At 42.2% G+C, this 72,089-nt stretch overlaps 1 protein-coding gene and 1 non-coding gene across 2 annotated transcripts; both read right to left on the minus strand.

The window, feature by feature from the left end:
• Nucleotides 1-8,575: 8,575 nt before the first annotated feature.
• On the minus strand, nucleotides 8,576-26,252 carry LOC130611798 (cytoplasmic dynein 1 light intermediate chain 2-like). Its single transcript, XM_057432944.1, has 13 exons — nucleotides 26,122-26,252; nucleotides 25,288-25,361; nucleotides 24,622-24,738; nucleotides 18,836-19,066; nucleotides 14,284-14,450; nucleotides 13,864-13,957; nucleotides 13,187-13,322; nucleotides 12,771-12,882; nucleotides 11,059-11,118; nucleotides 10,314-10,355; nucleotides 9,755-9,872; nucleotides 9,114-9,230; nucleotides 8,576-8,655 (listed from the first exon to the last, which is right to left on the minus strand). Exons 1-13 carry the CDS (start codon nucleotides 26,223-26,225, stop codon nucleotides 8,591-8,593), a joined length of 1,437 nt encoding a protein of 478 aa, XP_057288927.1. The 5' UTR covers nucleotides 26,226-26,252; the 3' UTR covers nucleotides 8,576-8,590.
• A 21,673-nt stretch (nucleotides 26,253-47,925) lies between these two features.
• Nucleotides 47,926-48,044, minus strand: LOC130611799 (5S ribosomal RNA). Its single transcript, XR_008975317.1, has one exon. It is a non-coding gene; the product is annotated as a 5S ribosomal RNA (ribosomal RNA).
• Between the last annotated feature and the right edge of the window lie 24,045 nt (nucleotides 48,045-72,089).

The following is a 72,089-nucleotide window of genomic DNA, read 5'->3' on the forward strand; positions in this document are numbered from 1 at the left end:
CATATGCCAAAAATGTCACACTGCTTGTAATACTTTGAATAAAGACAAATCTACCACAAAATAAGAGCTCCACAATCACTTTTTCAGTTGCATGTTTTGCCTTCTTTTTTTCCTGTATTCCTAGTTCCTTTGAATTTGAATGGGCATTTAGAAGGAGAGCCATTTAAGCCACAAAGATCCAACAATCATCCTTCACACACAGCACTAGGAACCAATTTGTGGTAGGTCCTTCAACTGAAGATTAAACAGCAATGTTTGCCTCCAGCTAATAATTCCGTTTGACAATCATGTATGTATTTTAAGACAAACCCTGATGCTAAATGAAGCACATGCCTTGTAATCTTTCCTGAAGCATTCTTTTTACTATAATATACTTAAAGACAAGCATTGGTTTAGATAAAGAGTCTTTTAAGTTTTCTTGTGTGCAATAAAGGGAGTTCCTCCTCCTTTTTAAGAGCTAGAGTTCTATACTATGGCTTTTGACACATTTTAGTGCCTACAGTATTTTTGTAAAGGTATTATTAAACATGATAATGAAAATGATACTTGGCAAATAAGCAAATTAAGTACACTGCAGAATGTGTTCTTTTCCAAAACTGCTTGATTTTCCATTGGTTTGCAAAATTGTCATGGTTTAAGCCCAGCCAGCAACCCAGAACCACGCAGCCCCTCACTCACTCCCCTTCCCTTCCTCCTCCCACTCCCGAAGGGATAAGGAGGAGAACCAAAAGAATGTAACTCCCACGGGTTGGGATAAGAACAGTCCAGTAACTAAGGACTTAACACAAACCACTACTGCTGCCACCAAGAATAATAATGATAAGGGAAATAACAAGGGAAGAGAACACAACCACTCACCACCCGCCGACCAATACCCAGCCCAACCTGAGCAGCGATCTGGGCCTTCCGGATAACTGCCCTCAGTTTATATACTGGGCATAACGTGCTGTGGTATGGAATACCCCTTTGGCTAGTTCGGGTCAGGTGTCCTGTCTCTGCTTCCTCCCGGCTTCCCCTCCTCCCTGGCAGAGCATGAGACTGAGAAAGTCCTTGGTCAGAGTAAACAATACTGAGCAGCAACTAAAAACACTGGTGTTATCAGCGTTGTTCTGAGGCTGTAAGTCAAAAACACAGCACTGCACCAGCTACTTAGAAGGAGACAAATGACTGCTACTGCTGAACCCAGGACAAAAAAATCAGTAGCCTCTTCTACCAGTCACTACCATGAATTAGAGCTTCTTTTGAATACAACTGTGCAGAAACTAAATGTGTTAGGATGGCACGTAGGCTTCCACCCAGTACCAGCTAGTTTAATTCTTGTTAGCTTCTGACCCACTGGATTCATACACTCCATAGAAACCACACACAACAGCTCAGATCCCTCCTTTTAATAAGGCACAAAACATTACTCAGTTCCCCTGAGCATACTAATCTGCATGCAGACATTGTCCTGTCAATGTCCTGGAAGTAGCAACATCTTTGTTCAACAGACAAGAAAATTCCCATACCGGTAAACCCAGCACAGTGTGGGTTTCCCTCCATCTTTCTTTACAAGACTTAAAAACTTAAGAGGTGTACTCCACACTCCTTTGGAAGTTGTTCCAAACAAATCAGTTTAAAAAAAGAATTCACTCATCATCAGTAATAGCTCATTTTAATGATAAGCTTTTAGTGTGACTTGCCACAGTTATTAGTGTACTAAAGAAAGGATCAGCAGTAGGAACTGAAACAAAAATCCCGAGGGCAGATTATTTCAGCACATTAGGCAGCACTACCCCTATCACATGGACAGTTTTTAACAGTTCTAAAACAGGTAGATGTTGCACAGCGATGACATTCTTTGGCTTCAATCCTGAAAACGTTTAACACAAATACAGCTATTCCCTGTTGTTAAACTACTCGGGTAACACTCTTTTTTACCACTTGCAGACCACAGCTTCTATTCTACGCTGAGGAGATAAGAAGGAAACTATCCTGGGTTCAGCACATTCTTTCGATTCTCCTCTCCACCCCTCTGGGAGCTGGGAAGGATGAAGAGGGAGGAGTGAGCGAGCGGCTGCGTGGTTCTGAGTTACCGGCTGGGCTTAAACCATGACAGTAATAAATTACACTTCCAAACCCTGGATTTTACTGGGTATTCATAAAAAAATTACCATATTCATTACCACAGCCCTCTATAAACTTGTGTCACTGCTGAACCTAGGACACTTTGAATGTATTTTACATGAAAACTGTATGTGCAAGCTTTGTCTTGTACTAACCAGTAGAGGTTTTAAATGTTGAAGTTAAACATATGAAATATTAAAAGGTTTCTGTCCTCAAAGAACTCACCCATTTTAAGGGAAAACAATTTGTAGTACCCTATAAGAAACTACTTAATTTATTTCAAACTTACTGCCATTTTCATGAAATAGCTATTTTAAAATATCCTGAAAAACGCATATTTTTTAATAAAAATATTAGTATCAGTGACTTTGAAAGTGGATCGGATGAGAAAAACATCATCACCATCAGAAAAAACAAAACAAAAAAAAAATCCACAAAAAAAATCCACAAAAAAGCCCACCAAAATAAGAAAACCCTTAAGTGTTACTACACACGTTTAGCGGCTGTGGTGCTCTAAGACTTGCAGACTCCTAACTCAACAGTTTAGCTGTTCAAAGCATATGAACAAATACAGCTCACACTTTATTTCAGAATAGAAAAAAACACAGGCTTAAGATTGTTTTGTTTTGTGTGGTTGGTGGTTGTTGTTTTTTTTTCCCTAGGGTTTCTTTTATTTTTCTGTGCAGTTCAACAGGTTCAAGTCCTCTTACAGCAAGCACACCAGCTAATGCTGTGCAGGCCAGTAGAGCCCAGGGGTGACCTGTCATGGAGCTCCCCCCAGTGGGAGCAGCCGGGACCCCGTACGCACCAAGCACCGGGGCACCTCCAGCCACAGACGCGCTGCCCACCAGCGCCTCTACGGCAAGTTTGTCGACATAAAACGACAATTAATATTGAAATTGAAGTATTTATATATTGATAAGTTGCCTTTTTCTTTTTAACCTATACAGAAGCTGTACTAGTAGAATTTTTTTAATATCCCAGTGACCAACGGGCACGGGCAGGCCCTGGCACGCATACCGAGATAAAAATCTGTTTCTAGACCCTATCGGCACAGCGGAACGCCACTGCAAAACCCACCATAAACGGAGACCTGACCCAGGCTGTTTCACGCTGTGAGGGGAAGCCGCACCACCTGACAGAGCAGGGCCAGGCAACCTCGAACCGCCCCGGACCCAGTAGAGCTTCCCCAGCGCTGGGGACGGTAGTGGGGCAGAACGACAAGAGCCAGGAAGGCAGCCCGGGCCGCTCGCAGGCCGAACCTCTCCCCCTCTTATACTGTCAAAGCTTTTTCCTCAATTTCTTTGGCAGCAGAGTGCAGGCCACAGTTTGCTTTTACTTGAAGGGGCGTCCAGTACACTTGTAACTGAATGCCCCAGGGGTGGAAACCCAGTCCTACCCTCTGCCATGGACTGACCCAGCCTGCACTGGAACAGGGGCAAGTTCCTGAATACCTGCAATACACTGATGATATTATAATGTGGGGTGATACAGCAGAAGATTTTGAGAAAGGGAGAAAAAGAATCCAGATCCTGCTAAAAGCCGGTTTTGCCATAAAACAGAGTAATTTCAAGGGACCTGCACAGGAGGTTCAATTTCTGTGAATAAAATGGCAGGATGTACATTGCCAGCTCCCCATAGATGTGATCAACAAGGTAACAGCAATGTCTCCACCAAGTAATAAGAAACACCAGCTTTCTTGTGTGTTGTAGGGTTCTGGAGAATGCTCACCCCAAATTACAGTCCTATTGTAAGCCCTCTCTATTATGTGACATGGAAGAAGAATGATATTAAATGGGGCCCTGAGCAAAAACAAGCCTTTGAAGAAATTAAAGAGAGAGCTCCTATAGTAGCCCTAGGACCAGTCCGGACCGGGCCAGATGTAAAAAATGTGCTTTACACCTCAGCTGGGTAGAATGGTCCTACCTGGAGACTCCAGCAGAAAGCTCTAGGGGAGACTTGAGGTCAACCCCTCAGCTTTTGGAGTTGGGGATACAGAGGATCTGAGGCCAGCTATACCCCAACTGAAAGAGATACTGGCAGACTATAAAGAAGGTTGAGCTGCTTCCGAAGTGATTGGCACTGAAGCACAGCTCCTCCTGGCACCCCGGTTGCCCCTGCTGAGCTAGATGTTCAAAGGCAGGGTTACCTCTACACATTATGCAATCAAGGCTACTTAGAGTAAGTGGGCTGCACTAATCACACAACAAGCTCAAACTGAAAATCCTCATCATTCAGGACTTCCAGAAGACATCACGGACTGGCCAAAGGGCAAAGATTTTGGAACATCACTTGAGGAGGAGGTGATGCATGTTGAAGAGGCCCCACGATATAATAAACTGTCAAAGTGAGGAACAATATGCCTTCATTACTGAAGGGTCCTGCCCTATTGTGGGAAAGCATTGGAGATGGAAGGCAGCTGCATGGAGTCCCTGAAGACAAGTTGCAGAACCTGCTGAATGAGAGGGTGAATAGAGTCAGTCTGCAGAGGTGAAAGCCATCCAGCTGGCCTTGGACATTGCTGAATAAGTATAGCAGCCAGTACTCTATACTGACTCATGGATGGTGGCAAATGCCCTGTGAGGGTGTTTGCAGCAATGGAAGCAGAGCAACTGGCAATGCAGAGGGAAGCTCACCTGGGCTGCTTCACTGTGGCAAGATACTGCTGCCTGGGTGCAGAACCTGGTGGTCAATGTAAGCCATGTAAATGCTCATGAACCCAAGAGTCGGGCCACTGAGGAACACCAAAACAACCAACAAGTGGATAAAGCTGCTAAGACTGAAGTGGCTCAGATGTGTTTACATTGGCCTGAGTTGTCATGAGACCTCAGGGCTAAAAATAATTCACCCTTATACTGCCATCAGGGCAGAGATGCAACATATAGAGAGGCTCGTGATTGAGGGGCAGACTTAACAATGGATACTGTTGCTCAGATAATTCATGAATGTGAAACGTGCTGCAATTAATCAAGCCAAACAGTTAAAGCCTCTTGGGCAAGGAGGACAATGGCTGAAGTACAAATACAGAATCATAGAATAGTTAGGGTTGGAAAGGACCTTAAGATCATCAAGTTCCAACCCCCCTGCCATGGGCAGGGACACCTTACGCTAAATCATATCACCCAAGGCCTCGTCCAACCTGGTCTTGAACACTGCCAGGGATGGAGCATTCACAACCTCCCTGGGCAACCCATTACAGTGCCTCACCACCCTAACAGGAAAGAATTTCCTCCTTATATCCAACCTAAACTTCCCCTGTTTAAGTTTTAACCCGATACCCCTTGTCCTACCACTACAGTCTCTAATGAAGAGTCCCTCTCCAGCATCCCTATAGGCCCCCTTCAGATACTGGAAGGCTGCTATGAGGTCTCCACACAGCCTTCTCTTCTCCAGGCTGAACAGCCCCAACTTCCTCAGCCTGTCTTCATACGGAAGGTACTTCAGTCCCCTGATCGTCCTCGTAGCCCTTCTCTGGACTTGTTCCAACAGTTCCATGTCCTTTTTATGTTGAGGACACCAGAACTGCACACAATACTCCTGGTGAAGTCTCACAAGAGCAGAGTAAAGGGGCAGGATCACCTCCTTCGACCTGCTGGTCACACTCCTTTTGATGCAGCCCAGGATGCAGTTGCCTTTCTGGGCTGCAAGCACACACTGCCGGCTCATGTTCATTTTCTCAACCAACACCCCCGAGTCTTTCTCCACTGGGCTGCTCTGTATCTCTTCTTTGCCCAACCTGTAGCTGTGCCTGGGATTGCTCCGACTCAGGTGTAGGACCTTGCACTTGGCATGATTAAACTTCATGAGGTTGGCATCAGCCCACCTCACAAGCGTGTTGAGGTCCCTCTGGATGGCATTCCTTCCCTCCAGGGTATCAACCGAACCACACAGCTTGGTGTCATCGGCAAACTTGCTGAGGGCACACTCAATCCCACTGTCCATGTCGCCAACAAAGATGTTGATTAAGACTGGTCCCAACACCAATCCCTGAGGGACACCACTCATTACTGGTCTCCAGCTGGACATTGAGCCATTGACCACAACTCTCTTGTGTGCGGCCATCCAGGCAGTTCTTTATCTACCGAGTGTTCCATCCATCGAATTGATGTCTCTCCAATTTAGAGACAAGGATGTCGTGTGGGACAGTGTCAAATGCTTTACACAAGTCCAGGTAGGTGATCTCAACTGCTCTACCCCTGTCCATCAGTTCTGTAGCCCCATCATAGAAGGCCACCAAATTGGTCAGGCAGGTTTTCCCCTTAGTGAAGCCATGCTGGCTGTCACCAACCACCTTGTTGATTTTCATGTGCCTTAGCATGCCTTCCAGGAGAATCTGCTCCAAGATTTTGCCAGGCACAGAGGTGAGACTGACTGGTCTGTAATTCCCCGGGTCATCCATTTTCCCCTTCTTGAAAATGGGGATTATATTTCCCTTTTTCCAGTCAGTGGGAACTTCACCTGTTCTGTTTTTCCAAATATGATGGCCAGTGGCTTAGCAACTTCATTCGCCAGCTACTTCAGGACCCGCGGATGGATCTCATCAGGACCCATTGACTTGTGCACGTTCAGATTTTTAAGATGGTCTCGAACCATATGGGGAGGCCTGGCAGATTAACAGTATCACACTCCCACGGAAGTGCCAAGGCAAGCGCCATGTGCTTACCATAGTGGAAGCAACCACTGGATGGCTGGAAACATACGCTGTGCCCCATGCCACTGCCTGGAACACTGTCATGGGCCTTGAGAAACAAGTCTTGTAGCGACACAGCAAACCAGAAAGAATTTAGTCAGACAAAGGGACTCATTTCTGGCATTAACTTATAGACATTTGGGCCAAAGAGCATGGCATTGAGTGGGTATATCACATCCCCTACCAAGCACCAGCCTCTGGGAAAATCAAACGGTACAATGGGCTGTTAAAAACTACACTGAGAGCAATGAGTGGTGGGACTTTCAAACACTGGGATACACATTTACCAAAAGACACCTGGCTGGTCAACACCAGAGGATCTGCCAACATGGCTAGCCCAGCCCAGTCAGAACTTCTACGCACTGTAGAGGTGGGTAAAGTTCTTGTGGTACACGTAAAAAATTTGCTGGGGAAGACAGACTGGGTTATTCCCGCTTCAGGTAAAGTCAAATCTACTCGTGGGAATGCTTTTGCTCGGAAATCCGGATATACTTGGTGGGCAGTGCAGGAAGATGGGGAAGTCTAGTGTGTACCTCAAGGGGATTTAATTTTCAGGTAAAACAGCCAATTATCTCAATTTTATGCTATTACCTGCTATAAAAGATTTCAACAGCCCATCAGCTAGATGCCTTGAGGTCAGCAGCAGCTGGCCCTGACTTTCCTCCAGTTATCATCCCAACAAAGAATAAACTTTGACGAAACCAGACAATTTCAGCAGTGACCAGATGAGTTCCACGGTTTGAGCATCAGGCAACAATTCAACATTGCACAGTCTCCCCTGCTCTGAAAGACTATTACAAGAGATGGAGCCCAACATCATGGATCAGATGACTTCAGCAGCTTTATAGGGATTGGTTCGTGGAGTAAGGAATGCTATCTGTGTGTGGGGGGGGAGGTGTGTATATATATGCTTGTGCGTGTATATATATGTATGAGGCAAAAGCAATGGTATATTGAAAAACATGGCATCTGAGCATGACATGAATGGTATGGAATAAGGGTTGGATACTGTCCTGGGTTCAGCAGTAGCAGTCATTTTTGTCCTTCTTAGTAGCTGGTGCAGTGCTGTGTTTTTGACTTTCAGCCAGGGAAGAACACTGATAACACCGATGTTTTTAGTTGTTGCTAAGTAATGTTTACTCCGATCAAGGACTTTCTCAGTCTCATGCTCTGCTAGAGAGGAGAGGAAGCCGAGAGGGAGCAGAGACAGGACACCTGACTGGTGTTACTAGCTGGGCTTAAACCATGACATGCCAAGTCAAATTCTAGCCAGTTTTGAGCTTTCAGAGCATGGATTACCATATAAAACCTCCCACCGCAAAAAAAAAAAAAAAAAAAAAAAAAAAATCTTTACTTCCCTTGTCCAGGAATATTTTCAGTTTAAACATCCACACTCCAACAACTGTTCTGGTTCTCTCCCTGGCAATAACCACCACTGTGGCTGGCATCAAATACTTATCATTTCCAGTTGGGAATGCCTGGGGCCTTACACTCTCCTTTAAGCATCAGACACCCTGGGTTTGTCATCACCATTACATTTTACATGATTTTGCAAGTCTGGGATCAGAAGTAAACCATCTATCAATAATTTAGTAGTAAAATAATTCTGGAAACAATGTTAAGTGTGATGGGAATGCCCGTATCAAAAAGAAGCAACTAAATAATCCAAGTAGTAAATATCAGGTGGAACACCACCACATTTTACAATACTGAGTTCTGTAAAGGTACAAAGTATTCTGATGGGCTTCTTTTATTTTCACCCAGAACAGTGCAATTACTTAACCAGCAAATACGTTATACAATGCAGTCACAGGCACACACACAGAACAAATCCAGTTGTGTTGGATCACAATAAAATACTAAGTAATGAGAGAATAACATCAAGCTGTGATAAGAAGTAATTAATTTAAACACGAACTCCGGATAGAGTTCAATAGTTTGACTGGAAACTGCAGTCCAAACCCAATAAACTGCATTTCCTTCAAGCAACAGTTTAAATGTTAATAAAGGAAGGAAGTCTAAAGTAAAATAAAGGAAATGACCACTTTCTGAATAAGATCAAGACTCAAATGTTATTTATATCCCAGCAGTACAACTTCTCTGAAGAATTAAGTTATAAACAGGCTTAACAGAAGCCCTGGAGTTGTGAAGTTGCAAGAGCTTAGTTCTTTTTTATAAGACTGCACATTTGGGCACTGTCATCTGTCAAGGTCTGTCACTTCATTGACCAGTTTAAAAGATACATGCAGTTAGATCAATGTGGACCTAATAAATTATTGAAAATATGCAAAACAGCCTGCAATAACAAGTCCAATACCTGATTTCTTGACTGTACTTTGCACTCCGCCAGAACTGGGACTCCCAGGAGAGCCAGTCTTTTTGCTCAAGAGACTGTTAAAGAAACTAGCCAAGACACCTTCACTTGCAGCATTACCTGAGTAAAAGAAAAAAAAAAATATATATATATATAATCACAGAATAGTTATTGCTGGTAAATGATATAACTTCTTACATACATACATAACTCTTACCAGTCAAGGAAATAAACCTCAAATATGAGAGTCTCTCCTTGCTCAATTTAAAGACACTAGTCCTTTGCATTCTTTAACAAAGTCAGAGATGACTGAAAGCATATTACTACTCTTCTGGAATGGAGAGTTGCCACAAAACTTTAATCTATTTGCATGCTTTTGTTTTTTTCTAAATGTAGTAGCTAAGAAGCGAAGTATTAAGTATGTTTAGGCAACTTAAGGAAATAATGTATTCTGAACTCCAACTGCTCTATTTCAAGTCACATGAATGACAAAAAAAAAAAAAAACCAAACCTGAAGCTATGTCATAAATTCCTGTTATTAAACTAAGCCAAAATATTTCTACAAAAGAGGATTTAAAAAACAAAAAACCAAAAACCAACAACAAAACAACACATGATAAAACCAGTAAAATGCTTATTCATACTTTTAATATTTGGATCTGGTTTCTTAACTGATGTTATTGGTGAAGCACTGGGTACATTAGTGGGACCAGCTCTGCCTTGAGTTCTTGGGGATCCTGCAGGGCCTCTTGCAGAAGATTCCTTAAAACAAGTAAAAATCACACAAATCATAGAACTTAAATGGAGTAAATATATAAAGCAAATGTAACACTACACACAAATTACTTTTTAAACCTTTATATTTGCACCGTAGTGTACGCAAAATAGGGAAAACAAACAAAAAAATAACACCAGTTATTTTCAGCATGTTTCTCCACTAGAAGAAAGGATGAAACACAGTAGGACGTTTTCAGTTCAGTGATCATTAGATATTTCTATGTTTCCACAGTGAATTAGAATGAAGTTATTTATAAGCAACATTTTAAGATATTGCCAACTTTTTTGTTTTTATTTCCTACAGTTTTGGGGAGGTTATATATTACACACTTTAAATTACAAAATGAAACGCTACAGGTTATAACCATTCCCCTCTTCTCTAGAAAGAAAGAAAACACCTCCTATTCTTCTCTTAGATCTACTTACTGATGCTCTTGTAGGTGTTGCTGGCTGTTTGGCAAGGAATGACTGCAAAACCAAAATATTAAAAATCAATATATTTAAGGAAATATAAAGGAATAAGATACAGTGATATTTGACATTTTTTTCCAGATATTTACAGGCTTCCTCTTTGATATCTAAATACTTACAGACTTTACCACTAGAAAACAGAGTTAAAATGAGTAAATAAGCTTCAGTCCTTTGTCTTACACAGCTGTCCCAGAACTATAAACCAGAACCACGGACACCCAACTCCGTAACCCCTACAACATTTAGAATCAACCATACAGGAAAGTGTTAATAGTTTTTTAAACAACAGAGCAGTAAAGAAAATGGCAAGATACAGCATAACTAAATTTGACACCTTAAAGTCTTTCAAATGTCTGGCTGTAAGAAAACCACAACACTAAAATGTTTTAAAAGTATTTATATTTTACAGATGAATATAGCTGTATTGCAAAATTTAAAGTTATCTTCTTGCTCTTCTCCTTTGAAATGTAAGTTATTTCTGTTATCAGCATATTTTCCTTTCAAGTTGCCAAGATACACAGCCATATTTCTACCCATATTTCTTAAAAAAAATATTTCATAATTACATCTGAATTTACAAAGCTGAAAAACGGCTATCTAGTGATTTAAATGAGGAATGAAAAACTGAAAGCACTAACAATGGAGAGCTTAAAGTGAAATCTTATTTAGTAAGGATTTATTTTCATTCATCCATTCTTACCTGCTGCTTCATAAGAAATACTTGCTCATCTTCTGCCGCCAGCTCTTTATCATGGACTAACTGTGGAACAACATATCTTGTTATTAGAGGTAAAAACTGAAACTACTGTAACTGTTTTTATGGTTTGGTGATGAAAAGGGGAGGAAAAAAAAAGGCAATTCTTTAATACTATTAAAAAACCCACAGCAAAACAGTCCTGGGTTCAGCAGTAGCAATCACTTTTTCTCCTTAGTAGCCGGTGCAGTGCTGTTTTTGACTTTCAGCCTGGGAACAACGCTGATAACACCCATGTTTTTAATTGCTGCTAAGTAATGTTTACTCCTATCAAGGGCTTTCTCAGTCACATGCTCTGCCAGGGAGGAGGGGAAGTCAGGAGGAAGCAGAGACAGGACACCTGACCCAAACTAGCCAAAGGGGCATTCCATACCACAGCACATCATGCCCAGTATATAAACTGGGGGCAGTTACACGGAAAGCCGAGATCACTGCTCAGGTCAGGCTGGGTATCAGTCAGTGGGTGGTGAGTAATTGTATCCTCTCCCCTTGTTATTTCCCTTATCATTATTATTACTGGCGGTAGCAATAGTAGTTTTGTATTATACCTTAGTTACTGGATTGGTCTTATCTCAACCCGTGGGAGTTACATTCTTTCGATTCTCCTCCCTATCCCTCTGGGAGCGGGGGGAGTGAGTGAGCAGCTGCGTGGTTCTGGGTTGCCAGCTGGATTTAAACCACAACAAAACCCAAACTTCTTTCCACATTTAAAAATAGTAACATTAAAGAAATTGTCATTAAAAAAAAAAATATTGTAAGTAAATGGAGTAGAGTAACATTGATACCAGCCTGTGGGTATTCTCCTAGAAAGATGAGTACTTGGTAAGTAGCCACATTCATCTAATTATTAAACTCATCGGCATCTCTTCAAAGACCTGAGATGACCTTACTCTGTAAAACCCTACACTCAATCCCTCACCCCCTCTTATCAGCCCTAACACTATTAGGTAATGAATATTTCTTATAGGTGCATGAGTTACAAAAAGGATTAAACCTTTCCCTTCCATGAAAGCTTCAAACATTTCTTCCCTTTTCTAAATACTGGGGCTTGATCTAGAAACATTAGGTGTGCACAGAAATTGTAAAAGAAGGTTTTTGATAGAAACCAGAAAACAATGTAATTTACAATTTTTCATATTATCCATTTTACACATATCCTACTCCTGTGTGCCTACAGTCACAAAGTTCACAGTAAACAGAATTTATATAGATCATTTACTGCTCTTCCCTTACTATTAATGACATTTCTTCATGTATCTTAATGCAATAGTGACAGACACTTGTTTTACAAGATTTGCCTTTACATGGTAACCTCAATGCCACCTGTGTACATATGTAAATTGTTGAAGTCCTACGTAAATTGTTGAAGTCCTACAAAGGTATTCTCCTTTTTCAAAAGGAGATTTTGCCCCATGCATTCAGAGGTTCATGTGTATGGTTATTTTTAGACTGCTTTTCATTCACTGAAGTGAATGACTTCTGTGTTTGCTTGTAGTATTTTAAACAACTGGAAAACAAAAGCCTCATGTTTCACACATTTGGATATAAAACCCCTTTATATTTAATTCAGAGTTCTTCAACATTAATAGGTATTAGCAGCCATTCAAGCAAAGTTTACGTATTTGTCAGGGTGGAGGGAAAAGTTTACCCCTTTTTACCTTTCTTATGGGAGGTTTTACAATGAAGTCCTCATATGCATCTTCTGGTTTCACTGTCATAAAATTTTCATGTAAAATGGCAATTTTATTTTCATTGTCCCAACCGGCAGGTCTATAAAAGGAAGGAAAGCTTCGCCTTTTCAGTCACAAAAAAAACACTTCTACAGAGACCATTTATTTACTGCCCTCTACAGATCAGTCCTAGTTCTCAGCTAAATTCCAAAGATACTAAGAAGCTGGAATGGTATATTCTAAGTAATATGCACCAAGTTGTTTTTTTTAACTTGGAATTTCAGACTCACATACTAAGCTTTTGAATTACACAAACCATCCAAGTTATTTTTACATGTGTTATATGAAGTACAGTGCTTAACAGCAAACAATCTGAAACCATGCTGCTAATACAATTGACTTACATAAAAACTGCATCCTTTTCTACCACTAAGGCAGGTGTGGTAAACTGAAAACCATATGTTTTATGTACAATGTACTTGTACAACAGATCAAGGTTCTTTTCCTCCTTAACTGATGTATAAATCAAGGCAGCCCCATCTGATTATTTATTTAAGGAAAATTATGTAAGATACATTTTTTAAATTATAGTAAGAATTCCAGAAAAGTAGCTAATGGAGATATTAAGACTAGACCTAATTTTGAGAAGCAGTTCAAGGCAATAGCTAAAGCCATTTAGCATTCAGGGAGAGGAAGGGGGTATAACAGGATACTTCTCGTTGACATACACAAAGTTACATGCCCTCCCAGCCACTTAAATTTGAAAAAGTCAAAAACTTAGGAGACAGCCAAGATCTCAGGTTTACATGGAAATTGCAAGTTCTGAGGGGAAAACCAAGAAAAAAACCCTCATACAACGCAGGACAAATCCATTGTAAAGGAACAAAAGTGCCAAATCCATGTACAATTTAAAATCATCCATCAACAACTTCAAAACAACAAATGCTACACAGTAAATAACTAAACACCAAGCAATCTTGAAGTGCAACTTCTCAGATTAACTTTACGTGCAATTCAATATTAAAAGCATATTTTCTTGCTTCCAGATTACAGCAAATCTCTTCAGTGCAGGAAAGGATACACTGTAAGCAGAATTTACGAATGTGTGACTGAATGAAGTCGAAGTGTTCTTCTCTGTAATCATGCTCCTTCTCTAGTACACTCACTGCATCGCACTGGCAGAAAGGAAGAGAAAAAAAATAGAACCATAAAACCCAGTCATTTAATTCCAGCACACCCTAAAACATATTCCTGATTATTACATACACATCACATTTACTGTGAGTCTTTGATTTTAAAATGCCACCAATAACTCAAAAGATAAAGTAATTCACATATAATTGATAAGGTTATTACCCTTTTGCAAAATTAAAAATTGACTTTTAAAATAAATCCCTTTACTATTAATCCAAAATTCATTTTGCATATCTGTATAAAGCATGCTTTCTAGAAGAAAAGTAATTAAACTTTTCCATAGTAGCAAACAGAACCAGAAACTCACTTTCGTACAAACTACCAGCACAGGAATACCAAGGTTGTGAGTCAGCACATTTTCTCCAAGTGGCAAAGAAATATGTTCATCTTCTCGGCCAGAAGAAGGGCCTCTTCTCTGCGGTGATCCTTGGTAGCCTTCTTCAGGTTCTACATACTCTTGAAACTCCTTCATAACTATCATGAAAGAGATCTTCTTCAGGCACAACAAAGGAGCTAGTTCTTTTTAAACCATAATTAATCCATAGCTAACTAGAAATCTCAACTTTTTTTTCCTTTCATAATGAGGCACTCCATGAGAACAGAACACAAGCTCAAGCCCTATGACCCCTTCAAACAAAAAAATTCTCCTCCAGCAAAACTTACAGCAAGCTAAATTAAGTGTATTTATAGCTGCAAGAGCTATAGTATGCACAAATGCACATTCCTCAACATTACTGGGGAGCTGAAAACAGAAATGTAGTTTAGCAACATAGCTTATACTCAGTGCAATTTGTACCTAGTTTGGGAAGAAAGCATGGTGAAAATGTAAATGGACCCAGAGAACACCAAGCTGAAACATCTATTCTTACAAACTGTAACTCAAGTTTATATTACTCTACATTTCTGTTGCAGGAGTCCAATGCTAGGCATATCAAAATTGCACTGCATAAATACAGACTCAAGCACTTCTAAATATTATCTGAAAAGACTCAGTTATATTCTGAAAGACTACAGTGGAGTCCAGAGGAAACTAGATGCTTTCTACATTTTCAATGTTTTAATTTTATGACAACAATGAGTATTCCCTATTGAATATTATCAGATATTCAAGCGCCTAAGAAATGGTATTAACACCATTTTGGAAGCACACTGTGACCCCCACACATACTTTATCAAAACTGGGCTGCAACTTGCAGCCTTTATGTCTTTTTTCAGAGAGAAAGCCACAGACCAGATCAATCTGCCTACTGTATGTGTCTGCTCCCAGCACAGCACTTCCTGAAGGCCCAGGGCTTTCCCCCACATGACAATCCCACATGAAGCCTCCTCCTTGCTCAGCCATCAGGAAAGAGGCAAGCAAAGCTCCATGATTTGCTCCCATGAAGGCATCTTTATTTTTGAAACAGTGGAAGCAGGCTGACTTTATGCACAGTAAGGAAAACTCTCCAGAAATACTCCCAGTCCCCAGCATGGTCACAAAGACAGTGTTGTTCAGTACATCCATCCATGTGACAGGGAAGGAACTATCTCACAGAAAGCAAATTTGAAAAATTATCACCAAGTGATGATGTGCCATAAAAATCACACCTCCACTACATTGCGCTGGTTTATCTACCAGACTTGTGGCTCATCTAGGTAAAAAAGCCTTATATTCAGAATTTTGCATTTAAAGCAAATGAATGCAAGTTTCCATATTTACACTCTATTACGTTTCATACACACGCAGCTTTCAGCTGTATTTTTTTTTAAACTATCTTTACGGATCATAAGTTTTAGACTTGTGAAAATAATTCCCAGACAACAGAGCAAAGTAAGTTTCTTTTAGCTTAAGAATTGACACACACACACACACAAAAAAAAAAAAAAAGGCAGAGAACCTGAAACTAATTCGGCTTGAAAGGGACACTACTTAATTTTCAGAAAAAAATGCTGTTGTTTCAAGTATTTAGTTTCCAGAACACATTAATATAACAGACATTTTACCAGTATACTTCCTTTCTGCATTTCTTGATTCTTGACAGTCTTCTGCTTTGCTGTCATAAATGGGAAGGCAAAATTTAGATCTCCCCTGAAATACTTATGCAAATGTCTGTTATTTAAACAATGATTTATCATAACTGAGCCTGAATTAAATTAGAACGTTTAAACTGACATTATTTATCTGAACCCACACTAGCCAAGCTTTTAGCAAGGAATTTCCAGAGGGGCTCAGTGATAGGAATGAGTGCAGACAAAGAATGCTCTTGGTATACTCTGAGTAATTCCATTTCTTTTGAGATGCCTGTTGCTTCCACATGTGTCCTGCCTCCCATTCTGGAAGCTCTTTAAGCACAAAAGTTCATATTCCTCATGTTCATATACCAGATGGTGCCTAGCATCATCCACCCAATAAAGCCAAGAGTCAGTATCTCAAATAGCAAACACGAGACAAAATGCTGGGTGGAGAAAGGCCACAAAAACCTTGAAAGCAAAGACAAGCAGTTCAAAGTTCAATTCCATAGAGAATGGTGAGCTAACAAAAAGATTTCTGGAAACTGTTAACATCATAGTAATAGAAAAAGAACAACCTAGCAGCACTTTAAACATATGCTAGTGGGACAAAAAAAAAAATGTTTCTCCAGGGTCAACAAGAACTAGTGGGTACCAGTACCAGAAAGCGCCATAGGCATTCAGCTTGGTCCACATGACATAGCTTGCACCTAGAAATAAGTATTAAGGGAACACGGTTCTGCAAGCTGAAGTTAAGAAACATGCATCCATGCAATGTTATGCTGCAGTTACTGGAGTGAATTTAGCACATCTCTCCACTCTGCAAGCCTGTTTCTCTGTTCTGACTGCCTGCTTTGCATATGCTTTATTATCCCAGGGTTTTCATATCCAGGCTATTGCAACACAGTGAGTCTTCATTTCTAAGTGGCAGCTTATCTCAGACAGTGTACGAAGCAGGATTTTAGCAAGGAAAACTTTGCTGGTGTTGCTTTACTGATGAACTGTAGTCACAAGTCATTCTTCAAGCCTGTATTGTCTAAACAGTTACACTAATAAAACCACAGTAACAATAGGAATTTCTTTTAGCACAGCTTGCAGTTAAAAGAATTACAAGCTATGGTGGCCAAAGGTTTGAGCACAGATCTGGCCTTAAGGACAGTCTGCAAGAAGTCAGAAGAGAAATATCCGAGATGACAGAAGTGTCCTACACAGTGACTGAGAAAAGGAGCGAGATGGAAGTTTGGGAGCGAGACATTAAGGCCAATGTTTCACCTGGATGCCGATATTGGACCAAAGTTCACCGCTGAGCCATAAAATGGCAGCAGAGTCCTGCAAGAGTGAGAATTAGCTCTCCAATTTTCCTTTTCCCTCAACTCTTATCCAAGCACAAGAGAAACTAGGAATTTCGACAACACTAATTTAGAAATCTCTAAGACAACACTACTGAAATATCTTCTAAGTTGCCCAAATATGGTGATAAAGCTTTGCCATAGCTGTAACTGGCTCCTTCACACAGTACACTCTTAGTGAAGGCTGAGAACACTCCACATTTATTTGGATTGCCATAAAATTTGGTGTGTCTCAGAAAAGTGCAAATCAGGTTAGCTGCTGTACTGTGAGACTAGAACTGCATTTCCATCTCCCATTCCCCCAAAATCTCTCACACACAAAAGGAGAATGAAAAAAAAAAAGATGCTTTTTCCTCTTAAAATTGTCAGGTTTTACCTTTTTATCTAACCTGGTGATCAAACCCAGGTGGCTTCAGTCATTAAGATTAAACTCTAGCTAGCATGCTGTAGGGGACGTAGCAAGCCTTTTGGGAAAGTAATTTAACATTCAGAGAATATCAGCTACACAAATACATCTGAATGCTCACAGACCAAGTAGATTACACTGCTCCCTAAAGTGAATCTAAGAAAGCTACTAGACAGCATTTGCAAGGTTGTAACACTCCAGTACAGCCAGCCACCAGCCCTGATCAAAAACAGCAACCAGCAAGGATCAGTCTGAATCTATACTTCAGCTGAAGAGGAAGCCACATGGCTAAGGTCTTTTCCACCAAAGGACTTTATTTTGAAGTAATTCAATATGAAACTAAGCAGAAAAACACTCTCAAGAAATATTCAAAACTATTTTAGGAAAGAAAGGAAGCAGCAGGAAATAAAAATACTGCAGTGACAACTGCTGGCCAGTGCCAGATTCTTTCTTTCCTGCCACAAATATGCCAGGAAAGATTTATATAATATTCCTAAAGTCACAGGGTAGGAGAGGCTGTAGTGAGAGACAATCAGATGTACCAGGATCACAGTCTAAGCCTTATGAAAAACAAAGGCAGCGATACCTACTGGAAAACACACACAATATGGGAATGGGACCTGGCTTAGATACAAAAAAGCCGACAGCTCACTTCACTACTGAAATTTGTCACTATCTTTAAAAGCATGATTCTGTATGGAGGTTGTTGGTTTGTTTTTTTTTTGTTTTTTTTGTTTTTTTAATTGGCCTTTAAAAAAATCCAATTATCAAAATTTCATTACTGCAAGGGATTTAGACCATTAATTCACCTGATGTTTTGTTAGCACAATGAAACTGGAAGAGTTGTTTTAAAGCCTAATAGAATCTACCTTAATTAAGAGTTATAATCTCAACTTCAAAGTAATTCTTATCTAACCCATTCTCAAAACAGTAATCTGAAGAAATTTATCATTACAAAAGAAAGTTGCAAGAGCTAGTTAAAAAAAAAAAACAACACAAAAAAAAAAAACCCAAAACACAACAACAACAAAAACAAAAACAAAACCACACCCAAAAAAAAACCCAAAACCAACAACAAATCAAAAAACAGAATGTATGGATGCACAAAGACTTACACTTCCGTTCCATGTCTCTTATCTCTTCTGGAGGAATTTTCATCTTATCAATATGTTCTTGCAAGACACTGGCCCATTTCTGTAAAGACTCCATAACAGTCCAAGGTCTAGACATATCTGCAACAAAGACTACAATGGTGTCTTGCAGGGATTCTGCAGAAACTGCAAACTTCAATAGCCCTTTATGGTATAAGTCTCCATCTAGAATCCAAACATTACAGCGAGTATGATCTGAAAGAGAAAGGTACAGATGCCATTCAACAGATGCCAACTTTTTTCTTTGCTAGTCTGCAAGTGAACAGAGGAGTACATTAGTCTTAAAAGGAAGGCCAAAACCCAGCTACCAGCAGATCTTGCCTGTTTATTAAGACAGGTGCATGTGTAAATGCCTACATTATTCAGTAGATGCTTTCGTTTAACAGGATTTTTTTCCTTGGTTCAGTATCTTTTTGTTAGGGAAAAAAAAAATAAAAATCTGTTCTTTAGCTTTTACTAAGGACAGCTGGCACGACAGCTTTTAGACACTGCACAGCATTCCTGAATTTGAAAGATGTATATTACAGGTGAAACCAGAATACATGTGCCGTATGTAACTCCAAGTTCCAAAGGTGTGGTTATAGCCGAGTCCAGCAGGGAAACCTTAGATGTCCCTCAGACACATAAGCTGGTTTAACATACTAAAGACATCCCACAACAGAAATAAGCTGCAAACAAGATACAAGCAATAAGCAGCTTAGGCTTCTAGCACTGACCAAACCTTAAAGTTATGCTACCTGCTCTTAATTCACATTGGCCTCTACTTGCAGGCTCCTTACAGAATGAGTACTAGACAAACCATTTGGAATTTTAGGTTTTGTCTTTCTCCGCCCTCCCAGTGTTTTGGTAGCAACTGGATACTTATTTGCAGAAATGCAAAGCAGGGGGGTGGAAAAATCAGCTGGAACAGACAGCTGGCATGAAAAAAAATTACCCCAAACCTGAACTTTGGCAAGAATAGAAGAAACTGAAAATGAAGCATCAATTTGGAATGATCTATCAGGTCCTCTGAACAACCAATTCTGCCCAAATGAATAAAATAAATTACATTATCCTCAGAACTTCCTCCTTGAAACAAACAACTCCATTTGTTTCTATCTTCTAGACTTTTCCTAGCACTTCTTCCAAAGTACTCCTTATTCTACTACAGCTGTCCAGAGAGAACAGTGGGTCTCTATAGGTATTAAATACAAGATACATGAATTCTGATATGTGAATTCTGCAAACCAATCACTGCAGAGCACAGATTTTCAGACCAGCTACTGAGCTTCATCATTACTCTGCCTCATTATATTTCTCTTCCCTGTTCTCCAAATCTTAAAAATATAGTACTAGTTGTTCACGATTTGGCAAGGACTTGATGTCAAAATTCAACTTTGTCAGCACCACATTGAGACAAGGGGGGCACAAAAATCACAAAATGGAATATATAAACCTTTAGTATTAGTTTTAAGTAATGTTAAGTTTGATAGCTTTGTAACAGTAGCAATGGAAAATTACTGAGGTGCATGATACATAGAGAAAAAAAACAGCATGCAGCTAGAGAACATACTGAGAATTCTTGTACAAGATAAATCGTTATAGCTGACATAGTTGTAAGAAAAACAGTCTAGAAGAACAGGACACAGGGATAAGGAATATCTGGGAATGGCAGGTGTCCAGGATGGGCTACAGTTAAACTAACTGATAAGAAGGAGGACAGAAGGATTATTATGTCTCTGGTGCTAACGAACCAATTAAACTGGTATGATCATCTACTGCGCGTGCTTCAAAGGCTGCCAGAAGTGATGAAGATTGTTGGAAGAAGTAAACGATCCTCAGATACCACCACCACAATTCTGTACGCATGCAGGGAACTTTCTGGAAAATTATGTAATCCATAAGTAGCCTCATGAATATGTATGTATGCCCAGTGGCTATAAAAGAATGGCTTGTGTGGCAATGGGGAGACACACGTTAGGAGGAGCTCTCCCCCGTGTCTCCCAGCGCTGCAGTACCTGCTTGTCAACTTAAAACTTTGTTGGCGAGTTTGTTCCTGGAGTTTTTTCCGAATCAACATCAAGCACCTAGTTAGTCATATGTAAACAGTAACTGAACCTTTCACAGTGGCTATGACTGGAGACACCAAAACAGAAGCAGGTGCAACCTATTAAAGATTATTTCAATAGCTGCTAAAACAACATTTCTAAACCCTGTCAATATTTCATTACCCCTTTAGCCATGAAAGATTTCCAGCTTTGATGAATTTTACTGCAGAAGGCTGATTCTGTGAACTGCAACAACTCCTGCATTTATTCAAAAGGTATCAGTGGTAATTAGACAAGCCTTGTCTAAGCTGTGCAGAGAAGCACAACAGGGAAAAATAATTTCCAAGAAAACTACTTTAAAGATGTTGACAAAAAGACAATTTTCCCATTAGATACTAGTGTACCAGCAGCACTTAGCTCAATCTGGAACAACCAGTTCAACTGGAACATGCATATGACATGACTGAGGCCAGTCCAAATCTGAGGCAAAAAAAAAAAAAAAGACTACTTGATTTTGTTACAAATAAGAACACAACAGAATGGCTCTACTTCACTGGCACATTTGGCACAGTCAGGACAGCTGTACTGCATTTGTAATCTGAGGCAGCTCAACCCAAAGTTCTCTGTGGTGGTTGGAATTGCCAGCTAACCCACATAGTAATGCTGCAAAACCAGTCAATGTTTGTTTCACTATCCTGCTGTACATCCTCACTTTAACTACTCTGCATGAGACTCTAAAAGCTACTCTAGAAACACATATCCTTTAAGAAAATTATGCAGAGCCTCTCTTCTACCTCCTACAAATTAAGATTCTCAGGTCTCAAAAGCAGACTTACCAGCATACATACAAAACATCTGCTCATCACAAAGACAGACAAAAAACTGAAACTAGCCACACTCGCTGAGAAAATCCACTAACAGGACTCTTGGGCCCGAGCTGCACAGTTTAACATTCCCAGTCAACTTTACTGTTTTTTCATCTAGATGAACTATGGTGTCACATAAGCAGAGGAAGCCATATGCTCCAAGGTTATCATGCCTGGGGCTAATGATCTAGGAGAATCATCTCTCAGAACTGCTTCTCAGGCATCCCCAAACCTCAACTTGAACAAATGTCTCACCCTAGGCAGAATTTAGGATAGTATCCTAAGGAGATTTTTCAGGTAGAGATTCAGTAGTGGACTTATTCTAAGTTATCCTGAGACCTAAGGAACTACTGCACACTACACTGAACAAACATCTAACAGAACTGAAACAGCTAGTTACCAAAACAGTGGTGATGTATATTTTGCCATCCAAGCTAGGTATCAGCCACTGTCAAGAAACAAGCAGATAACAGAAAGCTAAAACGTCAGTGTGCACCTGTATTAGCCACAGGGGTCCTTCATAAAAGAGGTGCTTTCCTTGCATTTAAGTTTCCTAAAAACAAAACAAACAAAAGAAACAATAACAAAAAAGCAACACCAAAAAAAAAAAAAACACACACACACAAAAAAACACAAACAAAAAAAAACAACCAACAACACAAAACAAGCAAAACCAAAACAAAATGTAACCACTGATCTAATCTTTAGGGGAAAAGACAAAAATAACTGTAAACCAAGATATGCACCTAGCAATCCAGAGTAATTCTACTTAAAATGTAGAATGAGCCAGATTCAATTATCTTTTGAAGAGGAAGCAGGGGGAGGATAAGAAACAATACAGAAGATTTTCCTCAACATTTCCAAAGGGAGGTGGGAGGTAGATAATGACTCAGCACTATAAACAAAACATTTCTCCTGGACAGAATAAACCCTTCTGAAATGAACAAGAAAAAGACAAAGAGAACAAAGAAATCTTCTAGCTCTTGGGAAAGAGGCTGGAAATATCTCACCCCACTACAGAGTTTCAGTTATCAGTGTAAATTTGACACCCCTGGAAATCCTTTGGTTTGCTGGTCTTGAACAGGTTGGAGTATAATGAAAAGCAGATATCCTCATAAATGAACATGTGATAGTAAGCTCCTGAATGCCTATCCTGAGTTTCTTTATGGCTTCCAAGAACTGTGGGTCAGTTCTACAGGTTTTGTTTCCAAACATGTATCTAAACAGAGTTTAAAGAAACAAAACCAAACCTGTCCCAGAGAAGGAAGAGTGCTGTTGTTACCTGCTGGGAGGTCCTGACCCACTTTGCTATTTATTTTGTTTGCTGATGACAAGAATGAAACAGAAATGAATGTATTATTAGATCCTAACACATCCATTAAAGGGATGCATGAAGACCTGAATTCTCCATCTGAGTCTGGTAGTCAAAAACGTCTTTTTTTTTTTTTTTTTTTATTCCCCTGCTAGTGCTGCCTGAGTTCTTATGACAGGATTCAAATACTCATCACCTCCAGATACTCAGGAATAGCCCCAAAATGTTTCCAAAGAAGGGACATACTTGAGGTTTGATTTCACCAGGAAAAATAGCATGCCAAACATTTTTCGGTTTATAATACCATCTCCTTTGATGTTTCAAGAAGCCTGATGTCACAGGCTGCCTTAACACTTCTTCTAATCATAGTGGGTTTTTTCCCTGAAGTATTTTGCAGTATTAAAGAAGCTTGTGCATGATGAGAAAGTACTTACGCCAAGAACGGCTCAGCACTTAAAGTTACAGCACAAGATATTTTTAGGAACTGCAAGATTAGGTGGCCACTGAAGACACAGGCAATGTACTCATCCTTTCATTGTGCCTTAGTATCCAAAAGCAGTTTACTACCATGTGAGCACAGGACCAATCTCCATAACAACCAGTCATATATGGTACTTAATCACTCCTGCAAGCCTTCAGTACATTTCCATTTCCAGAATACCATTATAGGATCTTCCTAGTTGATGTGTTTTCAGGAACATGGATGAACTGCCATCATTGCTTCCCTCTTCTGAACTGAAAGCTCAGAGGGAAGTCATAAACAAGACTGCCATTCTCTGTTTTTAAAGACAAAAGCTAGCACAAAATTGGTCCCAGCCATTTGCCCAAAATGAGACAAGCAGATTTATGAGCAAGGAACTCGCTCCCCCCATCTCTTCCTGTCCCTAACCTTCCTAACAATAAAGGTATTCTGATCATCAGACCTGCTTTTAAACAGTGTCTTCTTGTCATCCCTCTCCCATATAGTAGAGAAGAGCAATCATCAACAGCAACAAGCACAAAAGCAAGGGGCAAAGAAACAAGCTTCAATTTGAGAAAAGGAAATACTAATTTTGACTTTAAGTATTGTTCTTCACTCATTCAACTCTAACAAAACATCTCAGTTATAGTTAACCAAAATTCTGCTCACAGCCCCCGCAAGGAAACAAAACTCCATGCCCAAAAATCCATAATGGAAATTAAATTCTTATGAATGTATCACTTACTTCATAGTTATCAAGTAGCCATACCAAATGACAATATATCTGCTAGTAAGTCAACATCAGCAAATGTATCTACCCTAAAAGTAAATGGATCCCGAGAGTTGCTCAAGTGTACTTTTCCCTCATACACAGGTCAAGCTGTAAGAAGGGCAAGAGGAGAATGTACACTGAAGACAAAACACATTTCACTTTTAAGAAACTGATACAGCTTCTAAAAGATACAGAGCAATGCTGGAACCAGCTACTTGGTGCAACCCAATATACACTGATGAAAACACAGTTATTAAAAAAGCATATCAGTTACATAATTACAGTAAAGAGATTGCATATAGAAAGAACTTACCATCTCTGTCTTCATCATGAATATTTAGATACAAGTATTCCAGCCCTCTTCCTTTCTTGCCATGCTCTGCTCCCTGTATTTTGGTCATAAGTGTGGTTTTACCTGAGCCATCATCACCTTCCAGTAAATTTTTACAGAGGAAAAAAAAAGATAATTTTTTTCAAATCATTAAGCAACCAGAAGTATCCTTGTACATTTTCAGATCATACTTGTTATTTTCTTTCAAGTAATCCAGCTGAATCCAACAGCTTATACCACAACAATAAGAATGAAGCACTCAATTATTCTCTATTATCACAGAATGGTCTGGCCTTGAACACTGTTAGGGATAGGGCAGCCACAGCTTTTCTAGGCAACCTGTGCCAGTGCCTCACCATCCTCACAGTGAAGAGCTTCTTCCTAATATCTAATCTAAACCTACCCTCTGTCAGTTCAAAGCCATTATTACATATATTTAAACAATTGGAATGTAAACTGAATGTTATAAATGTCACAGTGCAAACCAAAAAGAAAGTAGATCTATCAATCTGAAGACAATAATAGCATAGTTCACATTGCATAACCTAATTTTAACAAACTGAGATGTCAGTTTGTTCATATCACTACTTTAAACACCTTTATTTCTACAAATAAACAACCCCCAACCTGCTCACATGTGTTACTTACCAAAAACGAGAATATTCTTGCCTGATGGCAACTTAGATCTTGACCGGGTAGAAACTTCTCTCAGTATTGAGGACCTAGAAAAACAGCATCACTGTTGTTAGGCTGATGTGTACACATGCAAACCCAAACACAACCCACACAACTGCCTATTTGACAGCACTGATGAGCTTATCAGATCCACACAGACCAAGCCAGTTACATTCAAACTATTTACAAACTGGAAATGATGCTACAGTTAGAGATTTAAGTTCAATTTAAAAGACCAAAAGTAAGCCACCTTTTTAAAAGAAAGCTTTACGTTTCTAAAATGCATGCAGTAACGTTTTTCTCTGGTTGTTAAAGGCCACATTACTTTCCAACTGATAACTCCTCTCACAATTCATTACTGTATTTTACACACAGCTTTTTCTGTCATTATTAGTGTTTTCAAAAGTGTCACTCAGAGACAAGCGACAGGAACACGAGAGAGCAAGTCTTGTGGAGCCTATCCCGCAGATCCACACCTCAGGCACTCCGCACGCGTGCGCCCCCCACCCTGGCAGCGATGATGTCTTATTCCCGAGGGTGTGGGGTTCCCTCCAGAACCGGGAAGGGCAGCATTCCTCATCGGCCCTGGCGCCTGGGCCGACCTGCGCCGTGGGTAGCTGCCGCGCAGCTCCTGTCAGCAGGGCTCAAGCGCGGCCCGCAGCCGGCGCCCACAGACCCCCTACCCAGTCGGGCGGAGCGAGGGCTGAGGCAGCCCAGAGAGACCCCGCCGTGACGCCCGAGAGCAGCCTCTCAGCTCCACCGCCGGGGTGGCGACGACCCCAGATACCTCCCCCCGCGGGCATTCACCAGAGGTTCTGCTCCTCCTGCTCCTCCTGCTCCTCGCTGGGGAGCTCAGCACCGCCAAGCCCATCCAGACCCACCAATTTCTTCTCCACGAGGACTGGCACCATCTTGCCAACTGCAGCCACAAAGAGTGACATCACACAGAGCCGCAAGGACCCAACTCCTCCCAGTCCCACCCTCCAGCAACGGCGCACCGCGCAAACCTGTCGTCACTTCCCACCCTCGGTAGCCATGCTGATTTCCGATCAGGCAGAACACAGGCAGCCCGGATAGCGCGCTGGGCTGTGCCTGCAGCGGCGGCGAAGGGGTGGGGCCGATCACCGCCGGCAGCGCACCCTGGCGCCGGGGAGGAGCGCGCTCCACTGCTCCCTACAGCCTGTTGTGCTGGGTCGCTCAAGCCGCCTAAAAATGATATTAATTATTCTTATGCAATTATATTTTCATGATGCCCATTATGTGTGGATTTCAAAGCATTTCATGCAAGAAAATAAGTATCAAGATTGTACAGGCACTCAAAAAGAGAGAAAAAGATTAACTTGCACAAATACACACAACAGGTTTTTGCTCACTTTAGACTATGACTCTTCCCTTCTGGATTACACAATAATTTTTTAACAATGCTGTTTTCAGCAACTGGCATGACGAGACTAGCTAAAACACCAGAAAAGGTGCTGGGTCCTGCATTTGGGCCACAACAACCCCATGCAACACTACAGGCTTGGGGAAGAGAGGCTGGAAAGCTGCTTGGTAGAAAAGGATCTAGGGGTGCTGACTGGCAGCTGGCTGAACATGAGCAAGCTTGTGCCCAGGCAGCCAAGAAGGCCAACGGCATCCTGGCCTGTATCAGATATATCGCAGCCAGCAGTGCCAGGGAAGTGATCTTTCCCCTGTACTTGGCACAAGTGAGGCTACACCTCAAATCCTGTGTTCAGTTCCGGGCCCCTGTCCTGAGTTCAGCAGTAGCAGTCATTTTTTCTCCTTCTTAGTAGCTGGTGCAGTGCTGTGATTTTGACTTTCAGCCAGGGAACAACGCTGATAACACCCATGTTTTTAATTGTTGATAAGTTTACTCTGACCAAGGACTTTCTGAGTCTCATGCTCTGCCAGGGAAGAGGGGAAGTCGGGAGGAAGCAGAGGCAGGACACCTGACCCAGACTAGCCAAAGGGGTATTCCATACCACAGCATGTCATGCCCAGTATATAAACTGGGGGCAGTGACTCGGGAGGGTGTCGTGGTTTAAGCCCAGCCGGTAACTCAAAACCACACAGCTGCTCTCTCACTCCCCTCGCTTCCTCACCCCACTCCTGGAGGGATGGGGAGGAGAATCCAAAGAATATAATTCCCACAGGTTGAGATAAGAACAATCCAGTAACTAAGGTATAACACAAAACCACTACTGCTACCACCAAGAATAATAATGATAAGGGAAATAACAAGGGAAGAGAATACAACCACTCACCACCCGCTGACCAATACCCAGCCCAACCCAAGCAGCAATCTAGCCCTTCCAGGGTGTGGCATTTCATGACATGGACTCCAGTTGACGCAGAGACTCAAATCCTCGTTTATTACCACCAAGCCCTTTTTATCCCCTTGTTCCGTACTTTCCCAACCTGCACATACATACAACGTTCAATCTCATTGACCCCTGTAAAACTCTCCAGGTAAATAGTCTAATCACAATGCTACAGACCCTCTCACAACCCCCACATCCTCTGGTCTTCAACGCCCCAGCTCATCGCCCCAGGGCTTGTCAAAGCACCAAGGCCTCAGAGCTCATTCTCAAACTGTTCTTCATGCAAATCTTATTGCCTTCACTCCCCACACCAGGGCATTTTACTAATATGTCCTTCCTGTCCACAGTTAAAACATTTTTGCTGATACATATTAAGTTTTAATAATGCAGCAGCCAATACAGAAGCCTTAAGAGCCTCTGTACTGATATCCTGACATGTTTTAATAAACTCAGCAGTGTCTGTATATTTTTCCCTGACTGGAGCTAAAGCAGTTTTGCAATCTCCATTTGTATTTTCATATGCTAGCTGAAATTAAAGTGCACGAGCAGCCTCAGGATTATCAATCTGCCTTTGTATAGCGTTGTCTAACCGGTCTATAAAAGACACATAGGGTTCCTGAGACCCTTGGCAAACAGTTGCAAAATAAAGTTTTCTTTCCTGATCCAGGTATTCACCTCCAGGCTTGTAAAGCCATACAGGTGGCTTCCTGGAATACCAGAGGGTTTAAATTAATTTCATCATGAGGTTGCAACCATTGCCCAGAGCCTGTTAACATATCAGCATCTGTTGGTATTCCTCCTTGAACATTATCTAATACCTGTAAAGCCGCTAAGTCATTGTATTCCAGTCTCCACACCAAGTATTGAGCAGGTGTCAAAATCGTTCTCATTAAAGTGTTCCAGTCCCATGGCACCATAGATCCTGAACTAGCCATCATTTCTAGCAGACCTAATGTATAAGGACTTTGAATTCCATTTTCCATCACTGATATTTTTCAATTCCTTAAATACTGAGTACGGAACATTTTCCTGTACCGGTTGCTGTTGTCCCTGCTGTCCCTGCTGTCCCTGTTGCCCATCTGTTATATAAAATACAGGAAAAGTGAAAGCCATGTCTTCAGTAAAATCACCATCCTCTATCGCTTTCCCCATATGTCCTGGGTTCAGCAGTAGCAGTCATGTTTCTCCTTCGTGGTAGCTGGTGCAGTGCTGTGTTTTGACTTCCAGCCTGGGAACAGTGTTGGTGAAGCCGATGTTTTCGGTTGTTGCTAAGCGATGTTTACCCTGACCAAGGACTTTGTGAGGCTCATGCCCTGCCAGGGAGGAGGGGAAGCCAGGAGGAAGCAGAGACAGGGCACCTGACCCAGGATAACCAAGGAGGTATTCCATACCACAGCACGTCATGCCCTGGGGTGGGGGGTAACTGGGAGTTACCCGGAAGGACACAGGCTTCTGGGTGGGACTCATTTCTTGGCCGGTGGTATCGTATTCTCTTCCCTTGTTATTTTCTCTTATCATTGTTGTCCTTGGTAGTAGTGGTGGTGATTTGTGTTGTACATTGTTTGCTGGACTGTTCTTGTCTCAACCCGTAGGAGTTGCACCCTTTCGATCCTCCTCCCCGTTCCTCTGGGAGCGGGGAAAGGGAGAGCCCCGGTGGGGGCGGGGGGGACCCTTGATTGTTCTCAGCCCGGCACCACTCACTGGGAGTGAGTGAACAAGTTGCCTGACTGGGTTTAAACCACGACACCATACATTTTTGTTTAAATGTTTTAGTAGCCTTCTGGTTAACTAATGGATGGTCAAATGGTTCTTTATCAAGATCAGCCAAGGGAGGTGTGATAGGTTGAGGAGCATGAGGAATATTCAATGTGAATGCCTTTAATGGTGTCAAAGGTGGGTATGAATTTTGCTTCTTTTCTGAATTTACAGATCCAGAATCAAAAGGATCATCAGGCTTCTCAGAAAAGATATTTTCATCATTCTGTCCTTGCTCTTTCAAATTGTCAGTATTTTTGATCATTTGTTTTATCACGTTTCTGAATTATATTCTCAACAGGTTGTAAATTAGATAACACAGAAAAGACAAAATGCCATGTCACTATTAAATCATCAGGAACCTCCATACCAAGGCGACTTTGAGTCTGTAAATGTTCTCCCACTCTCTCCCATATCCGAGTATGAAATGACCCTGTTGCTGGAAACCATTTGCAATTTGTTTTCACCCATAATAAAAGATTCATTACTTGCTTCTCAGACAAATGATATCCAGAAGATTTTAGAATTTGCTTTAAAACTTTCAAATAATTTCTGTTCAGCTGATTCTATTTGTCCAATTTTTCTAACACAATTCTGTAATTCCCCATTCAACAGGCATTACTGACCTTTAACAGGCAAATGTTGGTACCAGAAATTCCCTGTTGGATCGCACGGGCACCGCAATGTTGAGCAGTTTAGCTACCACACACACAGGGCACCATTCGCAGTGTCTGTAAAGAAAGAGGCCAAACACACACACACACACACAAACACAAACACACTGCTTTCATAACTAGTTCCACTTTATTCACTCAAGCATGGCAATATATAGCATACAGATACGGGTCGGAGCCATGAAGCCAAACAGCAACTACATCATTCCCAGTGACTGGTTTCAGTCACTATAAATTCCATTCTATAAACAATCACTTCCCAGGCTGCTTCCCAGCCTGACCTTGCACCCAAGCACTCCCTGGCTTACTCAAGACCCAGGTGCACTATCAGCAATTACTCTTCTTTAATTATCCACATAGCAGGAACAGGACAGCTTGCAGTTCCCACGTTCAGGTTCCTTAGATGATCTTGAACCTGATCCTCCCCTACAGTGGGCCTGGGGTCTTCATTCTCACAGTCCCTGCATCTGCCTTCCAAGACTTGGGCGGTGTGGTCAGAGGACTTGCTGGTGAATAGTGAGGCAAAGAAGTCTTTAAGAACCTCAGCCTTTTCCAAATCCAGGGTAGCCAGTTCTCCCGATAGCTTCCGGAGAGGACCCACGTTTTCCCTAGTCTGTCTTTTGTTTGCTACATACCTATAGAAGACCTGCCTGTTTTCTTTCACATCCCTTGCCAGACTCAGTTCCACATCATATAAGCTTCTTTTTTCCCTCAAAGTTTTCTCAGCAGCTCCTTATCCATACACAGAGGCCTCCTGGCCTTCCTGCCCTGTTTTCTGCTAGTTGGCAGGTAACACTCCTGAGCTTGGAGCAGGTGATCCTTGAATATCAAACAGCAGTCTTGAGCCCCCCTGCCCTCTAGGGCTTTATCCCATGGAACCTTACTGTCGTGGTTTAAACCCAGTCAGGTAACTTGTTCACTCACTCCCAGTGAGTGGTGCCGAGCTGACAACAATCAAGGTCCGTGTCCGTCTCCCCGCCCCCCTTGCACCGGGGCTCTCCCCTTCCCCGCTCCCGGAGGAACGGGGAGGAGGATCGAGAGAGTGCAACTCCTATGGGTTGAGACAAGAACAGTCCAGCAACAAATCACCACCGCTACTATCAGCTAAAACAATGATAAGGGAAAATAACAAGGGAAGAGAATACGATACCACTGGCCAAGAAAACGAGTTCCACCCGGAAGCTCCTGTCCTTCCGGGTAACTCCCAGTTACCCCCCACCCCGGGCATGACGTGCTGTGGTATGGAATACCTCCCCGGCTAGCCCGGGTCAGGCGCCCCGTCTCTGCTTCCTCACAGCTTCCCCTCCTCCCTGGCAGAGCATGAGCCTCACAGAGTCCTTGGTCAGGGTAAACATCACTTAGCAACAACCGACAACATCGGCTTCACCAACACTGTTCTCAAACTAGAAGTCAAAACACAGCACTGCACCAGTTAACACAAAGGAAAAAACATGACTGCTACTGCTGAACTCAGGACACTTACTAAGCAGGTTCCTGAAGATGCCAAAGTCTGCTCTCTTGAGCAAACTATTGCCCTGTTACTTGTTACATGGGAGAAGAGACCGACCCCCACTCAATACAACCTCCTTTCATGTACTTGTAGAGAGCAATAAGGTTCTCCCTGTCCCTTCTGAAGACAAAACAGCCCCAGTTCCCTCAGCCATTCCTCGTAAGACTTGTGCTACAGATCCTTCACCAGCTTCATTTCCCTACTCCGAACCCACTCCATCACCTCAATGTCTTTCTTGTAGTGAGGGGATGTCATGGTTTAACCCCAGCCAGTAACACAGAACCACACAGCCACTCTCTCACTCCCCCATTCACTTCCTCCCACCACTCCTGCAGGGATGGGGAGGAGAACTGAAAGAATGTAACTCCCACAGGTTGAGATAAGAAGAGTCCAGTAACTAAGGTATAACACAAAACCACTACTGCTACCACCAATAATAATAATGATAAGGGAAATAACAAGGGAAAAGAATACAGCTGCTCACCACATGCCAGCTGATACCCAGCCTGACCCAAGCAGCGATCTAGCCCTTCCGGGTAACTGCCCCCAGTTTATATACTGGGCATAACGTGCTGTGGTATGGAAAACCCCTTTGGCTAGTCTGGGTCGGGTGTCCTGCCTCAGCTTCCTCCTGGTTTCCCCTCCTCCCTGGCAGAGCATGAGACTCAGAAAGTCCTTGGTCAGAGTAAACCTTACTGAGTAACAACTAAAAACATGGGTGTTATCAGCATTGTTCCCAAGCTGAAAGTCAAAAATACAGCACTGCACCAGGTACTAAGAAGGAGAAAAATGACTGCTACTGCTGAACCCAGGACACACGTTACTCCAGAAAGAATTGAGTCCGACAGTGGGAATCATTTCCAGAATAAACTTATAGACAGTTGGGCCAAGGGGCATGGCATCATGTGGGTATATCACAACCCCTATCATGCACCAGCCTCTGGGAAAATTGAACGCTACAATGGACTGTTAAAAACTACTCTGAGACCAGTGGGTGGTGGGGTCTTTGAAACATTGGAATGCACATTTACCAAAAGCCACCTGGTTGGTCAACACTAGGGGATTTGACAACAGGGCTGTCCTAGCACAATCAGAACTTCTATGTACTGTAGAGGGGGATAAAGTTCCTGTGACATAAAGACTTTTCTAGGGAAGGCAGTCTGGGTTATTCCTGCTTCAGGTAAAGGCAAACCTGTTCGTGGGACTACTTTTTTTCAGGGACCCGGATATATTTGTGTGTCAGGGACAATATATAATGGTCTGTGGTGAAACACACAAAGGTAGAAAAGTACTGTTTGTCTGCTTTGGCTCCTCCCCAGAGTGTCCTGCTTTGGCTGCTCCCCAGAAAGTCCAGCTTTGGTTCCTGCTCAGAAAATTCCACTTTAGAACTCCCTGAAAAAGTCCTGACCCTTGGAGACTTTTCTAGATATTGCTGGCCACTTTATCTGACATAGGCTGGCCCCCTGTGTTAGTATGAGTGTGCATTTTTGCTAGTATAAAAGCCCGAGCCTCATGTGATGTGAAGGAGGCAAAATCTTATATCACCCAGGTCAATGTTGCCTCCGCAGGGATGCCTGCTAAGGTTGAGCCTGCCACCTTGCATTGCGATGATGTTTCTCAGAGCTGGTTTCCTGATTGTCCTCACAGGGTCCTCGGGATTGGTAAGATAACCAAACATCAGAAGTATCCTTTACTGTATCTGCTAATATCTCTATATTTTCCTATATAAATAAACTAGCTATGAGTTCTCTATTTGTGCTTCATTTCTCTCACACGGAATCCTTGAACTCTGGAACATAAATGGTGACGAGGATGGCATTCCAGGTCTGAGAGAGCATGAGAGAAATAGTTGGGTATAACAAGAATTAGGGGGGCCAGGTAGCGGAGTACACCGCTAACAGGTTATGTCACGTATTACTACAAAGTGAGGGTGCACAGCTACCGGATTGCACCGCGTTCTGTACATGGGGTCTTGTAGTGGGGGTGCACGAATATCAGATTTAGTCACGTTCTGTCCATGGGGCCTTGTAGTGGAGGTGCACAGGCATTGGATTGCGTCACATTCTGTACATGGGGCTGCTTAGTGAGGGTACACAGCCACCGGATTGCACCGCATTCTGTATGTGGGGCCGTGTAGTAGGGGTGCACAGATATCAGATTGCGTCTTGTTCTGTACATGGTGTTGTGTAGTGGGGGTGCACAGATATCAGATTGCATCACGTTCTGTATGTGAGGCTGGGTAGCAGGTAATGATTGTCTGGATTTTGCTTGTGTTTCAAGTATTGTAGTTGTGAGGAGTGTGTTTGTGGAATCCCTTGTCTGTGTGTGTTGAGGTCAGGGCTCGATCAGTGAAGTGTGTAGCTGCACCAAGAGATGCTGTTCTGCGTATTTTTGTTGTCGGGCTCACGTAGAAGTTTTTAACTGGTAGCAGATTAACATTCTGGGCAAGAAAGGGTTAAAGCAGAAGTGCAGTTGCCAGCAGGCATTTATAGCTGCTGCTGAGCAGGCAGGCACTAGCAGCTGCTGTGGAGCAGGCCTTCGTTTTTAGCAGCTGGGACTTGAAGAAAAAAGAAAGAGAAAAAGAGGGGGTGGTAATGAAGCACAGAATCAGATTCTACAACTCAGAGTTATAAAGCAGGTATGTTTATTACGGCGCTGGGTGCAAGGGGGATTGCTCCTCCTAACTTGCACACCGAGGGGTTAAGCAAGCAGATATTTATTACATGTAAACATGTATATTCATTAGGTTCCCGAGAGTTTGGAGGGGATATTACAATTAGTTTAGGTACTTATTATCATAAGTCTCCTCCCTTTTGGCACTGCCCTCCAATGGTCATGGGCAGGGGTCTTCAAGATGAAGTAAGCAGTCTTCCTCAGGGTGCACTTTTCACCTTTGGCACAGTTGGATGCCCCAGTAATCACAAAGCTAGCTGAAACCAACCGTATCTGCAAGTTTCTGATAGCTGGCAAAGATTTAGAACAGTGTGACCTTCGTACAAAATTTCTTGCAAGAAGAACAGGATGGGCAGACAAGGAGTATCCTAAGCTAGAAGATGTTCAGGAGTCACTGTCTCCAAACTAACTGATAATTAGAAGGATAGTAAGAAATAATTCATTCATTAGAAAAATGAAAAGAAACAATTCACTCTTGTTAGTAAGACTACTAAGTTCTGTTATCACACCTGTCCTGGGTTTAGCAGTAGCAGTGAATTTTTCTCCTTCTTGGTAGCTGGTGCAGCGCTGTGTTTTGACTGGGAACAGTGCTGATAATACCGATGTTTTTAGCTGTTGCTAAGTAATGTTTACCCTGACAAAGAACTTTGTGAGGCTCATGCTCTGCCAGGGATGAGGGGAAGCCGGGAGGAAGCAGAGACAGGACACCTGACTCAAGCTAGCCAAGGAGGTATTCCATACCACAGCACATCATACCTGGGGGGATAACTAGGAGTTACCCGGAAGGACATGGGGTCTTCTGGGTCGGACTCGTTTGTCGGCGGGTGGTATTGTATTCCACATTGGGAATATCTGGTGCGGATACGGGACAGCAGGAACGGGCAGCAGTAACCCAACCAGATTGGGACCCAGAGACATGGAATGGAGATATTTGGGATACCAGTGAGTCAGAATCAAATACCAGAGACGAGGCAGACGTGAAAAAGTAAGGTCCCCGCGCAGCTCCTGTTTAAATGTAAGATGATTACCAGGGCAAACAGACACGTAAGAACAGACAAATAGACAGACTATAGTCCCGAGGAGATTAGTAACTTACTGGATAAATACAAGCATATGCCAGGGGAGAAACCCCAAAACTGGCCAGTTCTCCTCATGGAGGAAGGAGCAGATACTGTATTGCTGGATGGAGTGGATGGGAAGAAGAAAAAAAAAACAAAAAAAAACAAAACAACAACAAAAAACCTGGGTGGTGAGCACATTGTTTCTTCATCTTGCTTCATATTTCTTGTCTCTTTTTTCCTTTTCCCCTTGTGTACAGGGGCAACTGATATTGGCATGAATTGGTCCTCTGGTTTAGCTGCTGTATTTGGAGCTAGATTATCTGCGCTGCCTGTTGCGGATGAAGTTTGGGTAGCTGCTGTATTTGTTGCTGGGGTTGGTGTAGTTGCTGTAATTGGAGTTGGAGTAGCTGCACTGTCTGTTGCACTCAAAGTTTGAGTAGCTACTGTACTTGTCGCTGGGGCTAGTGTAGCTGCTGTGCTTGGAGCTGGAGTAGCTGCACTGTCCGTTCCTTTGCCATCAGATCCAAGGACATTTTTTTCCTTTTGAAGGTGCTGGATAGTGTTGAACACCACTCTGTAAGCATAGGCCAAGCCCCAGAGCATTGCCATGATTTGCCCCTCTCTGGTATGACCAGGATGACAACACACTTTGTTTAAGTGTTTTACTAATTTTTCTGGATTTTGCACTTGTTCAGTGGTGAAATTCCAAAGCACTGGAGGGGTCCAGTGGACTAGATACTTGCCCATACTATCCCACACTCATGACTGTCCAGCCTCGGGGAAAATATCTTGGTCCTCCTATATCATCATCCAACTGTAGTCAAGGCCCAAACCTGACTGCTTAACTTTCGAGATCAGATGAAATGATTGTGGGTAAAACACACTCTGTATGCATGCCAACATGGTGATCTCCATCACAATCAGCAGGCAGGCCTCAAGGGTACCTATAGGCCATTCAAAACCTTCAGAACTCTCAAATGATGCTGTAAATAGTCTGGTGGGGGGGCTGGGAGCATAAGGGAATGTCTCCTTCATAGGTTGACCACCCAAGGAGGAAAAAGAAGATGTATAACTGTTAAACACTTCTATTATATAGTTCCCAAATTATAGAGGTGGTGACCACACTGGGAACCCAAGCCAGGGCAGTTTCATGATCAATTAGTCTATTGAATTACAAGTCATTACCATAAAGTACAATGAAACAAGAACCTTAGACCAAGACCCCCAGCTGATAAACACTAACACAACAAATACCGACTGTAAGTAAGGTATGACATACTGAAAGTCTGAGATCAAGAGCAAGAACTTTAATAAATCAGCATTGTGATGAGTATTAATCCAAAACAATGATTGCTTATCACAAACACGATTAGACACACTCCTGTCATATCTGTCATTTTCTCAACCCTTTGTGCCCCACATTTTGAACTGTTGTGGTTTAAGCCCAGCTGGCAACCCAGAACCACGCAGCCATTCGCTAACTCCCACCTTCCTCCCCCCACTCCTGGAGGGATGGGGAGGAGAATCAAAAGAATGTAACTCTCACAGGTTGAGATAAGTACAGTCCAGTAACTAAGGTATAACTCAAAACCACTACTGCTACCACCAATAATAATAATGATAAGGAAATAACAAGGGAGTAGAATACAATCGCTCACCACCTGCCAGCTGATACCCAGCCCGACCCGAGCAGCAATCTGCATCTTCTGTGTAACTGCCCCCCATTTACATACTGGGCATGGCATGCTGTGGTATGGAATACCTCTTTGGCTACTTTAGGTCAGGTGTCCTGTCTCTACTTCCTCTCCACTTCCCCTCCTCCCTGGCGTAGCATGAAAATCAGAAAGTCCTTGGTCAGAGCAAACCTTACTGAGCAACAACTAAAAACATCAGTATTATCAGCATTGTTCCCAGGCTGAAAGTCAAAACCACAGCACTGCACTAGCACCTAAGAAGGAGAAAAATGACTGCTATAGCTGAACTTAGGACACTGACTTATAGAATCATAGAATCATAGAATAGTTAGGGTTGGAAAGGACCTTAAGATCATCTAGTTCCAACCCCCCTATGTGCTGAAGTTTTAAACTTCCCCATTTTTCTGACAAGCAGAATTATTTTTGCATCAAGACTTATGTACACTAGCAGCTTAAAAAATAGCCTAACACGGTTTAACTATTTCACCCTATATAAAGGGCCTGAAATCACCCCTACTTCCATATTAAAATACTTTCTCCTTCTGACTTTGACTAAGCAGTAACATTTGCTGTTCAAAAATATGTTGGGAAGTTTATCTATAGAACTAATGATACAACAGTCTTCTCTGACATTTCTTACTGAGCATCAGTGAGCAGGCAGCTTTGTACTGACATGTGAAAGCAAGCCTACAGCAGCAGTGTGCAAAAGGCTATGGAAGAAGCAGTCACGTGGTTTCTATACTTTCTCTCTTTGTTTTACTGTGTTCATAATGCCAAATGGCAAATAAAAAGAATGCCCTAATCCCAAAGAGTAAGGCATGATATTTCTCCTTCCCACATGGGTGGTTGTGATTATTTTGGGGAGGAAAGGCATTTATACTTGTTCTTTTCATATTCAGTTCTAGTCTCTTCTCTGGGAGGGCAAATAATTTCTGAACTTTCTGTATAAACACTATATAATTTAAAAAATTTTGATTATTTTAATGAAATGTTTGACTAAATTCACAAAGATTAGCATGTGATCTGTAAAACCTTTGGTTTTGAACGTAGGCGGAGACAAAGAAATGTGCCTTTCTAAAAAGGATCTGGAAGGGTTGATGTTACCTTCTGTTTGCTAAGAACTGCAGAGAAGACATCTTTGGTCAACACTGGCATATTGACTTTTTTCATCTTGTACTGCTCATGATCATGAAATTCAGTTCTTGATGCTCACCATCTTTTAGAAATGCTAATTTTTAGAACATGTTTTATAATACACGTGATTTTACTAGAGCTGTAGGAAAACCTTTATTAGCTGCTACTAATAAAGAGCACATGATGTTTAGATTTAAATTTTATTAAAAATTTTAAATATCTAAAATATGGGGGAAAGAAATAACCTGGGTTGTGGAGATGAGCTTCCTCCATCTCTCCTGTCTGAATTTCTGTCCCTCATATCGGCCAGGGAAAAGAGTAACAGAGAGACAAAAAGAAACACTCATATTGAGATCTTCAAGTCCTACCCCTGCTGCTAGTGATTTCCCAGGGCCAGAACTTTGGAGTTGCAGCTTTCTTTACCTACAGTTAACAATGGGGTGATGATTTTTTGGCATCATTTCCATTATTTTGGCATGGTCACAGTGCGATTTGCTTATATATTGTTCAGAAAGAAACAACATGAAGAACTCTAGTGCTTGGATATTGCTTTATAAATATTGCCGCCACTTGAGCAGTATTGTGCTTTTTGGATGTTTGAGTCTCTCACTTTGTGTCAGTATACATTAATGTAACCAGATCCATGCATGTTTTCTGCCTTCAGAGAAGCATCTAATTTAGATGCTTCAATGCATGCTTCTGATGAGAGCCAAATACTTCAGCTGTAGAATTTTTTTATTGGCCTTTTTATTGAAACTTGGGGGGGGGGGGGGGGGGGATGAAAATTACTTTATTGCTATGTGTGGCCTGAATTAGTGTTGGGGGAGACAGATGACTCAGAATATGTACCCACAGAAATGTAGTCTACTTGTGGAACAGACTATAAGATGTGGTTCTGCCATGAAAAGCATTCAGGAAATAGAAGAGGTATCTATGAAGTTGTTACCATGGGATAGCTAAGCCCCCATGGTTTTCTTTCAGTTTGTATCACTTACTAGTGAGCCTGTGGGAGCATTTACTGTATTTGGGAGGATAGAAAGTATAAGAGTAATCCGTGTTCTTTAATTTTCAAATGCTTATTTGGTAGGGTTATCACAGAATCACAGAATGGTTTGAGTTGGAAGGGACCATAAAGATCATCTAGTTCCAGATCTTCCACTAGACCAAGTTGCTCAAAGCCCTGTCCAGCCTAGCCTTGAAAACTTCCAGGGATTGGGCAGCCACAACTGATATTAGCTGCTAATGTGGGAATAGTTTTCAATTAATAATTATTTTATCTTAATTTTTTAATTAGTATTATTTGCTAATTATTTTATATTTGGACATTCAACAGCTCGTCAAGTAGTCCCTATAAGATCAAGGCTACTTAGTTTTTCCATTTAGTGATCTCCAAGCACAGGCCTTAATATCTGACATAACAAACAAGCACATTAAAAATACAAAAGTAAAAGGGTGTGTAAATAACCATTTTTTACAGACTTGGGTGAAGTGTGCACTGGTTGCAATAAGAACTGCTGGGGTTTTTTTTAGCAATATGACTTTAAGGACTTAGTCTGTATTCAATATCTAGAATATTTACAGAAATGCAAGCATCTGGAAGTAATTTTAAGAAGGTAAATTTGTATCAAAATGCAATTTAATTTGTTACTTAAAGAGGTTCCAGTATTATTTTGAGTAGCTTTTCAAACAATATCGAAACTGTCTATAAATACTTTTTCGCATTCATTTAATATCTATTTCAGTGCACAAAACTTGATCTGCACATGCAGTTAGACAGTTCTGCTCTCCAAACACACTTCTAGCACACATGAAACATTTTTAAATCACATTTGAAAATATGTGCAGGAGTTTTACTCTATGAAAAATAGTACAGTTGTATTTGGACCATGTTGTGCACTCATGAATTCAGAAAGGTGAAGAAAGCGATACTAAGACTGAAAATAAAACTCCAGTACGGTTTACATGACCCTGGGAACTGTTTTCAAAGATATTGACGTTACCGATATTGACTTGAAGGGTCCTAGCTGGTTCTGTGAAGCACAGCAGCAATAAAATTGCAGTGTTCTGTTCAAAGTCAATTTTTAAGCACAGCCTAATGAGTCACTGAAGCACCTATTAAATACCAGAGGGTGCTTATGACTGGGAAGGAGAATGGCTGTTTGTTATTCTAGCAGAGGGCAGTTACTGAAGTCAAATCTGTTGTTGGGAATTAAAAGGCAAGCTTAGTATCATTGACATTTGTTTCATTTCAGTTGCAGGCTCCGTGATAAGATTGAACAGAAGCATAATACTTATGTTAAAAGGAATTTGACTTTAGTTTTTTTAATAGTTATGATGCCTCCTCCAAAACCTCTGAACCTTATGAGATCCCAAAATACAGAGAAGTACACAGTGCAAATTGTTTTCAATATGTATTTTAACTGAGTGGCTCCAGTCAACAGTGTTTGTACTCAGAAATTTAGGATACTGAGTTTGGCTTTCATCATTTATTGTGCAAAGATCATATAGTAATTGTAAAACTAAAAGTAGGCTAAGTGTGTCTAATTCCTTGTTTAAAATTAAGATGATGACTAAAAACTGGAAAATTATGGCTTTAGGTAGTAGATATCCTCAGAGTCTTCTAGGAAGTACTTTCTGGGTCTTTGATAGTTCTCTTCTCTCTGAACTAACCTCCCTATTGTCCTACTTTTTCATGCACAACAATCAGGAACTCTTAAGACATGTAAGAAGCAGGAACACTTTGGTGTTTTGTGGATTCATATTGCCCTATTAGGGACCCCAGCACATGCAGTAGAAGAGTAAGAACTGTAACTCCTTGGAGTTACCACAGCAACATTTTCAAGTCCAAATATTCAGGAGGGGGTTTTTTAAATTACTTATATGAATTTAAAAAAAAAATAAATCCTTATGTGTTTTGATGACATTTTTCTTGGAGGAAAAATTCTTTCCAAATACTTCTTTTAAGCATTGAGATAATTCTTTTAAGAAAACAAAAACCAGGCAAAGCTTTGCTAGTCCATTTTTCACATTGAATTCTTAGTCTCAGCCTGCTTAAAAAATGCTATCAGTATAAAGGTTTATCTGGGTATAAGACAAAAAGGAGATTGCTGGGGACAGAAATATTAAAATCAATATATTTTTACCTGGTAACAGTGGCTTTTTCTTGCATTTCCTGGATACTAACAATAGAAGCCTGGAAGAGCAAAAGGAATTATAAAGCACATAGCAAGCTAAGATTGAAAGTAATATTTTTATATGCTGAAAAGTTTTTTTGTAAGCAGCAGCAGACTATGATAGTGCAGGTGATCCAGGTTAGTCTGTTTGGCTTACACCTGTTCTACAATGGTGTTATTTCATTGACTTTGGTGGGGCTACTAAACAGTGAAAATGAGGGCAGAACAGTAGCTGTGAAACCCTCCGTGGGTTTTTATGGTAGCATAAAGAATACAGTGGGAATGAGCCACCCTTACTTTTCAGGTTCCTCTGCATATTCTTTTCTGCTAATAATATATATTGCTGATAACAATATGAAAACCTGAAAGATAAATTAACTTCTTAATTCAGACAAAACCAAATACAATTTTATTTTTTTCCTGGCAATACTAGAATGACATCTTCCCTTTACAGCAATGGAACAAATACCAGTCTCATTCAGTGGCATGTCTCCCTGAAAATTAGTCCTATTATTCTGAAGTTGATCAATATGCATTAGAGCAGACTTTGGTCCTTCTTTCTCCTCTTTCTAATAAGAATAATTGCTTGTTTATTTGTACAGTGTCCCTAAGTACATTCCTCTAAATTCTAAAGTGAAATACATAAGAAAAATGTTTGCGTAGGTTAATGATTTATGCTATTCTTTGTTTAATCTTTCCTTTATATGTGACATCAGTGGCTGGAAACCTGGCTATACTTCAAGATGTTTAGACTGTTTCCAACAGTAGATAGGATAAGCTTTAACTAACACAGAGGATTTAATCTAGAATAGTACTGAACATTGACAACTTCCACTGAATCCTTTGGAATTCAGAACATCTTTGTGTCAGGTTTCTAATCATGATTATTTTAACTCATCTCTCTAATCTGGAGTTGTTTTTAATGCTAATGAATGAATTCTGAGCCAGTCTCTGCTTCTGCATATGGGTTATGGTCTGAGCTACTCAGCTGACCTCAGTACTTGGTACAGGAACCATGTACAGTCAAGTTTCTTGTTCTTTAATGAACTCAAGCTAGAGAGTTGTTATGGTTTAAAGATTGTCAGAATAAAACTTGAACAATACTTACCCCTGCACTTTTGAAAAATTTTGCCTCAGGATGAGTTTATGGTTCATGCTCATCTGAATAACCACCATCAACCTTGAACCAGGTCTAAATAAAATCTTAGGGTAATTAAACAGGCATATTACACAGGCGGCTGCTCAGGTGACAATATTCACGCACTTATAAAGGTTATGTGGAAGAAATTAATCTTATCCACATCCCTGCAGAAAACATGTTTGTAACATCACTGACCGCCAGACAATGTGGTAAAGCAGAAAACACTTGAACTGATAGACTGATAGGTGTCACATTTCCATGATTTGATTGTTGATGTTTGTCACAGATTACATCTTAGGTAAAAAGAATAGAGGAAAACTCTGAATGATGTCACAAATATATCTTAGCCTGTTTAATAATATGATGTATTCAGGACTCCTTTATGTGCCTGTGTGAGACAAAGTGACAAACCACAAAATAACTCCTGCAAAATGGAAAGAATGGTTCAATTTTCTGTCAGTGTGCAGTTGTATGTGCAAGATATTTATATAAACCCCTGTAAGTATTCATCATTAACTTCCTACAGTGCTATCACCTTGTTTTCATACTTTTCTACTTTACTAGGTCATTGTCTTTGTCAGCTTATACCCTTTTATATCTAATTATAGAAAAAATGCAATAATAAGATGACTGTGGACAGATGTATTATAAGGTTACAGGGCTTGTCTATTCCAGAATCATGGTAAGATTTCTGTTTATGGTGCAAACTCTTGGAGCAGGTTCATAGTGTACTTAGGGTCAAAATCAACTCAAACTTTATATGAACCAGAAAGACTATGGTACAAAGGTGTCCTGGGTTCAGCTGTAACAGTTATTTTTCTCCTTCTTACTAGCTGGTGCAGTGCTGTGGTTTTGACTTTCAGCCTGAGAACAATGCTGATAACAAACTGATGGTTTTAGTTGTTGCTAAGTAATGCTTACCCTGATCAAGGACTTTTCCATCTCTCATGCTCTGCCAGCGAGGAGGGGCATAAGAAGCCAGGAGGAAGCAGAGACAGGACACCTGACCCAAGCTAGCCACAGACGTATTCCATACCACAGCATGTCATGCCCAGTATATAAACTGGGGGGAGTTACCTATAAGGCCCAGATAGCTGCTTGGGTTTGGCTGGGTATTGGTCAGGGAGCGGTGAGTAATTGTATTTGGTATCACTTGTGTTTATTATTGCTTTCCCTTTCCCCTTTTAGTTTTATATTCTCTCCTCTTGTTATTTCCCTTATCATTATTATTATTGGTGGTAGTAGTTTTGAATTATACTTTAGCTACTGGACTGTTCTTATCTCAACCCATGGGGTTTACATTCTTTTGATTCCCCTTTCCATCCTGCCTGGATGGGGGGGAAGTGGGGGAGTGAGTGAGCAGCTGTGTGGTTCTGTGCTGCAGAAAATATATGGACCCAGTCAGAGATCAATATGATCAGACAAAAAGCCATTTATTACAGAGCCTTAACCCCTTAAATACTATTTCTTACATGCACTTACAGTGATTTGGCATATTATGATTGGATACATGTCTTGACCCTTAGTGACTAACATATAATTGGTTAAGCACAGGTGTGGGAACTTGACCTCGAAAGCTTGCCAACAGTCCACAGTTCTCATTAGCTTGGTGAATTCCAGCTTCTTCTTATCTTGCTTGCTTAAGCTTCCTTGGGCCTCTCATGGCCTTGCTGTATCTTTCAGGATTATTCAGAGTTTATGTACCAATTATCCATTCTCCTGTGAGAACACTGCCTCCACAGTTCTGAGTTACCATTTGGGATTAAACCATAACAAAAGGACACTTTTGGTCCACTATTATTCTTAAAGTCACATGTACAATGTTACAATCTGAATATCCCATTATATTACTGTAAATATGAACCATCATCCTCCTATAATTAGTTGCCTTATTCATGTAGTTAAAACTGGATGTCTACTTAAGAAACATGATATTTAAATATCCCTGTGAAATGTAAAAGGATTTCAGGGTGAAATAGAAGTACATTTGTACTAGAAAATTGGAATTAGCAATTTTCTCAAAACAGAACAATAAAGATGAAAAATTACTGTAAATACTGTTTTTTAAAAATATAAAGATACTTATTAGAGCAGTATGGAAATGCTTACATTTACTGAAAGGTGAGTGGTAAAAGAACGATATGTGGAAAAATAATGTTTAAAGCCAGCTATGCCTGCTGTCTGTCTTAGTGTCAGAAAATTGCCTTAATTGCATCCCTGGTATAAATTAAATTAAAACAATTGACTAAATTTAATTGACCATTCCCATGATATAAAGCAACAAAATCCAACAGTGGATGAATGCTTTTTATTTCTCCTGTTTTTTATAAATACTGGACATTATTTTAATCTATCAGTACTGTCCTGGTGCCTTTTAAATAAATTATTCTGAGGAAAAAATACTGATTTACACAAAAAGAAGAGTAATACCACAACGGGTGTCCTAGTACCACAGTTAGTCATTAGAGCAGTAGCTCTGCGAATACATATGCACTTGTTACTTTGAATTTTATTTGTTGCATCAGGCACATGTCTAAATATCAGCCTATCAGGGAAGGAGCAATATTAAAATTGCCTTTATTAAAGCAGTCTATCAGTTTTAGTTCTGATTCATTCTTTAATACACATCAGGCTCTAATCGCTGAAAGCTGTTATAGAAGAACTTTGATAAATTCTGCTGTGGACCTTTAAAATATTGTTCTCAAATATAGATGGCACCTCTCAGGTGAGGAGTATCCAGGTCTTGTTTTAGCTCTGCATCTCCTGGTGCCTTGAGCTAGGCCAGCCTGGTGGCTAGGGTGCAGGACATGTACTTTCTGGCAAAGAGGTGGTATGGAGAGTGAGCTGGGGAAGGTCAGCTCTCCAAATCCCCCATCATATATTTAATTTCTTAAATTAAAATTATTCCTTTCAACTCAGTACAGCTCTTCTGCAGCATAAAGTGTGGCAGGAGCATATGCCTTTGTAGGACTCTGACCTCCACTCTTTTTTTAATTAAATAAAATGAAAGACTTTTCCAGTTGTTTTGTTGTTAGTTGTCTCCCAGACATAGAAAAATAGTTTTGCATTTAATCATTCAAATATTTGAGATGTTGGAAACAAAAATAATCAGAAAACCTTTGCTGGGTTCATTTTCTTAATTTCTGTCTGAATGCATCCATCTGTCAAAAGTCTTGTGCAGGACATGTAACATGAGGTACAGGCTTTGAATTCTTTCTGTGCATAGTTTGCTAATTTGTACAAAAATACTTAAAAATAGAATTAATTTTCCTTTTTGTGCTTTTTCAAGTTACTGCATCATTAATGACAGAGGAAATACAGCTCTTGGCTACAGTTGGGTCTAAGGAAAAGCTTGCTGTTTCATCAGGGTTAGGATTTAACCCGTTGTATTTGCCAGCAGGGCTGGACAGGAATCCATTTTCCTATCACATGATTTTTGGATGCATTCATTTTTTTTTCTTATTTCCAGCCTCAGGACAAGCCCCAGAAATACCCTCTGTTCTCATTAGGGAGGTGGAGGGGGAATGCAAAGGAGTCTCATCGAGCAACGATTCTGGAAGCTAGAGCAACTGCATTCAGATCCATCCATATTCCAAGATACGCTTGTTCAACTAAATTGGAATGGGTCTGAATTACAGAAGACAAGTGAAAAACCATAACTTTCATCTCAGTGGTCCAACCATCCAAGTAGCAGCTGTTTTAGGATGGCTTGCTTCTGGGGCTTAAAAATTCCTGAAATGCACTTGGGTCTCTTCTGCATTGCAAAGGTATAGGAATGGTACCTGATGTTTCAGCACAAGAAGAAAAAACTTACGTGGACACAGAGATGACAAAGAAACTTCAGATAAAGTTGGATTACACTACACCACAAATCTGTCTATTCAGCTTTTTAGGAATTCAACATATAGGATGGCAAGAAAAGGTTTTTAAAAAAATGAAGCTAATTACTGTAGACCAAGCTTGACATAGGGAAAGCTGTGCTGGGCTGCAAATTTATAGAATCTTTTTAAAAATAAAATAATTCTACTTCTAATGAGATTATAAAAAGCATCACACAGCTAAACTTTGGCCTAAAATGAGTTGTTGTTTCTCCGGATGAGAGCCCAGTAGATGAATATGAAATTAATGGTTCATTTCATAAAGTGTTCTGACTGAAGAGAAAATAAGAAAAGAATTGTTTAAAAAAAACCCAAATACAAAACCAAAAAACCAAAACCCACAACAACAACAAACCCAGACAAAAAAAAAAAACACACCGAAACCCACACCAACCAAAATCTAGTTCTCTTCCAAAATCAGTGCAATTATTTGTTCTGCTGTAACTCAGAAGAAGGTAAGGCTCAGAAGCAAGTTCATACTGGTTCTCTAACTTACAAACGGATGCTTTCCACAGATGACAGAGATCCATGAAATTGCCAGTCTTAAATTTTATTGAAAATTCACAAGGGAGGTTTTGAAATTAAATGAAATTTAAGAAAGATCTTATTTGAGCTTTCGGGTTTGTCATGGTTTAAGCGTCTAGTTTAAGCATCAACTTTCCCTGTACCTCTATAGCTAAATCCTTAATTTCTAATAGGAGTGAGATCCCAGCATAATCGTTCCTCTCCAAAAGGTAGAAAGGGTCAAATGTTAATCAAAATTTCAGCTATCCCTTTGATAAATTTGCAGTTTAGAATTAGGATGCTGTGTTAGAATTATATCCCTTTCTTCGGAAAACGAATTCTTAGCTCCATTCCGCTCTGTTGAAATTTTTGTGTCTATGTGACATTATTATTTTAATGGTTTCTTAACCATCAGCCTGGAGAAGAGAAGGCTGTGTGGAGACCTCATAGCAGCCTTCCAGTATCTGAAGGGGGCCTACAAGGGTGCTAGAGAGGGACTCTTCACTAGGGACCTGTCCTGGGTTCAGCAGTAGCAGTCATGTTTCTCCTTCTTGGTAGCTGGTGCAGTGCAGTGTTTTGACTTTCGGCCTGGGAACAGAGCTGATAGCGATGTTTTGGCTTGGCCAAGGACTTTGTGAACCTCATGCCCTGCCAGGGAGGAGGGGAAGCCAGGAGGAAGCAGAGACAGGACACTTGACCCAAACTGAGCAAAGAGGTATTCCATGCCACAGCACGTCATGCCCGGGGTGGGGGGTAACTGGGAGTTACCCAGAAGGACACGGGCTTCCGGGTGGGACTCGTTTCTTGGCCGGTGGTATCGTATTCTCTTCCCTTGTTATTTTCCCTTATCATTGTTGTAGTTGGTAGTAGTGGTGGTGATTTGTGTTGTACATTGGTTGCTGGACTGTTCTTGTCTCAACCAGCAGGAGTTGCACCCTTTCGATCCTCTTCCCTGTTCCTCCGTGAGCGGGGAAGGGGAGAGCCCTGGGGGGAAAGGGGGGGGCTCGATTGTTGTCAGCCCAGCACCACTCACTGGGAGTGAGTGAACAAATTGCCTGACTGGGTTTAAACCACGACAGTTCTTTTTGGAAAAAGCCTACAGCACCCGGGATTCCCAGGCGGTCTCCCATCCAAGTACTAACCGAGACCGACCCCACTTAGCTTCCGAGATCAGATGAGATCAGGCGTTTTCAGGGTGGTGTGGCTGTAGGCCAGGACAGGACCATAGTGATAGGACAAGGGGTAATGGGTTAAAACTTAAACAGGGGAAGTTTAGATTGGATATAAGGAAGAACTTCTTTCCTGTTAGGGTGGTGAGGCACTGGAATGGGTTGCCCAGGGAAGTTGTGAATGCTCCATCCCTGGCAGTGTTCAAGGCCAGAGCCTTGGGTGACATGGTTTAGTGGGAGGTGTCCCTGCCCATGGCAGGGGGGTTGAAACTAGATGATCTTAAGGTCCTTTCCAACCCTAACTATTCTATGATTCTAAGTGCTAAGAACATTCCAAAGCAGGTTTGAATTTATTAGTGATTAATGTAACGTCTTGTTCTAGTAGTAGATATCTGATTTGTCTTAGTTTTATGGTAAAATAAGTCATCACTGGAGGAATTGTTTAGTTTTGGTTTTATTTGAGAGCCATCCTGTGCTTGTTCATGTTTTTGCCACATTGTGTGTCTCACAGAAATTATTTTGTTTTCAAAACATATCCTGATACTGCAAACATGCCATATATTTTCATGAGATGACATAGACATCTTACAATGCCAAATTCTATTTTTGTTTTCCCCACAGTATAGCAAGAACACAATTCCAAACTAACAGCTTTTTAAATATTCATTTAATTTTTCACATTCAGTGTACCCTGCTGATGCGTTGCATGTGTTAGTGTTTCCAAAACCAAGACCTAAATCTGCTGACTCTCCAGAAAAAAAAGCAGGATTTTTCCTGTGATTTTAATAACATTATTTGCATAAATAGCACTCAGTTGAATAAGGAATTAGAAACCTGTGTGTACGTTTAGCAATGAAGATGCTGTGCCTTCTCTGCCATTCAGATAGGGATGTAAGTAAGGAATATTAGGAATTTCATCTGGGTTTTTTTCTGTTCATCTTTCTGGAAATTACAAAGGATAATGTCTGAAACACAGCTATTAAAATGAAATTAGTGTTCCTCACCCATTATTCACCAAGTTACCTTAATAAGACATTTTCAAAATCATGTAAAATATGTTAGAGATTTGAATGGTTTTCCAGCTTTTCTCATGCAGTACAGTTAAATTCAAGGAACAGTAAAGTAAACTGCCTAAACTATAGTTTTGGTTAACCAACCTCAGCAAGGATTTATTCCCTGAAATCATAGAATCATAAAATCATAGAATAGTTAGGGTTGGAAAGGACCTTAAGATCATCAACTTCCAACCCCCCTGCCATGGGCAGGGACACCTCAAACTAAAATATGTCTCCCAAGGCTCTGTCCAACCCAGCCTTGAATACCCCCAGGGATGGAGCATTCACAACTTCCTTGGGCAACCCATTCCAGTGCCAACAAAGATGTTGAACAAGATTGGTCCCAACACCAATCCCTGAGGGACAACACTCGTTACTGTTTTCCAACTGGACATTGAGCTGTTGACCACAACTCTTTGCATGAGGCCATCCAGCCAGTTCTTTATCCACTGAGTAGTCCATCTATCAAACTGATGTCTCTCCAATTTAGAAACAAGGATGTTGTGCTGGAAATGGATGAGATTTTGCTGGATTATGTTAGTACCAGCTGGAGTTTTAATTAAACCTCTATCCTGTTGTTAAGAAAGAAAGCTTTACAAATACTGAATTAAAAAAAAACCCTTCGGGGGGAGGGAGGGTAAGGAAGAAGGGTAGAAGTGATTCTTTGAGATGCAGGACATTTCTCACCAAACATGATATGGAAGAATAAACTCCTGCTGGAACTGCTTAGACACTTAATTTGGTCTTCCTCAGGTACAGTTCCTTGTTGAAGTCGGCAATCCCCGTGTTGCAGTTGCTTCTTGAAGCAGCTCCAAGACAAGAACTTAGTACAGGTGAAGTTTGCACTTCTCTGCTTGCCCTTCCCTGCTTGCCCTTCCTTTCTCTGCTTGAGCCCAAGAACCCCTGCATTTGGCTGTAGAGTTTGGGAAAGGAACAGTTGGCAACAGGGAGTGATAAAAAAGCGAATGCTGTGTCTGGACCTAAAGGTCTCCTCTGGCCTGTGTATCCCCTCTATCCTTCCATCCATCCATCCCCCATCTGCAATTTCAGCAGCAAAGTCAGGTCTTTTATGTGACTTCTGCGGGTGCCAACATAGAGTCAGTCTTTGTACAATACCCAAAGAAAAAAATCCTAGAAAACTCAATGTAAAACAAATGTCATTTTCTAGATGTAATTTTATCTTTGATACCTGCTAGCAAGCATACACAATCCAGCATTAAACTGGAAGTTTAGAGTGCCCAAATGCTTCAAATTCTCTTAAATAAATTTAAAAAAAAAAGGCAGAGAAAGAAAAAAGTACTATGTAATAATGACATTTACTAATGAGGAGAATATTAAAAATCTTTGTTCAGTCAAGAAAAACCTGAAGTTACCACCTGGAATGCTGATTTGCCTTTACAATATTCACAACATCTGAACTCCTGTCAAAATTTGTCTGTGGTTTGTTCTTTTGGGCTTCATATCTGCTCTACATCATATTTCTCAAATGAATATTGCATTTGCAAATATTTAAGCATAGTCATTCAAAAAGAAATGTAAAAGCAGGAAAGCAGGTAAAGCCCTCTCAGTTCAAAGGCTGGAGACCTCCTTATTCATGTTGGACAGGTAGGAGCAGTGTGACTTTAAATGGGTCACAGTCAAAGCCAGCAGAGAAGAGAGAAATTCAACCAACTCCCAGTTTCTCTGGTTAAAATGAAAATGCTCCTTAGTCCATCTATCTCTTCAAGGGCAGAAAATTAATTTGGGAGTGTGTCCAGGGTTCAGCTGTAGCAGTCATTTCTCTCCTTCTTAGTAGCTGGTGCAGTGCTGTGTTTTCAACTTTAGCTTGAGAACAACACTGATAACACAGATAGTTTTAGTTGTTGTTAAGTAATGTTTACACATTCAAGGATTTGTTCAGTCTTATGCTCTGCCAGTGAGGAGGTGCACAGGAAGCTGAGAGGAAACAGAGACAGGACACCTGACCCAAAAGGGGTATTCTGTACCACAGCACATCATGCCCACTATATAAACTGGGGGCAGTTTCCCGGAAATGCTAGATCGCTGCTCGGGTCGGGCTGGGTATTGGTTGGCGTGTGGTGAGCAGTTGTATTCTTTTCCCTTGTTATTTCCCTTATCTTTATAATTATTGGTGGTAGTAATAGGGGTTTTGTATTACACCTTAGTTACTGTTCTTATCTCAACCTTTGGGAGTTACATTTTTTTGATTCTCCTCTCCATCCCTCTGGGATCAGGGGCAAGAAGAAGATGGGGAGTGAGCGAGCGGCTGCATGGTTCTGAGAAATCAGCAGGGCTTAAACCATGACAGTTCTTTTTGGAGGCCAATGTGAGACTTGAAGGGTTGAGATAACAACAGATATGACGGGAGTGTGTCTAATCGCGTTTGTGGTAAGCATTCATTGTTTCGGATTAATAGTCATTCATCAACAGTGCTGATTTATTGGCTCTCAAAGTTGCTATTGATCTCAGACTTTCAGCATGTCATACCTTACTTGCAGCCAGTATTTGCTGGTCTAATGTTTATTGGCTGGGGGGCTTGGGCTAAGGCTCTTGTTTCACTGTACTTCATGGTAATGACTTACAATAGACTCATTGATCATGAAACTGGTTTGGCTTGCATTCCCAGTGTGGTCATCACCTCTATTCTAGGGGGGCAGGTAATGGGAATTTTTAAGAATTGCACATCTTTCTTTTTCCTTCCCTTGGGTGGTCGACCTGTGGAGAAGACATTCCCTCATACCCTCTGCTCCCCCACCAGTCCATTGACAGTAGGAGTAGATTCTGGAAAAGTTAAAGATCTTGAATACCCTTTCAGTGCCCTTGAAAACATACTGTTCCTTTTGCTGGGAACCAGCTTGCTGCTGCATATGCTCTCTATGTTTTGCCTATGGCATGACCACCCTGAGAATGTCCAGTCTTGTCCAATCTTGGAAGCTAAGCAGGGTCCAGCTCGGGTCTTGTCTAAAATTAAATGACTAATACTACCATGAGATCTTGCCTGAGGCTGGACAGTCATGAGTGGCAGGGTGTGTGGGATCGTAGGGGCAAGCACTTAAGCCAGGGGACCCCTCCAGTGCTTTGGAAAGCATCAGAGATGGAAGGCAGCTGTATGGAGACCCCTATGACAAGTTCAAGAAAACACTGAAGGAGAGGGTGAATCAAGTCCATTTGCAGAGGTGGAAGCCATCCAGCTGGCCTTGGACATTGCTGAACAAGTGTTGTTGTTTAAACCCAGCCTGTCACTTACAAACCATGCAGCTGTTCACTCACTCCCCCCTCTTCATCCCCCCACTCCCAGAGGGATGGGGAGGAGAATCAAAAGAATGTAACTCCCACGGACTGAGATAAGAACAGTCCAGTAATTAAGATATAACACAAACCACTGCTGTTGCAGAATGACTCTAAGAGCAGGACCATAGAGTTCTGGAGGACTGTGCAAGCAAGGCAGGGGGTGGCCCCCACAGGTAGCCGGAGACCGGACCTGGGAGGAGAATGTGGAGGAAGCTGTGGGGGCTAACCAATACTGTTATGCCAAGAAGGAGTGGCTGAATACCACTCCTATATATGTGTGAACTGCGTCACAAATAAAGCAGAAGTTGCTTATCACCCATATTGGGTTGGCCTGTCTGCTTCTCCTCGCCACTTACACACTGCTGCTACCACCAATGGTAATAATGATAAGGGAAATAACAAGGGAAGAGAATACAACTGTTCACCACCTGCCGACTGATACCCAGCTTGACAGAGCAGTGATCTAGCCCTTCTGGGTAACTGCCCCCAGTTTATATAGTGAGCATGACGTGTTGTGGTAAGGAATACCTCTTTGGTCAGTTTGGGTCAGGTGTCCTGTTTCTGCTTCCTTCTGGCTTCCCCTCCTCCCAGGCAGAGCATGAGACTGAGGAAGTCCTTGGTCAGAGTAAACATTACTGAGCAACAACTAAAAACACTGATGTTATCAGCGCTGTTCCCAGGCTGAAAGTCAAAACCACAGCACTGCACTAGCTACTGAGAAGGAGAAGAATGACTGCTACTGATGAACCCAGGACAACAAGAAAAGTGGCCAGTACTTTATACTGACTCATGGATGGTGGCAAATGCCCTGTGGGGGTGGTTGCAGCAATGGAAGCAGAGGAACTCACAATGCAGAGGTAAACCCATCTGGGCTGCTGCACTGTGGCAAGATATTGCTGCCCAGGTGCAGAATCTTGTGGTGAAGGTACGCCATGTAGGTTCTCATGTACCTAAGAGTCGGGCTGCTGAGGAACACCAAAACAACCAACAGGTTGATAAAGCTGCTAAGATTGAAGTGGCTCAGATGGACTTAGATTGGCAACATAAGGGTGAATTATTTTTGGCCCTGTGGGCCCATGACACCTGATCCCGTCAAGGCAGAGATGCAACATACAGATGAGATCGTGTTTGAGGGGTGGATTTAACAATGGACACTATTGCCCAAGTTATTCATGAATGTGAAACGTACAATCAATTCAGTCAAAGCCTGTCTGGTATGGAGGATGATGGCTGAAGTACAAATATGGGGAGGCCTGGCAGATTGGCTATATCGCACTCCCACCAACCCACCAAGGCAAGCGCTATGTGCTAACCATGGTAGAAGCAGCTACTGGATGTCTGGAAACATACACTGTGCCCCATGCCACTTCCTGGAACACTATCCTGGGCCTTGAGAAAAGATCTTGTGGTGAAACAGCACCCCAGAGAGAACTGAGTCAGGCAAAGTGACTAATTTCCAGAACAATTTTATAGACACTTGGGCCAAAGAGCATGGCATTGAGTGGGTATATCATATCCCCTGCCATGCACCAGCCTCTGGGAAAATCGAACGGTACAATGGGCTGTTAAAAACTACACTGAGAGCAATGGGTGTTGGGACTTTCAAGCATTGGGATACACATTTAGCAAAAGCCACCTGGTTGGTCAACACTAGGGGATCTGCCAAAAGGGCTGGCCCAGCCCAATCAGAACTTTTGCATACTGTAGAAGAGGACAAAGTTTCTGTGGTGCACATAAAGAATTTGCTGGGGAAGGAAGTCTGGGTTATTCCTGCTTCAGGTAAAGGCAAACCCACTTGTGGGATTGGTTTTGCTCATCGACCTGGGTATACTTGGTGGGTAATGCAGGAAGATGGGAATTCCGATGTGTAACTCAAAGGGGAAAACAGCCAATGTGCTCAATTATATGCTGTTGCTTGAGATATAAAACTTTTATAGGCAGTCAGCTAGATGCCCATCTCCACCTCTCTGGGCTTTGAAAAGAAGATCTGTGCTGTCATGATCATCAGCTGAGAATAAAGTCATGGGAAAAGCCAGCTGATGGAGAACTGTCCTCAGGTCACCATTGACTGACTCTGACTTCCCTCTGATAATCACCCCACAAAGAATGAACTTTCTCAAAACCAGACGAGCTCAGCAGTGACCAGACAAGTTTGGCAGTGCCATCAGCAGGCAACAGTCCAACACTAGACATCGTCTCTCCTGCCCTGAAAGACTGTTACAAGAGATGGAGCACGACATCATTTACTGAATGAATACAGCAACTTTATAGGGATTGGTCCTTGGACTAAGGAATGATATCTCACTCTTTATGCATGTGTGTATTTATACGTGTATATATATATTAGACAAAGGCAATGGTATATTGAAAAATGTGGGATCTGAGCATGATGTGAATGTAATGGAATAAGGGCTGGATATTGTCCTGGGTTCAGCACTAGCAGTCATTTTTCTCCTAAGTAGCTGGTGCAGTGCTGTGTTTTCAACTTTAGTCTGAGAACAATGCTGGTAACACGCCTATGGTTTTAGTTGTTGTTAAGTAAGGTTTAGTCTGATCAAGGACTTTTTCAGTCTCTGGGAGTGGGGGAGAAGGAAGAATGGGGGGCTTAAACAACAACAGTGGGTCTTAACCGTTACTGGTGTAGTGGAGACAACTGAAAAGCAAATGCTTTCTTATTGTCTACTATGTGTTAGGTCTGAGGTGGTCATGGTTTAAGCACAGCTGGTTACTTAGAAACACACAGCCACTCACTCACTCCCCCGCCCTTCTTCCCTCCCTCCACCCCCAGAGGGATGGGGAGGAGAACTGAAAGAATGTAAATCCCACAGGTTGAGATAAGAAGAGTCCTATAAGTAAGGTATAATACAAAATTACTACTACCACCACCAATAATAATAATGATAAGGGAAATAACAAGAGGAGGGACTATAAAGCTAAAAGGGGAAAGGGAAAACAAACAATGAACACAAGTGATGCACAATACAATTTCTCACCACTCCCTGACCGATACCCAGCCAAACCTGAGCAGTGATGTGAGCCTTCCAGGTGACTCCCCTCAGTTTATATACTGGGCATGATGTGCTGTGGTATGGAATCCTCCTTTGGCTAGTTTGGGTCATGTGTCCTGTCTCTGCTTCCTCCCGGCTCCTTGTGCCCCTCCTCACTGGCAGAGCATGAGACTGAACAAGTCCTTGATCAGAGTAAATATTACTTATCAACAATTAAAAACATTGGTGTTATCAGCATTGTTCTCAGACTGAAGTTGAAAACACAGCACTGCACCACTTACTAAGAAGGAGAAAAATAACTGTTACAGGTGAACCCAGAACAATGTTGTGCAGACATGCATGTATACTTCAGTTCTCCAGGATATTGAAAAAATGAATGGTGACTAAGAGACAGATCTGCAGGAGGCCTTATTTGCTTACTCACTGCTGGCTACTGCTTTATTTTTGTGCTTATTTCAATACTATGCTATAACTTAGATTTTTAGAATTATCTTTTGAATTACTACCTAAGAGAAAATAAGAAAGAAAAACAGTTCTGCTTGTAGCAGCTGCATATAGATGTATTTGTTGTGTATTTTTCATACATATGAATTGAGTGTCTTTACTTGCACAAGTGAAAGCTTGTTATTAGTAAGGACAAAAGTGATGCAAGAAAACAGCCTAGTCTTGCAGTTTGTTTGCTCTACTTTGCAGTTTATTACCGACAGTGACTTTAAATCTGCTTCAGAGTATCAAGATTACCACAGAAAATACTTATTACTGATAAAGGCTAATGAGTTCTGTGTTTTCTTCGTTTCTCTAACCAGTTTTTCCTTTTGAATTTAATGGACTACCACAGTGCTGTGGACTGTGAGTTGTAAACCCTGCATAGAAATGTTAGTTTGTTGAATAAAATATTTTTATTAGTGTTTTTCAAAATCATGAAAACTTTTCCATTGCTTGTATCTTTCACCCAACTTGTTTAACTTGAGTGTGTGTCAGACTTGTAAAATGATTTTCCATATGGGACTGGGTAGGAAGGATAGAGATCCAAGAACGCTGAATTGTCAGAGGGCAGAAGAGTATATGCAATACTCCACAGCCAAAAAAAAAAATCAGTTGAAAATATTACTGTAGGGTGGAAGTGAGAGATTGCTGTCAGACTGAATAAATTTGCTCTGTTTTCTCCATGCCCAGATTAGCTAAAAATCTTATATTCCCTTTTCCCTTGCAAATACAGCAGTACCCCTGACATTCAAGGAGGGAGTAATTTAATTTGCTATTCTGTCTTAATCAGGGACTTATGTGCAGCAAAATCTCACATTTTTATCTAGACTATATTATGTAAAGCAGTGAGCTGAGGGACCAGGTTCATGTTGCAACTGTTGACAGCTGTTTTTCAGTAAGTCATGCAGCAGTCGAGTGCCACTTTCCCATTCTCACCATAGCGCTGAGCCACTGCTGCAAGGGTAACGATATGTGACAATGGAGGTTGGAAAGATAAAGTTGAAGTTGACATGAAAAGCATTTGACAAAGAAGCACAACAACTGACATAACCATAGCTGAAAAGTCTGTGAGAAAGTTGTTCAGCACCTGGCTGATACTCAAAGAGAGGTACAGTATTCTTTTCCTTGAAGAAGATTGGTAAGCACTCCTCAATAAATTCCACTGGAAGGCCTGTAATGAAGCGAAGCTGTTGCAGGTTGGCACGGTTTGAAGTTTCACTGCATGATCTAGTTCAGTTAAGATGTATTTCTGGTGCTTTATGCTTTTTGCATCCTTGATCTGCAAGAGTAGTAAATAAAGTGTGATCTCTTGCAGTTACCATTGGAGCGTTGGATGCACTACACTCCTGTGGCTTGAACACCTGCAGTAAAACACTTTAATACCTGCAATTAGAAATACAAAGATTGTTCTTGTTGAGCAGTCCAAAATCCAACAGTGCTGATGGCTTTCTAGTGAGTTCAACAAGCTTTGTAGCCAGACAAGAAATATGCAACAAAGTGAAGCATTTTCAACATTACTCATGTCCAATGCTATTTATAGCTTTTCTAGATCATCACTTCACCTGAAAGTGTATGGGAACCCAGGCCTGGTGTTCCCACAGCACACAAGTGATGTGTTCATTTTGACTTTGCCAGCTTAAATAATGTGGCTATAGTTCCTACTACCTGGAGCTCCTGAAAGCTCTTTGGTAAGCATAATGCATTGCAATAATTCAATTTAGGTGTGACAAAAATCACTGTTCTTCTGCCAAGGCATCTACTATGCTGAAAATTGTCTTTCCTGAAGTAAGGGTCACAACCTTCAGTGGGACTGCAAGCCTAACAGTAGTGTAATTATCTAAGCTAGTGTAATGAGGCTGATGAGAGTGGAACTTACTGTGAGAAACAGGCTGAGGAGATTTTTATGGATCTGACTAGACTATTCTGAACAGGAGCATTTGCTCTCCAAATCCTGCCCTTTCTCCAGCCCATGTTTTGTACCTCAGAGAAACTTTTAAGGAGGGTGAGAAAATTAATATTTTCAAATGTATTCTGTTTATATGTCTCTGAATCTGCTAAATTTTAGTTCAGATTAATATTTTCTTTAGCTTGTGTGATAAATATGGAAAGTATTAGAAAAAAAATCTGTAGGCTCCTAATACTTTTCCAATGATTCATTCAGACAGCACACTAAGAAATAGGGGAAAAAAAGGGGGGGGGAGGAGGGAGCATGAGAGAGAAGAGTCTTTAGAACATAGGATAACCATTTTACCCAGTAGCCAGAAAAATTTTGCGGTACATAATGAAACTCTTTTGTTGGTGAAGAACTTGGTGTTGGAACTAAATTTCTTAGCCTGATTCCTACCTTCTAGTGCTAGGATCATTAGTATATTTGTAGGCTAAAAAGTGTCATTCCCCCTTTGATTCTGAACAGTGGGTTAGAGAAATCTTATATGCAGATAAGCAATGGGCATATATACAGTTGGCTTCAGTTTCTCATCAACCAACACCCCCAAGTACTTCTCCGCAGGGTTGTTCTGAATCCCTTCTCTGCCCAGATGTGCCAGGGATAGCCCCGACCCCACTGTAAGACTTTGCACTTGTCTTGGTTGAACTTTATGAGGTTGGCATTGGCCCACCACATAAGCGTGTCAAGGTCCCTCTGGATGGCATCCCTTCCCTCCAGTGTATCAACCAAACCACACAGCTTGGTGTCATTGGCAAACTTGCTGAGGGCTTACTCAACCTCACTGTCCATGTCACCGACAAAGATGTTGAACAAGATTGGGCCCAACACCAATCCCTGAGGGACACAACTCATTGCTGTTCTCCAAATGGACATTGAGCTGTTTACCGCAACTCTCTGTATGTGGCCATCCAGCCAATTCTTTATCCAAAGAGTGGTCCATTTTAAGGACTAGAAAATTGCTTTGGTGTTGACAGTTAAAAGCTTCCATGGAAATAGATGCCTGGTGCCATGCTCTGGCACTGGTTAGATGTTACAGTAATAACAGTTTGCAAGGAAGCAAGCCTAGAAAAAAAAAAAAAATCTCCAAATACGACTAAAATACATCATCAGGAAAATGTTGTTGTGGTTTAAGCCCTGCTGGTTTCTCAGAACCATGCAGCCGCTTACTCACTGCCCCCTTCTTCCTCCCCCCGCTCCCAGAGGGATGGGGAGGAGAATCAAAAGAATGTAACTCCCACGGGTTGAGATAAGAACAGTCTTGTAACTAAGGTATAATACAAAACTACTACTGCTACCATCAATTATAATAATGATAAGGGAAATAGCAAGGGAAGAGAATACCGCTCACTACCCACCAACCGATACCCAGCCCGATCCAAGCAGCAATCTGCGCCTTCCAGGTAACTCCCCTAAATTTATATATTGGGCTTGATGTGCTGTAGTATGGAATAGCCCTTTGGATAGTTTGGGTCAGGTGTCCCGTCTCTGTTTCCTCCTGGCTTCCCTACCACCATGGCAAAACATGAGACTCAGAAAGTCCTTTGTCGGTGTAAACATTACTTAGAAGCAATTAAAAGCATCAGTGTTATCAGCATTGCTTCCAGGCTGAAAATCAAAAACACTGTACTGCACTAGCTACTAAGAAGGAGAAAAATGGCTGCTATAGCTGAACCAAGGACAGAATCCACCCCTTATTCCATACCATTCACGTCATGCTAAGATCCCACATTTTTCAGTATACCATCACTCTTGTCTCATATATATATATATATACATACACATACCCACACAGACACAAAGCAAGAGATCTCATTACTTAATCCATGGACCAATCCCTATAAGACTTCTGAATTCATCCAGTCTATGATGTCATGCTCCATCTCTTGTAACAGTCTTTCAGGGCAGGAGAGACGGTGTGCAGCATTGGATTGTTGCCTCCTGGCTGTCGACGCGGGAGTTGTGGACAACACAGAGACGATCAATGTGATCAAGCAATTGCCATTTATTGAGCATCAGACATGATCTTTTATACACAAATCCACACATTAATTACACGCTGATTGGTTAACATGCCTTGCCAACAAGCTTCTGATTGGGTTTTACACAAAGTTGCTAAATACAAGTTACAACAGTTACCTATGTTTAGCACTAACCTCAACATCCATACACTGCAGTTTTACATCCTGTTTTTTGTTCTTAACATCTGTTCTTAACATCGCTAACATTGCATTGCAATTTCATCGCTAACGTTGCATTTTCATTTCCTCCACTGCTATCTCTGGCTAACCTCCCCTCTGGCCTAGTATTTTTCCACTTATAGAGAAGCTCTACTTATGCTTACTGAAGCTCTACTTATGCTAACTGAAAAGCCCGACTCATGCTAACTGAGTCCATACAACACCTGGCGACACTGCCAAACTTGTCTGGTCACTGCTGAGCTCATCAGGTTTCGTCAAAGTTCATTCTTTGTTGGGATGATGGTCGGAGGGAAGTCAGGGCCAGTCTCTCGTGACCTGAAGACATCTAGCTGGCAGGCTCATGGCTTGACTTCGCGAACGAAGATTTGGGAAGGGCTTTACCCACGCTTACTACAAGCTCCCTGATGACTAAAAAGACCAATGTGAGATAGGCAAATCCAGTTGCAAAAAGCACAGTGAAAGGTCTCCTTGGGTGGTATAGGCGGGACGTGATTCTTTTTATGTTGTATTTTCTCCTTGAGACTAGTTCTGAGTGAGTTCTCAAACTGCATTATGTATGGTGTGTCTCCAAGTCTCCCAATTGGAGGCCAAGGTGGATCACTGATGGTAGTCAGTATGGCCAAGGCTAAGGTATTGTTTCAGGGAGTCCTTATATCTCTTCTTTGGGGCACTTCTCTTGTGGCAACCAGTGGCAAGTTCACCATAAAACACGATCTTAGGGAGGCGGTGATCCTTCATCCTGGAGACGTGTCCTGCCCAGCACAGCTTCAATTTCAACAATATGGCCTTGATACTGGTGACCCCTGCCTGTTCAAGGACAGTAACATTTGACACATAGTCCAATTAATGTTTAGAATTGTACAAAGGCAGCGCTGATGAATGCGTTCGAGGAGTTGCAGGTGATGGCGCTAGATAACCCATGATTCAGACCCATATAAAAGAGTAGACAGTACAATGGCTCGATAGACACTAATCTTTGTACTTTTCTTCAGGTGTTTATTGCACCGGACTCTTTTATGGAGTTTTCCGAAGACTCTATGTGCCTTTGCTATTCTGTTGTCTATCTCTTTATCTATCCTGGCATCCGAGGAAAAAATGATTCCCAGATAGCTGAACTGCTGAACTGACTTAAGTTCTGACTCGCCAATGGTAATGTGGGGATGATGATAATCTTCTTGTGTTGCAGGTTGGTAAAGAACTACTGTCTTCTTCAAGCTGACTTCCAGCCCAAAAAGCTCAGCCACCTCTGCAAAGCAAGATGTTAAATGCTGCAGAGCTGCTTCTGTGTGGGCAACAAGGGCGGCATCGTCAGCAAAAAACAGTTCACGGACAAGATGATTTAGGGTCTTAGTGTGGGCCTTCAGTTGCCTTAGATTTAATAGGCTACCATCAGTATGATATCAAATATAAATGCTGTTTTGTTCGTCGAGGTCTACCATAGCCCTGTGGAGCATCATGCTGAAGAAGACTGTAAATAAAGTTGGTGCGAGAACGCAACCTTGTTTCACACCAGTGGTTATTGGGAAGGGCTCAGAGAGCACATTGCCATATCTGACTTGGCCTTGCTGATCCTCATGTAACAGAATAATCATTTTGAGGAACTTGGGGGGACAAGCTAATCATTCCAATATCAGCCACAGGCCTTTTCTGCTCACAGTGTCTAAAGCTTTGGTGAAGTCAACGAAAGTTACATAGAGACCCTTATTCTGTTCTCTACACTTTTCTTGCAGCTGTCTGAGAACAAATACCATGTCTGTGGTACTTCTATTAGCTCTGAAACCACACTGACTTTCAGGTAGAAGCTCTTCTGCAATAGCAGGTACTAATCTGTTCAATAGTATTCTTGCAAGAATTTTTCCAGCAATGGAGAGCAGAATTATACCTCAGTAGCTTGAGCAGTCTGACTTTACACCTTTTTTCTTATACAGAGTGATGATGATTGCATCATGAAAATCTGATGGTAATTTACCTTGTTCCCAACAGTGCACAACTAGCTCGTGAAATTTAGCATGAAGTGCTTGGCCTCCGTGCTTCCAGATTTCAGGTGGGATTCCATTGACACCAGATGCCTTGCCAGTTTTCACCTGCTATATAGCCTTAAGAGTCTCTCCCATGGTAGGGGCTAAATCCAATTCATTTTTCACTGGATGTTGTAAAATGTGCTGGAGTCCTTTGCCTTGGACTACACGGTTAGCACTAAAGAGTGTTTGAAAATGTTCAGACCAATGATTCAGGATGAAGATTTTATCTGTAAGAAGCATTTGGCCATCTGCACTAAGTAAGGGGCTTTGAACCTGAAATGTGGGTCCATACACTGCTTTCAGAGCCTCATAGAATCCTCTATGGTCACCCAAATCTGCACATAATTGAGTCTTTTCTGCTAGGATGAGCCACCACTTGTTCTGGATGTCTCGAAGTTTCTGTTGGAGTTTGCTACATGCAAGACAAAAGGCTGCTTTTCTTACATGGCAAAGTGGCTGAGCAAGGTGTGCTGGATGAGCAGATCTCTGTCAGAAATTCCTGGACCTCCTGGTTGTTATTGTCAAACCAGTCTTTGTTTTTCTTTAAGGAGAACCCAATGGATTCTAGGGAGGACTGCAGGATGCTATTTTTAATATGTTGCCAAAGCGCTTCAGGAGAAGAATCTATAAGCTGGTCTTCAAGCCTAGTTTGAAGGTTAGCCTGAAAGCTAGTGTAGTGGAAGATGCAAAGAGATAATGTGATCGGAATAACCTATCGGCAAATTTTCAAGTTTAGACAATGGAGTTTTTAATCATAAAGCCAACTCCAGAAAGATGACTTTCAGTTTTGGGCTTGCCTAACCAGTAGAGTGTATAGCCGGCGCCATGTTCTTTAAGGCTACCTTCCTCATGAAGGCGAACTTCACTGAGAGCAGCAATATCAATGTTAAGTTGTGACAATTTGTGGGCAATTAGCGCAGAATGGCACTCAGGACACCCACTGTTCACTGTATCAAGCATGGTTCTGATATTCCAACATGAGAGTGTCAATCTGGACACACCTTTGGAGGCAGGTGTATGCCTTTGTCTCTTTGTCTTGATTCGGAGAAAACTCCAGGAACAAACTTGCCAACAAAGTTTTCAAGCTGACAAGTAGGTATTCTTTATTGTGGTGCCGGGAGACACGGGGGATAGCTCCTCCTAACGCGTGTCCCCCAGTTGCCACACAAGCCGTCCTTTTATAGCCACTGGGCATGCACAGTGATCTTTTGTCCCAAGGTGAATTTGCGAGCCTCTTCAATATTCATGACGACTGCTGCCACAGCCCTTAGGCATCCGGGCCATCCTTTGCTCGCTTCATCCAGCTGTTTTGAAAAATACGCCACTGCCCTTCTGTATGGTCCTAGGTTCTGAGCAAGGACTCCCAGGGCTTTCCTTGTTTTTCATAGGAATATAGCCAAAATGGTTTCGTCACATCCGGAATTCCCAGAGCTGGAGTTCTTATTAACTCTATCTTTAAATTTCTAAAAGCCTCCTCTGCTTTATCAGTCCAGTCCAAAGAGGGAGGGTTTCCCTTCGACAGTTCATATAGTGGTCTTACCAGAACACCATAATCATGGATCCAAAGTCTGTACCATCCTGTCATTCCCAGGAATGTCCGGAGCTCCTTGACGGTCAACGGTCGTGGAGTCTGGCAAATGGCTTCTTTTTTGGCAGTTCCAAGTTCTCTCTGTTCTCCTGTTATTTTATATCCTAGGCAGGAAACTCAGGTTTGGATTAGTTGGGCCTTTTGTCTGGATACCCGATAACCATTCAGTCCCAGAAGATTTAATAATTCCACTGTCCACTGGACACATTCTTCCTTTGTTTCTGTAGCAACTAATAGGTCATCCACATATTGTAAGAGTTCCTGTCTGAGCAGGTGGCTTTCATGACTCTAATTCTCATGCTAACTGATTTCCAAAAATTGCTGGACTCCTTTAAAAACCCTGAGGTAATACTGTCCAAGTTAATTGAGATTTTCTTCCTGTGTCAGGATTTTCCCATTCGAAAGCAAATAATTTTGGCTTTCTTTGGCCAATGGTAAGCAAAAGAAAGCATCCTTTAAATCCAGGATGGCAAACCATTTCTGATTATTATTCAATTTAGTCAATAAATCATATGAATTAGTTACTACTGGGTGAATATCCTCTACAATTATGTTGATTTCTCTAAGATCTTGAACCAATCCGCAACTTTTCCCATGATATTTCTTTACTGTACAAATAGGAGCATTATATTCCAATTCACACTCAATTAATAATCTATATTTTAAAATTTATCAATGATTTCTTTGATTCCCTTTGATCTTCTAATTTTAAGGGATACTGTTCTATTCTAATTGGGCAGGCCCCCCTCTTTTTGTTTCCACTTTAACAGGCAAAGCATTTTTTGCCTTGCCTGGAACTTCAGATGCCCATACTCCCACATATACCTGATTAAGGATTCCTACTATTTCAGGGAGGTCCTCCTTTTTGCTTTTCTGTTGAATTAAAGATAAACTCAAAACTGCAATTAATTGATTGTTTTTAACTCTAAATTCCATTTTGCCTTCTTTAAATGTTGCTTCTCACCCTAATAAAGATTTCAGAGAATTTGGCATGCATAAAAATTTATGCATTCCTATTTGTTTTCTCAATTTGTACTTTAAAGGTTTCAGAAAGAATGCCTTTTTTTTTTTCCCCCCACTTTTTCTTGGTGGCCAGTAGCTCCCACATCTGTAACGAATTCTTTTCGCTCTGATTTAACACCAAATAATTTGCTGCTGTATCCACTAAAAATCCTAAAATTCCACTTTATTTCCTCTAGTCCCTAGTTTTAATTTAATCAGTGGTTCTGCTAGGGTAGATTCCCCAGGTCTCTGTCAGTCTAGTTACAATTCAGTCACCGGAGCCACCCCATGGCACTGCCCCTCCCCCCCCCCAGGGCATTCTCACTTCCAACGTCCAAATTCCCCATAGCACGCACACCGATCCGGTTCCACAGAAGAGCCCACTCCCCCACCTCTGCCTGTCGTCACTCTTCCCATCTCAAATACAGGAGCTACCCAAGCTCCCCCCCTTTCCCCTTGGTTTTCCCTTTTTTTTTCCTCACAGTTGTTCACCCTGCTCTGCAGGAGCTGCAGATGCCTGCCTCTGCAACAGCACTTCTGTTTTAACCCTTTCTTAATTCTGAATGTGAATGTGCTGCTTGTTGCCAGTGACAGAAATCTCTTCCTCCTTATCAATATCAGATAGGACAGATGCAGAGGATGCCTCTCTCGGAGGTACCTGTGATACATAATTTTCAACCTATCTTCCTGATTACTGTTTTTTTAACTTTAAGCATCTTTCCCCAATATCACAGGCTGAAAACATCTCTTCAGCTTTTCAGTTTTTCCCTGTCCTTTTCCAAAGCCAAAATTAAGGGATCTGGCAGAGCTATATAAATTTTGCATTCAGTCTGTCACTCTGCATGATTTCTTAAAGTGAAAAACATATCTGCATACATTACTTCATGCCATTTTCCTTGCCCCCTCAAAACAACATTAATTGTAACAATGTATTATAGTTCATAGCTCCATTTTTAGGCCATTTTTCTTGATCTTCCAAAGTATACAAAGGCCACCATTGGTTACAATATTTTACCAATGTTTTCTTATTTACCAAGCCCCCAGGAGACCCTCCAAGTTCTTTCCAGTGCGCCAAAATGCACCCAAAGAACTCTTTTTCAAGATGTCTTCATTCTGATGATTTTCCATTATCAATCTCACATTCACACACATACACAAACGGAATCCCACAGACACACTCCACACAGTTACAGCACTTGAGACAAAGACAGACTAAAATTCAACCAAACAAACAACAGTCAATAACACAACTATAACATCCTGTCACCAGTACCAAAATCACAAGACCAAAATCATTACTGTAACAAGCCACAAAATGAGACAAATACCAGTCGAATCAAAAGCAATACATCCTAACCCCTATGGCTCAGACCATATTGTAACATTAATAGGGGGGTTTCCTTGAACCCTTTATAGTTGACCAGCCTGTCAGTGTCCCAAGAAGGACGAGACCCTTGTGCCCGACCAGCTTGTCTGCATCCCACTGTGGGACGTACTGGACAGCCCACTGTATCGGAGGGTGATTTGACTAACCTATTTGGGGACCCACACTGACAGCATCACTGAATCAAATCCCTTATGGGCTGTTGATAGCACACTGGACCCAAAAACATTTCCACAAGACAACCCCTGTGTCTTGTAGGACCCAAACCACAAGATGCCCCCTGCTTAGTTATAACAGTCTGTCACTGATACCAAAATCAGAATACCAAAATCCTTAATGTAACAAGCACAAAATAAATACCAACAAGATCCAAAACCATTTCCACAAGACACCCCCTGCATCTTTCAGAACCCAAACCACAAGAAGCCCCCTGCTTCTTGTGGCTATATACCAGTAAAATCCAAAACCTTTTCAACAAGACGCCCACTGCCCAAACCACAAGATGTCCCCTGCTTCTTGTGGGTGTATAGCAAACGGATGCTATCTTGATTTACGGAAGGCTTCCAAACCTTGCATACACTTTCCAAACCAACCCAATTACCAATTTAGTCTTTATGCACGATGCCCCCTGCACCTTACAGACTATATAGAAGAAAAGAATACCTTTTATGAAGATGGTCCTTGTCTGCTCCCGCAGTGATCCGAATGAGTCGAGGATCCCTCTGGGAAAAATTCCCGAGGGCCCTAGGGAGCCCTGTCCTCAGCGGGTCCTGCAGCCGAGCAGAGAGGGTCCCATCTGGGGTGCCAAACTGATTGGGAGAAAACTCCCGGAACAAACTTGCCAACAAAGTTTTCAAGCTGACAAGTAGGTATTCTTCATTGCGGCACCGGGAGACACGGCGGATAGCTCCTCCTAATGTGTGTCTCCCCATTGCCACACAAGCCGTCCTTTTATAGCCACTGGGCATACATATGTATTCATGAGGCTACATATGGATTACATAATTTTCCAGAAAGTTCCCCGCATGCGTACAGAATTGTGGGGGTGGTCTCTGAGGGTCGTTTACTTCCTCCAACGATCTTCATCACTTCTGGCAGCCTTTGAAGCACACGCAGTAGATGATCATACCAGTTTAATTGGTTCATTAGCACCAGAGACATAATAATCCTCCTGTCCTCCTTCTTATCAGTTAGTTTAACTGTGGCCCATCCTGGACACCTGCGGTTCCCAGATACTCCTTATCCCTGTGTCCTGTTCTTCTAGACTGTTTTTCTTAGACTATGTCACAACTATAACAATTTATCTTGTGAGAATCCTCAGTATGTTCTCTAGCTGTACTCTATTTTTTTCTCTATGTATCATGCACCTCAGTAATTTTCCATTGCTACTGTTACAAAGCCATCATTCTTAACATTACTTAAAACTAATTCTAAAGGTTTCTCTATTCCATTTTGTGATTTTTTGCCCCCTTGTCTCAGTCTTTAATCACCCACAACAGAAGATGCCTGTTGGCCGCGGCTAGCCAACCAGGTGGAGGGGGAGATGAGCTTTGGTTAGGCCACCTTTTCTAGGCCTCTCTCCATATGGAACTAGCAGTAATCTCCTTGAAAAAAGGCTGCTTGGTCATTCAGGACATTGCCGAACATGACTGTCATCTCCTGGGTCAGTCTCGAGCGACCAATCTCCTGAACTGCCTGCATGCAGGGCTGGATCCGCGACTTCCAGTGCACCTTATCACCTCCCATTTCATCCCTCGCCTGTCGCTACAGGGCTTTGCAAGTGTGGGTAAACCCTTCAGTCCTGAGCAGTGGATATTTTAGGTGAGGCACAGCGTGCGCAGAACTGGCCCCACCCTTTACACCTGATGTTTATCTGCCAGGGCCTAGCCATCTTGGATGGTGACAACAAAGTCCTCAGGTCATACATTTGATTAGAGTATCCTTCTCTTAGATGGATGGCCTTACAGAGCTAAATGAGCTCCATCTGCCCAGATTTGAAGTTAGAGTTGTCCTCCTAGGATGGTTGCCCGAAGGCTAGTGAGCCCATCCTGCCCATGGACACACTTTGTCTGACCCTTCAGTTGAGACCTGTCTGGCATGGGATACCCTACCGGTGGCATATGCCACCACCAGCATAGCTCCCAAACTCACAAGAACATGCAAGCTCTTTCCCCACAACAAGGGGGACCATTAAAGTGTTATATAGCAGGCAAAAGAATACATTTGATTTCACTGGCTGTTTTCCCCTAAAATCAAATCACATCAGATTTCCCCATTTCCCGCGTTACCCACCAATTATATCTGGGTCCCTGAGCAAAAGCAATCCTACAAGTGGGTTTGCCTTTACCTGAAGCAGGAATAACTCAGACTGCCTTCCCCAACAAATTCTTTATGTGCACCACAGCAACTCTGTCCCCTTCTACAGTATGCAAAAGTTCTGATTGGGCTGGGCCAGCCCTTTTGGCAGATCCCTTAGTGTTGACCAACCAGGTGGCTTTTGATAAATGTGTATCCCAATGCTTGAAAGTTCCCCCACCCATTGATCTCAGTGTAGTTTTTAACAGTCCATTATACCATTTGCTTTTCCCAGATGCAGGTGCAAGACAGGGAATGTGATATACCCACTCGATGCCATACTCTTTGGCCCAAGCGTCAATAAGGTTGTTCTGGAAATGAGTCCCTTTGCCCGATTGTCGTGGTTTAAACCTACCCAGACAGCTTGTTCACTCACTCCCAGTGAGTGGTGCCGGGCTGGAAGCAATCGAGGCCCGCGTCCCCCTCCTGGTGGATCTCCCCTTCCCCACTCCCAGAGGGATCTCCCCTTCCCCACTCCCAGAGGGATGGGGAGGAGAACCAAAAGGATGCAGCTCCCACGGGTTGAGACAAGAACAGTGCAACAAACAATGTACAACACAAATCACCACCGCTACCACCACCAACAACAATGATAAGAGAAAATAACAAGGGAAGAGAATACGATACCACCCGCCAAAAAACAAGGTACACCCAGAAGACCCCATGTCCTTCCAGGTAACTCCCAGTTACCCCCCTGGGCATGACATGTTGTGGTATGGAATACCTCTTTGGCTAGCCTGGGCCAGGTGTCCTGTCTCTGCTTCCTCCTGGCTTCCCCTCATCCCTGGCAGAGCATGAGCCTCACGAAATCCTTGGTCAGGGTAAACATTACTCAGCAACAACTGAAAACATTGCTATTATCAGCGCTGTTCCCAGGCTGAAAGTCAAAAACAAAGCACTGCACCAGCTACCAAGAAGGAGAAAAATTGACTTCGACTGCTAAACCCAGGACAGTATCCACCCCTTATTCCATACCATTCACATCATGCTCAAATCCCACATTTTTCAATATAGCATCGCTCTTACATATATATATGCATCCACATACACACACAGACCGAGAGAAAGAGATCATTTTCTTAGTACATGGACCAATCCCTATAATGCTGCCAAGTCCATTCAGTCCATGATGTCAGGTTCCATCTCTTGTAACAATCTTTCAGGGCAGGAAAGGCTGTGTGGAGTATTGGATCATTGACTGCTGATGCTGGTCGTTCCTTTACTGAGGAACTTCTCTGGTTCTCTCTGTTGGGATGATAGTTGGAGGGAAGTCAGGGCGAGGCGCTGGTGACATGGAGACATCTAGTTGATGAGCTATATAAGTATTACACAGCAGGCAACGGCATACAATTAAGTTCACTGGCTGATTTCCCCTAAAATCAAATCCCCTTGAGGTATACATCGGACTTCCCCATCTTCCCACATTACCCACCAAAACTATCCAGGTCCTTGAGCAAACACAGTCCCACGAGTGGGTTTGCCTTTACCTGAAGCAGGAATAACCCAGACTGTCTTCCCCAGAAAATTCTTCATATGCACCAAGGAACTCTGTCCCCCTGTACAATATGTAAAACTTCTGACTGGGCCGGTGTCGTGGTTTAAACCCAGTCAGGTAATTCGTTCGCTCACTTCCCCCCCTTTCTTGCCCTCCCCCTGCTCTCGGAGGGACGGAGAGGAGAATCAAAAGAATGCAACTCCCATGGGTTGAGATAAGAACAGTTTAGTAACTAAGGTATAACACAAACCACTACTGCTACCACCAATGATAATAATGATAAAGGAAATAACAAGGGAACAGAATACAACACCTCACCACCCGCTGACCGATAACTCGCCCCCCAAGCCCGACCAAGCTCCGACCGATACCTCCTCCAACCCTGCAGTCTCCCAGCCCTTCCGGCTAACTCCCAGTTACATCCTGGGCATGACGTGCTGTGGTATGGAATACCTCTTTGGTCAGTTTGGGTCAGGTGTCCTGTCTCTGCTTCCTCCCAGCTTCCCCTCCTCCCTGGCAGAGCATGAGGCTCACAAAGTCCTTGGCCAAACCAAAACATCTCTATCAGCTCTGTTCCTGAGCCGAAAGTCAAAACACTGCACTGCACCAGCTACCAAGGAGGAGAAACATGACTGCTACTGCTGAACCCAGGACATTATCCACCCCTTATTCCATACCATTCACGTCATGCTCAGATCCCACATTTTCAATATACCATCACTCTTATCTCGGTGCACTCTTATCTTAGTGCATGGACCAGTCCCTATAAAGCTGCTGCGTCCATCTGGTCCATGTCAGGCTCCATCTCTTGTAACAGTCTTCCAGAGCAGGAGAGACTGTGTGCAGTGTTCACACTCGTGAATAACCTGGGCAATAGTGTCCATTGTTAAGTCCACCCCTCGATCATGAGTCCATCTCTGTGTTGCATCTCTGCTCTGATGGCCTGAAGTGCCATGGGCCCACCAGGCTTAAAATAATTCACTGTCCCCTTCAGCAGTTTCTGCAGCTTGTTGCTGGGGACTCCATACAGCTGCCTTCCATCTCCGATGCTTCCAAAGCACTGGAGGGGCCCAGTGGACTAGATACTTGCCCATACTGTCCCACACACCCTGACACTCATGACTGTCCAGCCTTGGGGAAAACCTCTTGGTCCCCCTATATTGTTGTCTAACCCCAGACAAGACCCAAACCTGACTCTGCTTAACTTTTGAGATCAGACAAAATGGTTGTGGGTAGAACACAGCCTGTGTGTGTGCCAACATGCTGATCCCCATCACAATCAGCAGGCAGGTCCCAAGGATACCCAAAGGCCATTCAGAGCCTTCAGAACTCTCAAACGATGCTGCTGCACTTGTCACTGGGGCTGGTGCAGCTGCTGTGCTTGCCGGCTCTCCCACCACCAGCTTCTCTTTTCCTGAGTCCAGCTCTTCCTCCTCTGCCTTGCTGGGAAGTGCTGCGTGGTCTCCTGCATCCTCCTGGGGCTCGGCGGGGGGCTGCCGGGGAATGCTCTCGGCCGTCGCGAGGCTCGGCTCTTCCGCGGGGCTCGGCTCGGCCGCGCGGCTCGGCTCGGCCGCGCGGCTCGGCTCCTCCGCGGGGCTCGGCTCCTCCGCCGCCTTATCCCGCTGCTCGGCAGCCGCTTCCTTCTGCTCCTCGACCGCCCCGGCCTCCTCCACCGGCAGCAGTCCCCACGCGGCCTCCGGCCCCGCTCCCGCCGCCGCTTGGTCCCCGGGGCCGCTCTCCCGGGCCGCGTCAGCAGCCGCCGGCTCCCGGGGCCGCTCCCCCTCGGCTCCCCGCAGCCTCACGAAGATGGAGAGTAGGGTGAGGGCCAGGACGGTGAAGAGCAGCCGGACGGCCAGGTACAAGTCCACGGCCACGTCCGTCCCGCCCTGCTGCTGGAGGCCACCCGTATTACAAGCCATTGCCATAAAGCACAGTGAGACAAGAACATTAGCCCAGGCCCCACACTTGATAAACACTAACACAGCAAATATCGGCTCTAAGTAAGTTACAACGGTCTGAAGCTGTGAGATCAAGAAGAACAACTCTGATACCCAATAAATCAGCATTGTGCGGAATGACTATTAATCCAGTCAAATCTGTCGTTATCTCAACCCTTCGTGCCCCACGTTGGGCGCCAAAAAGAACTGTCGTGGTTTAAACCCAGTCAGGTAATTCGTTCGCTCACTTCCCCCCCCCTTTCTTGCCCTCCCCCTGCTCTCGGAGGGACGGAGAGGAGAATCAAAAGAATGCAACTCCC

This window comes from Pezoporus wallicus, unplaced genomic scaffold (genome assembly GCF_028554395.1).
Source record: "Pezoporus wallicus isolate ANWC-B61680 ecotype Strahan unplaced genomic scaffold, APGP_CSIRO_Pwel_v1 contig_2440, whole genome shotgun sequence".
NCBI classification, from domain to species: Eukaryota; Metazoa; Chordata; class Aves; order Psittaciformes; family Psittacidae; genus Pezoporus; species Pezoporus wallicus.

Excerpts from the sequence above, each read along its gene's own strand:
- LOC130611798 (XM_057432944.1), bottom strand. The coding sequence starts at position 26,225 with ATGGTGCCAGTCCTCGTGGAGAAGAAATTGGTGGGTCTGGATGGGCTT. Across the intron at positions 24,739-25,287 it reads CAAGAATATTCTCGTTTTTG|GTGATGATGGCTCAGGTAAA; the intron begins GTAAGTAACACA and ends ATTTACTGGAAG. Across the intron at positions 13,958-14,283 it reads TGCTGGTAGTTTGTACGAAA|TGCGATGCAGTGAGTGTACT; the intron begins GTGAGTTTCTGG and ends CCTTTCTGCCAG.